The 72,089-nt window shown below is 33.4% G+C and overlaps 2 protein-coding genes and 3 non-coding genes across 5 annotated transcripts; 2 read left to right on the top strand and 3 right to left on the bottom strand.

Moving 5' to 3' along the window:
- Positions 1–38,688: 38,688 nt before the first annotated feature.
- On the bottom strand, positions 38,689–43,219 carry LOC133546935 (oocyte zinc finger protein XlCOF22-like). Its single transcript, XM_061892784.1, has 2 exons — positions 43,077–43,219; positions 38,689–40,194 (listed from the first exon to the last, which is right to left on the bottom strand). The coding sequence occupies exon 2, from the start codon at positions 40,142–40,144 to the stop codon at positions 39,632–39,634; it is 513 nt and encodes a 170-aa protein (XP_061748768.1). The 5' UTR covers positions 40,145–40,194; positions 43,077–43,219; the 3' UTR covers positions 38,689–39,631.
- Positions 43,220–45,350: 2,131 nt separating this feature from the next.
- Positions 45,351–50,371, top strand: LOC133546931 (oocyte zinc finger protein XlCOF8.4-like). The gene is made up of 2 exons (XM_061892781.1): positions 45,351–45,636; positions 49,259–50,371. Exon 2 carries the CDS (start codon positions 49,309–49,311, stop codon positions 50,233–50,235), a length of 927 nt encoding a protein of 308 aa, XP_061748765.1. The 5' UTR covers positions 45,351–45,636; positions 49,259–49,308; the 3' UTR covers positions 50,236–50,371.
- A 4,622-nt stretch (positions 50,372–54,993) lies between these two features.
- Positions 54,994–55,066, top strand: trnak-uuu (transfer RNA lysine (anticodon UUU)). Its single transcript has one exon. It is a non-coding gene; the product is annotated as a tRNA-Lys (tRNA).
- A 607-nt stretch (positions 55,067–55,673) lies between these two features.
- trnaf-gaa (transfer RNA phenylalanine (anticodon GAA)) lies at positions 55,674–55,746 on the bottom strand. Its single transcript has one exon. It is a non-coding gene; the product is annotated as a tRNA-Phe (tRNA).
- Positions 55,747–70,224: 14,478 nt separating this feature from the next.
- trnay-gua (transfer RNA tyrosine (anticodon GUA)) lies at positions 70,225–70,311 on the bottom strand. Its single transcript is given in 2 exon segments — positions 70,225–70,260; positions 70,275–70,311. It is a non-coding gene; the product is annotated as a tRNA-Tyr (tRNA).
- Between the last annotated feature and the right edge of the window lie 1,778 nt (positions 70,312–72,089).

Here is a 72,089-nt window from a genome sequence, read left to right as displayed (position 1 = left end):
AATATTTATACAAAAACATGTATTTAATTTTAATAAACTAAACATGTATTTAATATTAATACACTAAACATGTATTTAATATTTATACACTAAACATGTATTTAATATTCATACACTAAACATGTAGTTATTATTTATACACTAAACATGTATTTAATATTAATACAGTAAACATGTATTTAATATTAATACACTAAACATGTATTTAATATTAATACAAAAACATGTATTTAATTTTAATAAACTAAATATATATTTAATATTAATACACTAAACATGTATTTAATATTCATGAACTAAACATGTATTTAACATTTATACACTAAACTTGTATTTAATTTTTAATAAACTAAACATATATTTAATATTAATACACTAAACATGTATTTAATATTTATACACTAAACATGTATTTAATATTCATACACTTAACATGTATTTAATATTTATACACGAAACATGTATTTAATATTCATACACTAAACATGTATTTAATATTCATACATTAAACATGTATTTAATATTTATACACTAAATATGTATTTAATATTCATACACTTAACATGTATTTAATATTTATACACGAAACATGTATTTAATATTCATACACTAAACATGTATTTAATATTCATACATTAAAAATGTATTTAATATTCATACACTAAACATGTATTTAATATTCATACATTAAACATGTATTTAATATGTATACACTAAACATGTATTTAATATTCGTACACGAAACATGTATTTAATATTTATACACTAAATATGTATTTAATATTCATACACTAAACATGTATTTAATATTCATACAAAAAAATGTATTTAATTTTTATGAACCAAACATATATTTAATATTAATACACTAAACATGTATTTAATATTTATACACTAAACATGTATTTAATATTCATACACTAAACATGTAGTTATTGTTTATACACTAAACATGTATTTAATATTCATACACTAAACATGTAGTTATTATTTATACACTAAACATGTATTTAATATTAATACAGTAAACATGTATTTAATATTAATACACTAAACATGTATTTAATATTAATACAAAAACATGTATTTAATTTTAATAAACTAAATATATATTTAATATTAATACACTAAACATGTATTTAATATTCATAAACTAAACATGTATTTAACATTCATACGCTTAACATGTATTTAATTTTTAATAAACTAAACATATATTTAATATTAATACACTAAACATGTATTTAATATTTATACACTAAACATGTATTTAATATTCATACACTAAACATGTAGTTATTATTCATACACCAAACATGTATTTAATATTAATACAGTAAACATGTATTAAATATTTATACACTAATTATGTATTTAATATTCATACTCTAATCATGTATTTAATATTTATACACTAAATATGTATTTAATATTCATACACTTAACATGTATTTAATATTTATACACGAAACATGTATTTAATATTTATACACTAAACATGTATTTAATATTCATACATTAAAAATGTATTTAATATTCATACACTAAACATGTATTTAATATTCATACATTAAACATGTATTTAATATGTATACACTAAACATGTATTTAATATTCGTACACGAAACATGTATTTAATATTTATACACTAAATATGTATTTAATATTCATACACTAAACATGTATTTAATATTCATACAAAAACATGTATTTAATTTTTATAAACCAAACATATATTTAATATTAATACACTAAACATGTATTTAATATTTATACACTAAACATGTATTTAATATTTATACACTAAACATGTAGTTATTATTTATACACTAAACATGTATTAAATATTAATACAGTAAACATGTATTTAATATTAATACACTAAACATGTATTTAATATTAATACAAAAACATGTATTTAATTTTAATAAACTAAATATATATTTAATATTAATACACAAAACATGTATTTAATATTCATAAACTAAACATGTATTTAACATTCATACACTAAACATGTATTTAATATTCATACACTAAACATGTAGTTATTATTTATACACTAAACATTTATTTAATATTAATACACTAAACATGTATTTAATATTCATACACTAAACAAGTAGTTATTATTTATACACTAAACATGTATTTAATATTAATACAAAACATGTATTTAATTTTAATAAACTAATTATATATTTAATATTAATACACTAAACATGTATTTAATATTTTTACACTAAACGTGTAATTAATATTCATACATTAAAAGTGTATTTAATATTCATACACTAAAAATGTGTTTAATATTAATACACTAAACATGTATTTAATTTTTAATAAACTAAACATATATTTAATATTAATACACTAAACATGTATTTAATATTTATACACTAAACATGTATTTAATATTCATACACTAAACATGTAGTTATTATTCATACACTAAACATGTATTTAATATTAATACAGTAAACATGTATTAAATATTTATACACTAAACATGTATTTAATATTCATTCAATAAACATGTAGTTATTATTCGTACACATAATATGTATTTAATATTAATACAAAAACATGTATTTAATTTTAATAAACTAAACATATATTTAATATTAATACACTAAACATGTATTTAATATTCATACACTAAACATGTATTTAATATTCATACACTAAACATGTAGTTATTATTTATACACTAAACATGTATTTAATATTAATACAGTAAACATGTATTAAATATTTATACACTAAACATGTATTTAATATTAATACAAAATATGTAATTAATTTTAATAAACTAAATATATATTTAATATTAATACACTAAATGTGTATTTAATATTCATACACTAAAAGTGTATTTAATATTCATACACTAAACATGTATTTAATATTAATACACTAAATTTGTATTTATTATACATCCACTAAACATGTATTTAATATTCATAAACTAAATATATATTTAATATTAATACACTAAACATGTATTTAATATTAATACACTAAACATGTATTTAATATTTTTACACTAAACATGTATTTAATATTCATACACTAAACATGTATTTAATATTCATACACTAAACATGTATTTAATATTAATACAAAAACATGTATTTAATTGTAATAAACTAAATATATATTTAATATTAATACACTAAACATGTATTTAACATTCATAAACTAAACATGTATTTAACATTTATACACTAAACATGTATTTAATATTCATACACTAAACATGTAGTTATTATTTATACACTAAACATGTATTTAATATTAATACACTAAACATGTATTTAATATTTATACACTAAACATGTATTTAATATTAATAAACTAAATATGTATTTATTATACATCCACTAAACATGTATTTAATATTCATAAACTTAACATTTATTTAATATTCATACACTAAAGGTGTATTTAATATTCATACACTAAACATGTATTTAATATTAATACAAAACATGTATTTACGTTTAATAAACTAAACATATATTTAATATTAATACACTAAATATGTATTTAATATTTTTACAGTAAACATGTATTGAATATTCATACACTAAACATGTATTTAATATTTTTACAGTAAACATGTATTGAATATTCATACACTAAACATGTATTTAATATTTATACACTAAACATGTATTTAATATTAATACAAAAACATGTATTTAATTTTAATAAACTAAACATATATTTAATATTATTACACTAAACATGTATTTAATATTTATACACTGAACATGTATTTAATAGTTATACACTAATCATGTATTTAATATTCATTAACTAAATATGTATTTAATATTCATACACTTAACACGTGTTTAATATTTATACACGAAACATGTATTTAATATTTATACACTAAACATGTATTTAATATTCATACATTAAAAATGTATTTAATATTCATACACTAAACATGTATTTAATATTTAAACATTACACATGTATTTAATATTTATACACTAAACATGTATTTAATATTCGTACACGAAACATGTATTTAATATTTATACACTAAACATGTATTTAATATTCATACATTAAACATGTATTTAATATTCATACACTAAACATGTATTTAATATGTATACACTAAACATGTATTTAATATTCATACACTAAACATGTAGTTATTATTCATACACTAAACATGTATTTAATATTAATACACTAAACATGTATTAAATATTTATACACTAAACATGTATTTAATATTTATACACTAAACATGTATTTAATATTTATACACTAAATATGTATTTAATATTCATACACTTAACATGTATTTAATATTTATACACGAAACATGTATTTAATATTTATACACTAAACATGTATTTAATATTCATACATTAAAAATGTATTTAATATTCATACACTAAACATGTATTTAATATTCATACATTAAACATGTATTTAATATGTATACACTAAACATGTATTTAATATTCGTACACGAAACATGTATTTAATATTTATACACTAAATATGTATTTAATATTCATACACTAAACATGTATTTAATATTCATACAAAAACATGTATTTAATTTTTATAAACCAAACATATATTTAATATTAATACACTAAACATGTATTTAATATTTATACACTAAACATGTATTTAATATTTATACACTAAACATGTAGTTATTATTTATACACTAAACATGTATTAAATATTAATACAGTAAACATGTATTTAATATTAATACAAAAACATGTATTTAATTTTAATAAACTAAATATATATTTAATATTAATACACAAAACATGTATTTAATATTCATAAACTAAACATGTATTTAACATTCATACACTAAACATGTATTTAATATTCATACACTAAACATGTAGTTATTATTTATACACTAAACATTTATTTAATATTAATACACTAAACATGTATTTAATATTTATACACTAAACATGTATTTAATATTAATACACTAAATATGTATTTATTATACATCCACTAAACATGTATTTAATATTCATAAACTAAACATGTATTTAATATTCATACACTAAACGTGTATTTAATATTCATACACTAAACATGTTTTTAATATTAATACAAAAACATGTATTTAAGTTTAATAAACTAAACATATATTTAATATTAATACACTAAACATGTTTTTAATATTTATACACTAAACATGTATTTAATATTAATAAAAAAACATGTATTTAATTTTAATAAACTAAACATTTATTTAATATTATTACATTAAACATGTATTTAATATTTATACACTAATCATGTATTTAATATTAATACACTAATCATGTATTTAATATTTATACACTAAATATGTATTTAATATTCATACACTTAACATGTATTTAATATTTATACACGAAACATGTATTTAATATGTATACACTAAACATGTATTTAATATTCATACATTAAAAATGTATTCAATATTCATACACTAAACATGTATTTAATATTCATACACTAAACTTGTATTTAATATTTATACACTAAACATGTATTTAATATTTATACATTAAATATGTATTTAATATTTATACAAAAACATGTATTTAATTTTAATAAACTAAACCTATATTTAATATTAATACACTAAACATGTATTTAATATTTATACACTAAACATGTATTTAATATTCATACACTAAACATATAGTTATTATTTATACACCAAACATGTATTTAATATTAATACAGTAAACATGTATTTAATTTTAATACACTAAACATGTATTTAATATTAATCCAAAAACATGTATTTAATTTTAATAAACTAAATATATATTTAATTTTAATACACTAAACATGTATTTAATATTCATAAACTAAACATGTATTTAACATTTGTACACTAAACATGTATTTAATATTCATACACTAAACATGTAGTTATTATTTATACACTGAACATGTATTTAATATTAATACACTAAACATGTATTTAATATTTATACACTAAACATGTATTTAATATTAATACACTAAATATGTATTTATTATATATCCACTAAACATGTATTTAATATTCATAAACTAAACATGTATTTAATATTCATACACTAAACGTGTATTTAATATTCATACACTAAACATGTATTTAATATTAATACAAAAACATGTATTTAAGTTTAATAAACTAAACATATATTTAATATTAATACACTAAACATGTTTTTAATATTTATACAGTAAAGATGTATTTAAAATTTATACACTAAACATGTATTTAATATTAATACAAAAATATGTATTTAATTTTAATAAACTAAACATATATTTAATATTATTACACTAAACATGTATTAAATATTTATACACTAAACATGTATTTAATATTCATTCAATAAACATGTAGTTATTATTCTTACACTTAATATGTATTTAATATTAATACAAAAACATGTATTTAATTTTAATAAACTAAACATATATTTAATATTTTTACACTAAACGTGTATTTAATATTCATACACTAAAAGTGTATTTAATATTAATACACTAAACATGTATTTAATATTAATACACTAAACATGTATTTAATATTTATACACTAAACATGTATTTAATATTCATACACTAAACATGTATTTAATATTAATACACTAAACATGTATTTAATATTTATACACTAAACATGTATTTAATATTAATACAAAAACATGTATTTAATATTAATACACTAAACATGTATTTAATATTAATACAAAAACATGTATTTAATTTTAATAAACTAAACATATATTTAATATTAATACACTAAACATGTATTTAACATTTATACACTAAACATGTTTTTAATATTAATACACCAAACATGTATTTAATATTAATACACTAAACATGTATTTAATATTTATACACTAAACATGTATTTAATATTCATACACTAAACATGTATTTAATATTAATACACTAAACATGTATTTAATATTTATACACTAAACATGTATTTAATATTAATACAAAAACATGTATTTAATATTAATACACTAAACATGTATTTAATATTAATACAAAAACATGTATTTAATTTTAATAAACTAAACATATATTTAATATTTATACACTAAACATGTATTTAACATTCATACACAAAAAATTTATTTAATATGAATACACTAAACATGTATTTAATATTAATACAAAAACATGTATTTAATTTTAATAAACTAAACCAATATTTAATATGAATACACTAAACATGTATTTAATATTCATACACTAAACATGTATTTAATATTCATACACTAATCATGTATTTAATATTCATACACTAAACATGTATTTAATATTAATACACTGAACATGTATTTAATAATAATATACCAAACATATATGTAATTATATACTAATCATATATTTAATATTCATACACTAAACATGTATTTATTATCCTCTAAATAAGGCACACTTGGAAATAATGAATTTCTTTATGTGTGCAGTTGCGGCAGAAGTCCACAGGAGGGCGCACGTTCCCTCTTAATAAGTCCGGTCCTCTCCGTCTCTCTCTCTCTCTCTCTTTTTCCTTTTTTTTGTTTCTTTTATTTTTTTTACATAAGTTTGGTTTTTCATACACTTATATTTATACACTAAACATGTATTTAATATTAATACACTAAACATGTATTTAATATTTATACACTAAACATGTATTTAATATTAATACAAAAACATGTATTTAATTTTAATAAACCAAACATATATTTAATATTTATACACTAAACATGTATTTAACATTTATACACTAAACATGTATTTAATATTAATACACTAAACATGTATTTAATATTAATACACTAAACATGTATTTAATATAAATACAAAAACATGTATTTAATTTTAATAAACTAAACATATATTTAATATTAATACACTAAACATGTATTTAATATTAATACAAAAACATGTATTTAATTTTAATAAACTAAACATATATTTAATATTAATACACTAAACATGTATTAAATATTCATACACTAAACATGTATTTAATATTAACACACTAAACATATATTTAATATTAATATAAAACATGTATTTAATTTTAATAAACTAAACATATATTTAATATTAATACACTAAACATGTATTTAATATTTATACACTAAACATGTATTTAACATTTATACACTAAACATGTATTTAATATTAATACACTAAACATGTATTTAATATTAATACAAAAACATGTATTTATTTTTAATAAACCAAACATATATTTAATATTAATACACTAAACATGTATTTAATAGTAATACACTAAAAATGTATTTATTATTCATTAACTAAATATGTAGTTATTATTTATACACTAAACATGTATTCAATATTAATACACTAAACATGTATTTAATATTTATACACTAATCATGTATTTAATATTAATACACTAATCATTTATTTAATATTTATATACTAAATATGTATTTAATATTATACACTTAACATGTATTTAATATTTTTACAATAATCATGTATTTAATATTCATACACGAAACATGTATTTAATATTTATACACTAAACATGTATCTAATATTCATACATTAAACATGTATTTAATATTTATACACTAAACATGTATTTAATATTTATACACTAAACATGTATTTAATATTCATACACTAATCTTGTATTTAATATCAATACACTAATCATGTATTTAATATTTATACACTAAATATGTATTTAATATTCATACACTAAACATGTATTTAACATTTATACAATAAACATGTATTTAATATTCATACACGAAACATGTATTTAATATTAATACACTAAACATGTATTTAATATTTATACACTAAACATGTAGTTATTATTTATACACTAAACATGTATTTAATATTAATACAGTAAACATGTATTAAATATTCATACACTAAACATGTATTTAATAATCATATATTAAATGTATATTTAATTATATACTAATCATGTATTTAATATTCATACATTAAACATATATTTAATATTTATACAAAAACATGTATTTAATATTTATACAAAAACATGTATTTAATATTAATACAAAAACATGTATTTAATTTTAATAAACCAAACACATATTTAATATTTATACACTAAACATGTATTTAATATTCATACACTAAACATTTATTTAATATTTATACAAAAACATGTATTTAATTTTAATAAACTAAACATGTATTTGATATTAATACACTAAACATGTATTTAATATTTATACACTAAACATGTATTTAATATTCATACACTAAACATGTAGTTATTATTTATACACTAAACATGTATTTAATATTAATACAGTAAACATGTATTTAATATTAATACACTAAACATGTATTTAATATTAATACAAAAACATGTATTTAATTTTAATAAACTAAATATATATTTAATATTAATACACTAAACATGTATTTAATATTCATGAACTAAACATGTATTTAACATTTATACACTAAACTTGTATTTAATTTTTAATAAACTAAACATATATTTAATATTAATACACTAAACATGTATTTAATATTTATACACTAAACATGTATTTAATATTCATACACTTAACATGTATTTAATATTTATACACGAAACATGTATTTAATATTCATACACTAAACATGTATTTAATATTCATACATTAAACATGTATTTAATATTTATACACTAAATATGTATTTAATATTCATACACTAAACATGTATTTAATATTCATACATTAAAAATGTATGTAATATTCATACACTAAACATGTATTTAATATTCATACATTAAACATGTATTTAATATGTATACACTAAACATGTATTTAATATTCGTACACGAAACATGTATTTAATATTTATACACTAAATATGTATTTAATATTCATACACTAAACATGTATTTAATATTCATACAAAAAATGTATTTAATTTTTATGAACCAAACATATATTTAATATTAATACACTAAACATGTATTTAATATTTATACACTAAACATGTATTTAATATTCATACACTAAACATGTAGTTATTATTTATACACTAAACATGTATTTAATATTCATACACTAAACATGTAGTTATTATTTATACACTAAACATGTATTTAATATTAATACAGTAAACATGTATTTAATATTAATACACTAAACATGTATTTAATATTAATACAAAAACATGTATTTAATTTTAATAAACTAAATATATATTTAATATTAATACACTAAACATGTATTTAATATTCATAAACTAAACATGTATTTAACATTCATACACTAAACATGTATTTAATTTTTAATAAACTAAACATATATTTAATATTAATACACTAAACATGTATTTAATATGTATACACTAAACATGTATTTAATATTCATACACTAAACATGTAGTTATTATTCATACACCAAACATGTATTTAATATTAATACAGTAAACATGTATTAAATATTTATACACTAATTATGTATTTAATATTCATACTCTAATCATGTATTTAATATTTATACACTAAATATGTATTTAATATTCATACACTTAACATGTATTTAATATTTATACACGAAACATGTATTTAATATTTATACACTAAACATGTATTTAATATTCATACATTAAAAATGTATTTAATATTCATACACTAAACATGTATTTAATATTCATACATTAAACATGTATTTAATATGTATACACTAAACATGTATTTAATATTCGTACACGAAACATGTATTTAATATTTATACACTAAATATGTATTTAATATTCATACACTAAACATGTATTTAATATTCATACAAAAACATGTATTTAATTTTTATAAACCAAACATATATTTAATATTAATACACTAAACATGTATTTAATATTTATACACTAAACATGTATTTAATATTTATACACTAAACATGTAGTTATTATTTATACACTAAACATGTATTAAATATTAATACAGTAAACATGTATTTAATATTAATACAAAAACATGTATTTAATTTTAATAAACTAAATATATATTTAATATTAATACACAAAACATGTATTTAATATTCATAAACTAAACATGTATTTAACATTCATACACTAAACATGTATTTAATATTCATACACTAAACATGTAGTTATTATTTATACACTAAACATTTATTTAATATTAATACACTAAACATGTATTTAATATTTATACACTAAACATGTATTTAATATTAATACACTAAATATGTATTTATTATATATCCACTAAACATGTATTTAATATTCATAAACTAAACATGTATTTAATATTCATACACTAAACGTGTATTTAATATTCATACACTAAACATGTTTTTAATATTAATACAAAAACATGTATTTAAGTTTAATAAACTAAACATATATTTAATATTAATACACTAAACATGTTTTTAATATTTATACACTAAACATGTATTTAATATTAATAAAAAAACATGTATTTAATTTTAATAAACTAAACATTTATTTAATATTATTACATTAAACATGTATTTAATATTTATACACTAATCATGTATTTAATATTAATACACTAATCATGTATTTAATATTTATACACTAAATATGTATTTAATATTCATACACTTAACATGTATTTAATATTTATACACGAAACATGTATTTAATATTTATACACTAAACATGTATTTAATATTCATACATTAAAAATGTATTCAACATTCATACACTAAACATGTATTTAATATTCATACACTAAACATGTATTTAATATTTATACACTAAACATGTATTTAATATTTATACATTAAATATGTATTTAATATTTATACAAAAACATGTATTTAATTTTAATAAACTAAACCTATATTTAATATTAATACACTAAACATGTATTTAATATTTATACACTAAACATGTATTTAATATTCATACACTAAACATGTAGTTATTATTTATACACCAAACATGTATTTAATATTAATACAGTAAACATGTATTTAATTTTAATACACTAAACATGTATTTAATATTAATCCAAAAACATGTATTTAATTTTAATAAACTAAATATATATTTAATTTTAATACACTAAACATGTATTTAATATTCATAAACTAAACATGTATTTAACATTTATACACTAAACATGTATTTAATATTCATACACTAAACATGTAGTTATTATTTATACACTGAACATGTATTTAATATTAATACACTAAACATGTATTTAATATTTATACACTAAACATGTATTTAATATTAATACACTAAATATGTATTTATTATATATCCACTAAACATGTATTTAATATTCATAAACTAAACATGTATTTAATATTCATACACTAAACGTGTATTTAATATTCATACACTAAACATGTATTTAATATTAATACAAAAACATGTATTTAAGTTTAATAAACTAAACATATATTTAATATTAATACACTAAAAATGTTTTTAATATTTATACAGTAAAGATGTATTTAAAATTTATACACTAAACATGTATTTAATATTAATACAAAAATATGTATTTAATTTTAATAAACTAAACATATATTTAATATTATTACACTAAACATGTATTAAATATTTATACACTAAACATGTATTTAATATTGATACAAAATATGTATTTAATTTTAATAAACTAAATATATATTTAATATTAACACACTAAACATGTATTTAATATTTTTACACTAAACGTGTATTTAATATTCATACACTAAAAGTGTATTTAATATTCATACACTAAACATGTGTTTAATATTAATACACTAAACATGTAGTTATTATTCATACACTAAACATGTATTTAATATTTATACACTAAACATGTATTTAATATTAATACACAAAATATATATTTAATATAAATACACTAAACATGTATTTGATATTAATACACTAAACATGTATTTAATATTTTTACAATAAACATGTATTTAATATTCATACACTAAACATGTATTTAATATTCATACACTAAATGTATATTTAATATTAATACACTAAACATGTATTTGATATTAATACACTAAACATGTATTTAATATTTTTACACTAAACATGTATTTAATATTCATACACTAAACATTTATTTAATATTTATACAAAAACATGTATTTAATTTTAATAAACTAAACATGTATTTAATATTAATACACTAAACATGTATTTAATATTTATACACTAAACATGTATTTAATATTCATACACTAAACATGTAGTTATTATTTATACACTAAACATGTATTTAATATTAATACAGTAAACATGTATTTAATATTAATACACTAAACATGTATTTAATATTAATACAAAAACATGTATTTAATTTTAATAAACTAAATATATATTTAATATTAATACACTAAACATGTATTTAATATTCATGAACTAAACATGTATTTAACATTTATACACTAAACTTGTATTTAATTTTTAATAAACTAAACATATATTTAATATTAATACACTAAACATGTATTTAATATTTATACACTAAACATGTATTTAATATTCATACACTTAACATGTATTTAATATTTATACACGAAACATGTATTTAATATTCATACACTAAACATGTATTTAATATTCATACATTAAACATGTATTTAATATTTATACACTAAATATGTATTTAATATTCATACACTTAACATGTATTTAATATTTATACACGAAACATGTATTTAATATTCATACACTAAACATGTATTTAATATTCATACATTAAAAATGTATTTAATATTCATACACTAAACATGTATTTAATATTCATACATTAAACATGTATTTAATATGTATACACTAAACATGTATTTAATATTCGTACACGAAACATGTATTTAATATTTATACACTAAATATGTATTTAATATTCATACACTAAACATGTATTTAATATTCATACAAAAAAATGTATTTAATTTTTATGAACCAAACATATATTTAATATTAATACACTAAACATGTATTTAATATTTATACACTAAACATGTATTTAATATTCATACACTAAACATGTAGTTATTGTTTATACACTAAACATGTATTTAATATTCATACACTAAACATGTAGTTATTATTTATACACTAAACATGTATTTAATATTAATACAGTAAACATGTATTTAATATTAATACACTAAACATGTATTTAATATTAATACAAAAACATGTATTTAATTTTAATAAACTAAATATATATTTAATATTAATACACTAAACATGTATTTAATATTCATAAACTAAACATGTATTTAACATTCATACGCTTAACATGTATTTAATTTTTAATAAACTAAACATATATTTAATATTAATACACTAAACATGTATTTAATATTTATACACTAAACATGTATTTAATATTCATACACTAAACATGTAGTTATTATTCATACACCAAACATGTATTTAATATTAATACAGTAAACATGTATTAAATATTTATACACTAATTATGTATTTAATATTCATACTCTAATCATGTATTTAATATTTATACACTAAATATGTATTTAATATTCATACACTTAACATGTATTTAATATTTATACACGAAACATGTATTTAATATTTATACACTAAACATGTATTTAATATTCATACATTAAAAATGTATTTAATATTCATACACTAAACATGTATTTAATATTCATACATTAAACATGTATTTAATATGTATACACTAAACATGTATTTAATATTCGTACACGAAACATGTATTTAATATTTATACACTAAATATGTATTTAATATTCATACACTAAACATGTATTTAATATTCATACAAAAACATGTATTTAATTTTTATAAACCAAACATATATTTAATATTAATACACTAAACATGTATTTAATATTTATACACTAAACATGTATTTAATATTTATACACTAAACATGTAGTTATTATTTATACACTAAACATGTATTAAATATTAATACAGTAAACATGTATTTAATATTAATACACTAAACATGTATTTAATATTAATACAAAAACATGTATTTAATTTTAATAAACTAAATATATATTTAATATTAATACACAAAACATGTATTTAATATTCATAAACTAAACATGTATTTAACATTCATACACTAAACATGTATTTAATATTCATACACTAAACATGTAGTTATTATTTATACACTAAACATTTATTTAATATTAATACACTAAACATGTATTTAATATTCATACACTAAACAAGTAGTTATTATTTATACACTAAACATGTATTTAATATTAATACAAAACATGTATTTAATTTTAATAAACTAATTATATATTTAATATTAATACACTAAACATGTATTTAATATTTTTACACTAAACGTGTAATTAATATTCATACATTAAAAGTGTATTTAATATTCATACACTAAAAATGTGTTTAATATTAATACACTAAACATGTATTTAATTTTTAATAAACTAAACATATATTTAATATTAATACACTAAACATGTATTTAATATTTATACACTAAACATGTATTTAATATTCATACACTAAACATGTAGTTATTATTCATACACTAAACATGTATTTAATATTAATACAGTAAACATGTATTAAATATTTATACACTAAACATGTATTTAATATTCATTCAATAAACATGTAGTTATTATTCGTACACATAATATGTATTTAATATTAATACAAAAACATGTATTTAATTTTAATAAACTAAACATATATTTAATATTAATACACTAAACATGTATTTAATATTCATACACTAAACATGTATTTAATATTCATACACTAAACATGTAGTTATTATTTATACACTAAACATGTATTTAATATTAATACAGTAAACATGTATTAAATATTTATACACTAAACATGTATTTAATATTAATACAAAATATGTAATTAATTTTAATAAACTAAATATATATTTAATATTAATACACTAAATGTGTATTTAATATTCATACACTAAAAGTGTATTTAATATTCATACACTAAACATGTATTTAATATTAATACACTAAATTTGTATTTATTATACATCCACTAAACATGTATTTAATATTCATAAACTAAATATATATTTAATATTAATACACTAAACATGTATTTAATATTAATACACTAAACATGTATTTAATATTTTTACACTAAACATGTATTTAATATTCATACACTAAACATGTATTTAATATTCATACACTAAACATGTATTTAATATTAATACAAAAACATGTATTTAATTGTAATAAACTAAATATATATTTAATATTAATACACTAAACATGTATTTAACATTCATAAACTAAACATGTATTTAACATTTATACACTAAACATGTATTTAATATTCATACACTAAACATGTAGTTATTATTTATACACTAAACATGTATTTAATATTAATACACTAAACATGTATTTAATATTTATACACTAAACATGTATTTAATATTAATAAACTAAATATGTATTTATTATACATCCACTAAACATGTATTTAATATTCATAAACTTAACATTTATTTAATATTCATACACTAAAGGTGTATTTAATATTCATACACTAAACATGTATTTAATATTAATACAAAACATGTATTTACGTTTAATAAACTAAACATATATTTAATATTAATACACTAAATATGTATTTAATATTTTTACAGTAAACATGTATTGAATATTCATACACTAAACATGTATTTAATATTTATACACTAAACATGTATTTAATATTAATACAAAAACATGTATTTAATTTTAATAAACTAAACATATATTTAATATTATTACACTAAACATGTATTTAATATTTATACACTGAACATGTATTTAATAGTTATACACTAATCATGTATTTAATATTCATTAACTAAATATGTATTTAATATTCATACACTTAACACGTGTTTAATATTTATACACGAAACATGTATTTAATATTTATACACTAAACATGTATTTAATATTCATACATTAAAAATGTATTTAATATTCATACACTAAACATGTATTTAATATTTAAACATTACACATGTATTTAATATTTATACACTAAACATGTATTTAATATTCGTACACGAAACATGTATTTAATATTTATACACTAAACATGTATTTAATATTCATACATTAAACATGTATTTAATATTCATACACTAAACATGTATTTAATATGTATACACTAAACATGTATTTAATATTCATACACTAAACATGTAGTTATTATTCATACACTAAACATGTATTTAATATTAATACACTAAACATGTATTAAATATTTATACACTAAACATGTATTTAATATTTATACACTAAACATGTATTTAATATTTATACACTAAATATGTATTTAATATTCATACACTTAACATGTATTTAATATTTATACACGAAACATGTATTTAATATTTATACACTAAACATGTATTTAATATTCATACATTAAAAATGTATTTAATATTCATACACTAAACATGTATTTAATATTCATACATTAAACATGTATTTAATATGTATACACTAAACATGTATTTAATATTCGTACACGAAACATGTATTTAATATTTATACACTAAATATGTATTTAATATTCATACACTAAACATGTATTTAATATTCATACAAAAACATGTATTTAATTTTTATAAACCAAACATATATTTAATATTAATACACTAAACATGTATTTAATATTTATACACTAAACATGTATTTAATATTTATACACTAAACATGTAGTTATTATTTATACACTAAACATGTATTAAATATTAATACAGTAAACATGTATTTAATATTAATACAAAAACATGTATTTAATTTTAATAAACTAAATATATATTTAATATTAATACACAAAACATGTATTTAATATTCATAAACTAAACATGTATTTAACATTCATACACTAAACATGTATTTAATATTCATACACTAAACATGTAGTTATTATTTATACACTAAACATTTATTTAATATTAATACACTAAACATGTATTTAATATTTATACACTAAACATGTATTTAATATTAATACACTAAATATGTATTTATTATACATCCACTAAACATGTATTTAATATTCATAAACTAAACATGTATTTAATATTCATACACTAAACGTGTATTTAATATTCATACACTAAACATGTTTTTAATATTAATACAAAAACATGTATTTAAGTTTAATAAACTAAACATATATTTAATATTAATACACTAAACATGTTTTTAATATTTATACACTAAACATGTATTTAATATTAATAAAAAAACATGTATTTAATTTTAATAAACTAAACATTTATTTAATATTATTACATTAAACATGTATTTAATATTTATACACTAATCATGTATTTAATATTAATACACTAATCATGTATTTAATATTTATACACTAAATATGTATTTAATATTCATACACTTAACATGTATTTAATATTTATACACGAAACATGTATTTAATATTTATACACTAAACATGTATTTAATATTCATACATTAAAAATGTATTCAATATTCATACACTAAACATGTATTTAATATTCATACACTAAACTTGTATTTAATATTTATACACTAAACATGTATTTAATATTTATACATTAAATATGTATTTAATATTTATACAAAAACATGTATTTAATTTTAATAAACTAAACCTATATTTAATATTAATACACTAAACATGTATTTAATATTTATACACTAAACATGTATTTAATATTCATACACTAAACATATAGTTATTATTTATACACCAAACATGTATTTAATATTAATACAGTAAACATGTATTTAATTTTAATACACTAAACATGTATTTAATATTAATCCAAAAACATGTATTTAATTTTAATAAACTAAATATATATTTAATTTTAATACACTAAACATGTATTTAATATTCATAAACTAAACATGTATTTAACATTTGTACACTAAACATGTATTTAATATTCATACACTAAACATGTAGTTATTATTTATACACTGAACATGTATTTAATATTAATACACTAAACATGTATTTAATATTTATACACTAAACATGTATTTAATATTAATACACTAAATATGTATTTATTATATATCCACTAAACATGTATTTAATATTCATAAACTAAACATGTATTTAATATTCATACACTAAACGTGTATTTAATATTCATACACTAAACATGTATTTAATATTAATACAAAAACATGTATTTAAGTTTAATAAACTAAACATATATTTAATATTAATACACTAAACATGTTTTTAATATTTATACAGTAAAGATGTATTTAAAATTTATACACTAAACATGTATTTAATATTAATACAAAAATATGTATTTAATTTTAATAAACTAAACATATATTTAATATTATTACACTAAACATGTATTAAATATTTATACACTAAACATGTATTTAATATTCATTCAATAAACATGTAGTTATTATTCTTACACTTAATATGTATTTAATATTAATACAAAAACATGTATTTAATTTTAATAAACTAAACATATATTTAATATTTTTACACTAAACGTGTATTTAATATTCATACACTAAAAGTGTATTTAATATTAATACACTAAACATGTATTTAATATTAATACACTAAACATGTATTTAATATTTATACACTAAACATGTATTTAATATTCATACACTAAACATGTATTTAATATTAATACACTAAACATGTATTTAATATTTATACACTAAACATGTATTTAATATTAATACAAAAACATGTATTTAATATTAATACACTAAACATGTATTTAATATTAATACAAAAACATGTATTTAATTTTAATAAACTAAACATATATTTAATATTAATACACTAAACATGTATTTAACATTTATACACTAAACATGTTTTTAATATTAATACACCAAACATGTATTTAATATTAATACACTAAACATGTATTTAATATTTATACACTAAACATGTATTTAATATTCATACACTAAACATGTATTTAATATTAATACACTAAACATGTATTTAATATTTATACACTAAACATGTATTTAATATTAATACAAAAACATGTATTTAATATTAATACACTAAACATGTATTTAATATTAATACAAAAACATGTATTTAATTTTAATAAACTAAACATATATTTAATATTTATACACTAAACATGTATTTAACATTCATACACAAAAAATTTATTTAATATGAATACACTAAACATGTATTTAATATTAATACAAAAACATGTATTTAATTTTAATAAACTAAACCAATATTTAATATGAATACACTAAACATGTATTTAATATTCATACACTAAACATGTATTTAATATTCATACACTAATCATGTATTTAATATTCATACACTAAACATGTATTTAATATTAATACACTGAACATGTATTTAATAATAATATACCAAACATATATGTAATTATATACTAATCATATATTTAATATTCATACACTAAACATGTATTTATTATCCTCTAAATAAGGCACACTTGGAAATAATGAATTTCTTTATGTGTGCAGTTGCGGCAGAAGTCCACAGGAGGGCGCACGTTCCCTCTTAATAAGTCCGGTCCTCTCCGTCTCTCTCTCTCTCTCTCTTTTTCCTTTTTTTTGTTTCTTTTATTTTTTTTACATAAGTTTGGTTTTTCATACACTTATATTTATACACTAAACATGTATTTAATATTAATACACTAAACATGTATTTAATATTTATACACTAAACATGTATTTAATATTAATACAAAAACATGTATTTAATTTTAATAAACCAAACATATATTTAATATTTATACACTAAACATGTATTTAACATTTATACACTAAACATGTATTTAATATTAATACACTAAACATGTATTTAATATTAATACACTAAACATGTATTTAATATAAATACAAAAACATGTATTTAATTTTAATAAACTAAACATATATTTAATATTAATACACTAAACATGTATTTAATATTAATACAAAAACATGTATTTAATTTTAATAAACTAAACATATATTTAATATTAATACACTAAACATGTATTAAATATTCATACACTAAACATGTATTTAATATTAACACACTAAACATATATTTAATATTAATATAAAACATGTATTTAATTTTAATAAACTAAACATATATTTAATATTAATACACTAAACATGTATTTAATATTTATACACTAAACATGTATTTAACATTTATACACTAAACATGTATTTAATATTAATACACTAAACATGTATTTAATATTAATACAAAAACATGTATTTATTTTTAATAAACCAAACATATATTTAATATTAATACACTAAACATGTATTTAATAGTAATACACTAAAAATGTATTTATTATTCATTAACTAAATATGTAGTTATTATTTATACACTAAACATGTATTCAATATTAATACACTAAACATGTATTTAATATTTATACACTAATCATGTATTTAATATTAATACACTAATCATTTATTTAATATTTATATACTAAATATGTATTTAATATTATACACTTAACATGTATTTAATATTTTTACAATAATCATGTATTTAATATTCATACACGAAACATGTATTTAATATTTATACACTAAACATGTATCTAATATTCATACATTAAACATGTATTTAATATTTATACACTAAACATGTATTTAATATTTATACACTAAACATGTATTTAATATTCATACACTAATCTTGTATTTAATATCAATACACTAATCATGTATTTAATATTTATACACTAAATATGTATTTAATATTCATACACTAAACATGTATTTAACATTTATACAATAAACATGTATTTAATATTCATACACGAAACATGTATTTAATATTAATACACTAAACATGTATTTAATATTTATACACTAAACATGTAGTTATTATTTATACACTAAACATGTATTTAATATTAATACAGTAAACATGTATTAAATATTCATACACTAAACATGTATTTAATAATCATATATTAAATGTATATTTAATTATATACTAATCATGTATTTAATATTCATACATTAAACATATATTTAATATTTATACAAAAACATGTATTTAATATTTATACAAAAACATGTATTTAATATTAATACAAAAACATGTATTTAATTTTAATAAACCAAACACATATTTAATATTAATACACTAAACATATATTTAATATTTATACACTAAAAATGTATTTAATATTTATACAAAAAACATTTATTTAATATTAATTCACTAAACATGTATTTAATATTCCTACACTGAACATGTATTCAATAATCATATATTAAACATATATTTAATTATATACTAATCATATATTTAATATTCATACAGTAAACATGTATTTATTATCCTCTAAATAAGGCACACTCGGAAATAATTAATTTATTTGTGTGCAGTTGCGGCAGAAGTCCACAGGAGGGCGCACGTTCCCTCTTCATAAGTCTGGTCATTCATACACTAAACATAGTTTTTAATATTAATACACTAAACACATTTTTACTATTTGTACACTAAACATATATTTAATATTTATACACTAACCATATGTTTAATATTAATACAAAAAACATGTATTTAATATTAATACAAAAAACATGTATTTAATATTAATACAAAAACACGTATTTAATTTTAATACACTAAACATATATTTAATATTAATACACTAAACATGTCTTTAATATTTATATAGTAAACATTTATTTAATATTAATACACTAAACATGTATTTAATATTAATACACTAAACATGCATTTAATATTCATACACTAAATATGTATTTATTATTTATACACTAAACTTGTATTTATTATTTATACACTAAACATGTATTTAATATTCATACACTAAACTTGTATTTAATATTCATACACTAAACATGTATTTAATATTTATACAGTAAACATTTATTTAATATTAATACACTAAACATGTATGTAACTGTTGCGACTAATAATTATAATTTGTTTTATTTCTCTAAAAACAGAATAAGTTAAGTTCACAAAAGGGAATTTAAATCAAAATGTATAAAAGCTCATAAGAAGGCTTTATTTAAGTTACTATGGTTAAAAATGTAATTTCATGCCTTTTTGTTGGGTTTGTGGGCATGTGTTTGTTTTGAAGTGTCTCGATTGGTCTGTGAACGGATATAAAGAAGCTACTTCCGGGTATGAGGAAAATCTGTTTGATGCAATGAGAATGGATAAAGAGAGCGACTGATGGTTACAAGGACTAAAAAGTGTCACAAGGACTTTCAGCGTTTGGGCCACAAGAGCCAGAAGATCACAATTTCCTCCTAAAAGAAGCATGCAGGCCAACGAGGTATTTGTCATTTGTGTTTGTATTTTACTTCGGTAAATGTTTGAGCCACATGCTGTGCATGTTATTTTTACATTTGTAACGTGCTTTATTTTATTAACAGTTTTCACGGTGAATTGAAGGGAAAGAAAGCCTTCAATAAATCAGTTCAAGAAAGCCATTGTGTCAGTGCTATGTGGAGGGAGTTACAATGTATTTAATATTCATACACTAAACATGCATTTAATATTTATACACTAAACTTGTATTTATTATTTATACACTAAACATGTATTTAATATTCATACACTGAACATGCATTTAATATTCATACACTAAATATGTATTTATTATTTATACACTAAACTTGTATTTATTATTTATACACTAAACATGTATTTAATATTCATACACTAAACATGTATTTATTATTCATACACTAAACGTGTATTTAATATGTATTCACTAAACATGTATTTAATATTAATACACTAAACATGTATTTAATATTCATACACTAAACATGTATTTAATATTCATACACTAAACTTGTATTTAATATTTATACACTAAACATGTATTTAATATTTACACACTGAAATATTCGTACACTAAACATGTATTTAATATTCATACACTGAACATGTATTTAATAATCATATACTAAACACATTTAATATTCATATAATAATCATATATTTAATATTCATACAGTAAACATGTATTTATTATTCTCTAAATAAGGCACACTCGGAAATAATTAATTTATTTGTGTGCAGTTGCGGCAAAAGTCCACTGGATGGCGCACATTCCCTCTTAATAAGTCTGGTCATTCATACACTAAACATAGTTTTTAATATTAATACACTAAACATATTTTTACTATTTGTACACTAAACATGTGTACATTAAATACATTAAAAAACATGTATTTAATTTTAATAAACCAAACCCATATTTAATATATTTAATATTAATACACCAAACATGTATTTAATATTTATACAGCAAACATGTATTTAATATTAATACAAAAAAATTTATTTAATTTTAATAAACTAAACATGTATTTAATATTCATACACTAAACATGTATTTAATATCCATACACTAAACATGTCTTTAATATTTATACAGTAAACATGTATTTAATATTAATACACTAAACTTGTATTTAATATTTATACACTAAACATGTATTTAATAATCATATACTAAACACATTTAATATTCATATAATAATCATATATTTAATATTCATACTGTAAACATATATTTAATATTCTCTAAATAAGGCACACTCGGAAATAATTAATTTATTTGTGTGCAGTTGCGGCAGAAGTCCACTGGAGGGCGCACGTTCCCGCTCCATAAGTCTGGTCATTCATACACTAAACATAGTTTTTAATATCAATACACTAAACATATTTTTACTATTTGTACACTAAACATATATTTAATATTTATACACTAAACATCTATTTAATATTCATACACTAAACATATATTTAATATTCATACACTAAACATGTATTTAATAATCATACACTAAACATGTATTTAATATTTATACACTAAACATGTATTTAATATTTATACACTAAACATGTATTTAATATTTATACACTAAACATGTATTTAATATTCATACACTAAACATGTATTTAATATTAATACAAAAACATGTATTTAATTTTAATAAACTAAACATATATTTACTATAAATACACTAAACATGAATGAATGAATGAATGAATGAATGAATGAATGGGTTTATTTTGAGCCATGCAAACAAAACAAGAGAATGACATAAAATACAAAAGAAATATATAGATACGTTATTTGTACACCTACATTGAAAACATTACATGTGACTAATCTTTTGTAGATGTCAAGATTGGCTCAAAAGGGAGTGGGAAGAAGTAAACTTATTAGGTCCCACCCCTATACATATACAATATATATATATATACAATATATAATACAATAATATATATAATATAATTCAATTCAGTGGTTGCTGCTATATATTGTCTATATAAAATACATTTAAATTCACACACACTTACATAGATACACACACATATACACACACACATATATACAATTTATATATATATATACATATATATATCCATATATATATGTATATATATATATATATATATACAATCTATATATATACATATACACATACACACACAATCACATACATACACATGCATATATCCAAAATACATACATATCCATCACACACACACACACACACACTTATATAAATACTATACATATAATAGTATATATAATATACACTTTTGTCTAAACATTATTAACAGTTTATGGTGCCTATGGGAACAAGCTTTCATTTTGACTGTGATATTCGTGGTTAATCGTGGATCTGTGGCTGTGGAGCTACTTCCCCTGATCAACAGGACCTGAGGACCACCCTTATTATGTGTCCTATGCTGTGCATTAAAAGAGAGGAGGGGAGCCCCCTGCCAGAGGAGTTATCCACCAACATAAGATCCCCCACTGGCCTGCCCTGTACTCCAGATAGTGTACTTATTATGTGTCCTATGCTGTGCATTAAAGAGACGAGGGTAGCCCCCTGCCAGAGGAGTTATCCACCAACATAAGATCCCCCACTTGCCTGCCCTGTACTCCAGATAGTGTACTTATTATGTGTCCTATGCTGTGCATTAAAAGAGAGGAGGGGAGCCCCCTGCCATTGGAGTTATCCACCAACATAAGATCCCCCACTGGCCTGCCCTGTACTCCAGATAGTGTACTTATTATGTGTCCTATGCTGTGCATTAAAAGAGACGAGGGTAGCCCCCTGCCAGAGGAGTTATCCACCAACATAAGATCCCCCACTTGCCTGCCCTGTACTCCAGATAGTGTACTTATTATGTGTCCTATGCTGTGCATTAAAAGAGAGGAGGGGAGCCCCCTGCCAGAGGAGTTATCCACCAACATAAGATCCCCCACTCGCCTGCCCTGTACTCCAGATAGTGTACTTATTATGTGTCCTATGCTGTGCATTAAAAGAGAGGAGGGGAGCCCCCTGCCAGAGGAGTTATCCACCAACATAAGATCCCCCACTTGCCTGCCCTGTACTCCAGATAATGTACTTATGTGTCCTATGCTGTGCATTAAAAGAGACGAGGGGAGCCCCCTGCCAGAGGAGTTATCCACCAACATAAGATCCCCCACTTGCCTGCCCTGTACTCCAGATAATGTACTTATGTGTCCTATGCTGTGCATTAAAAGAGACGAGGGGAGCCCCCTGCCAGAGGAGTTATCCACCAACATAAGATCCCCCGCTTGCCTGCCCTGTACTCCAGATAGTGTACTTATTATGTGTCCTATGCTGTGCATTAAAAGAGAGGAGGGGAGCCCCCTGCCAGAGGAGTTATCCACCAACATAAGATCCCCCACTCGCCTGCCCTGTACTCCAGATAGTGTACTTATTATGTGTCCTATGCTGTGCATTAAAAGAGACGAGGGGAGCCCCCTGCCAGAGGAGTTATCCACCAACATAAGATCCCCACTCGCCTGCCCTGTACTCCAGATAGTGTACTTATTATGTGTCCTATGCTGTGCATTAAAAGAGAGGAGGGGAGCCCCCTGCCAGAGGAGTTATCCACCAACATAAGATCCCCCACTTGCCTGCCCTGTACTCCAGATAGTGTACTTATTATGTGTCCTATGCTGTGCATTAAAAGAGAGGAGGGGAGCCCCCTGCCAGAGGAGTTATCCACCAACATAAGATCCCCCACTTGCCTGCCCTGTACTCCAGATAGTGTACTTATTATGTGTCCTATGCTGTGCATTAAAGAGACGAGGGGAGCCCCCTGCCAGAGGAGTTATCCACCAACATAAGATCCCCCACTTGCCTGCCCTGTACTCCAGATAGTGTACTTATTATGTGTCCTATGCTGTGCATTAAAAGAGAGGAGGGGAGCCCCCTGCCAGAGGAGTTATCCACCAACATAAGATCCCCCACTTGCCTGCCCTGTACTCCAGATAGTGTACTTATTATGTGTCCTATGCTGTGCATTAAAAGAGACGAGGGGAGCCCCCTGCCAGAGGAGTTATCCACCAACATAAGATCCCCCACTTGCCTGCCCTGTACTCCAGATAGTGTACTTATTATGTGTCCTATGCTGTGCATTAAAAGAGACGAGGGAGCCCCCTGCCAGAGGAGTTATCCACCAACATAAGATCCCCCAATTGCCTGCCCTGTACTCCAGATAGTGTACTTATTATGTGTCCTATGCTGTGCATTAAAAGAGACGAGGGGAGCCCCCTGCCAGAGGAGTTATCCACCAACATAAGATCCCCCCACTTGCCTGCCCTGTACTCCAGATAGTGTACTTATTATGTGTCCTATGCTGTGCATTAAAAGAGAGGAGGGGAGCCCCCTGCCAGAGGAGTTATCCACCAACATAAGATCCCCCCAATTGCCTGCCCTGTACTCCAGATAGTGTACTTATTATGTGTCCTATGCTGTGCATTAAAAGAGAGGAGGGGAGCCCCCTGCCAGAGGAGTTATCCACCAACATAAGATCCCCCACTTGCCTGCCCTGTACTCCAGATAGTGTACTTATTATGTGTCCTATGCTGTGCATTAAAAGAGAGGAGGGAGCCCCCTGCCAGAGGAGTTATCCACCAACATAAGATCCCCCACTTGCCTGCCCTGTACTCCAGATAGTGTACTTATTATGTGTCCTATGCTGTGCATTAAAAGAGAGGAGGGGAGCCCCCTGCCAGAGAGTTATCCACCAACATAAGATCCCCCACTCGCCTGCCCTGTACTCCAGATAGTGTACTTATTATGGTGTCCTATGCCTGTGCATTAAAAGAGAGGAGGGGAGCCCCCTGCCAGAGGAGTTATCCACCAACATAAGATCCCCCACTTGCCTGCCCTGTACTCCAGATAGTGTACTTATTATGTGTCCTATGCTGTGCATTAAAAGAGACGAGGGGAGCCCCCTGCCAGAGGAGTTATCCACCAACATAAGATCCCCCAATTGCCTGCCCTGTACTCCAGATAGTGTACTTATTATGTGTCCTATGCTGTGCATTAAAAGAGACGAGGGGAGCCCCCTGCCAGAGGAGTTATCCACCAACATAAGATCCCCCACTTGCCTGCCCTGTACTCCAGATAGTGTACTTATTATGTGTCCTATGCTGTGCATTAAAAGAGAGGAGGGGAGCCCCCTGCCAGAGGAGTTATCCACCAACATAAGATCCCCCAATTGCCTGCCCTGTACTCCAGATAGTGTACTTATTATGTGTCCTATGCTGTGCATTAAAAGAGAGGAGGGGAGCCCCCTGCCAGAGGAGTTATCCACCAACATAAGATCCCCCACTTGCCTGCCCTGTACTCCAGATAGTGTACTTATTATGTGTCCTATGCTGTGCATTAAAAGAGAGGAGGGAGCCCCCTGCCAGAGGAGTTATCCACCAACATAAGATCCCCCACTGGCCTGCCCCTGTACTCCAGATAGTGTACTTATTATGTGTCCTATGCTGTGCATTAAAAGAGAGGAGGGGAGCCCCCTGCCAGAGGAGTTATCCACCAACATAAGATCCCCCACTCGCCTGCCCTGTACTCCAGATAGTGTACTTATTATGTGTCCTATGCTGTGCATTAAAAGAGAGGAGGGGAGCCCCTGCCAGAGGAGTTATCCACCAACATAAGATCCCCCAATTGCCTGCCCTGTACTCCAGATAGTGTACTTATTATGTGTCCTATGCTGTGCATTAAAAGAGACGAGGGGAGCCCCCTGCCAGAGGAGTTATCCACCAACATAAGATCCCCCCACTTGCCTGCCCTGTACTCCAGATAATGTACTTATGTGTCCTATGCTGTGCATTAAAAGAGACGAGGGAGCCCCCTGCCAGAGGAGTTATCCACCAACATAAGATCCCCCGCTTGCCTGCCCTGTACTCCAGATAGTGTACTTATTATGTGTCCTATGCTGTGCATTAAAAGAGAGGAGGGGAGCCCCCTGCCAGAGGAGTTATCCACCAACATAAGATCCCCCACTCGCCTGCCCTGTACTCCAGATAGTGTACTTATTATGTGTCCTATGCTGTGCATTAAAAGAGACGAGGGAGCCCCCTGCCAGAGGAGTTATCCACCAACATAAGATCCCCCACTCGCCTGCCCTGTACTCCAGATAGTGTACTTATTATGTGTCCTATGCTGTGCATTAAAAGAGAGGAGGGGAGCCCCCTGCCAGAGGAGTTATCCACCAACATAAGATCCCCCACTCGCCTGCCCTGTACTCCAGATAGTGTACTTATTATGTGTCCTATGCTGTGCATTAAAAGAGAGGAGGGGAGCCCCCTGCCAGAGGAGTTATCCACCAACATAAGATCCCCCACTTGCCTGCCCTGTACTCCAGATAGTGTACTTATTATGTGTCCTATGCTGTGCATTAAAAGAGAGGAGGGAGCCCCCTGCCAGAGGAGTTATCCACCAACATAAGATCCCCCACTTGCCTACCCTGTACTCCAGATAGTGTACTTATTATGTGTCCTATGCTGTGCATTAAAAGAGACGAGGGAGCCCCCTGCCAGAGGAGTTATCCACCAACATAAGATCCCCCAATTGCCTGCCCTGTACTCCAGATAGTGTACTTATTATGTGTCCTATGCTGTGCATTAAAAGAGACGAGGGGAGCCCCCTGCCAGAGGAGTTATCCACCAACATAAGATCCCCACTTGCCTGCCCTGTACTCCAGATAGTGTACTTATTATGTGTCCTATGCTGTGCATTAAAAGAGAGGAGGGGAGCCCCCTGCCAGAGGAGTTATCCACCAACATAAGATCCCCCAATTGCCTGCCCTGTACTCCAGATAGTGTACTTATTATGTGTCCTATGCTGTGCATTAAAAGAGAGGAGGGGAGCCCCCTGCCAGAGGAGTTATCCACCAACATAAGATCCCCCACTTGCCTGCCCTGTACTCCAGATAGTGTACTTATTATGTGTCCTATGCTGTGCATTAAAAGAGAGGAGGGGAGCCCCCTGCCAGAGGAGTTATCCACCAACATAAGATCCCCCACTTGCCTGCCCTGTACTCCAGATAGTGTACTTATTATGTGTCCTATGCTGTGCATTAAAAGAGAGGAGGGGAGCCCCCTGCCAGAGGAGTTATCCACCAACATAAGATCCCCCACTCGCCTGCCCTGTACTCCAGATAGTGTACTTATTATGTGTCCTATGCTGTGCATTAAAAGAGAGGAGGGGAGCCCCCTGCCAGAGGAGTTATCCACCAACATAAGATCCCCCACTTGCCTGCCCTGTACTCCAGATAGTGTACTTATTATGTGTCCTATGCTGTGCATTAAAAGAGACGAGGGGAGCCCCCTGCCAGAGGAGTTATCCACCAACATAAGATCCCCCAATTGCCTGCCCTGTACTCCAGATAGTGTACTTATTATGTGTCCCTATGCTGTGCATTAAAAGAGACGAGGGGAGCCCCCTGCCAGAGAGTTATCCACCAACATAAGATCCCCCACTTGCCTGCCCTGTACTCCAGATAGTGTACTTATTATGTGTCCTATGCTGTGCATTAAAAGAGAGGAGGGGAGCCCCCTGCCAGAGGAGTTATCCACCAACATAAGATCCCCCAATTGCCTGCCCTGTACTCCAGATAGTGTACTTATTATGTGTCCTATGCTGTGCATTAAAAGAGAGGAGGGGAGCCCCCTGCCAGAGGAGTTATCCACCAACATAAGATCCCCCACTTGCCTGCCCTGTACTCCAGATAGTGTACTTATTATGTGTCCTATGCTGTGCATTAAAAGAGAGGAGGGGAGCCCCCTGCCAGAGGAGTTATCCACCAACATAAGATCCCCCACTTGCCTGCCCTGTACTCCAGATAGTGTACTTATTATGTGTCCTATGCTGTGCATTAAAAGAGAGGAGGGGAGCCCCCTGCCAGAGGAGTTATCCACCAACATAAGATCCCCACTTGCCTGCCCTGTACTCCAGATAGTGTACTTATTATGTGTCCTATGCTGTGCATTAAAAGAGAGGAGGGGAGCCCCCTGCCAGAGGAGTTATCCACCAACATAAGATCCCCCACTCGCCTGCCCTGTACTCCAGATAGTGTACTTATTATGTGTCCTATGCTGTGCATTAAAAGAGAGGAGGGGAGCCCCCGGCCAGAGGAGTTATCCACCAACATAAGATCCCCCACTTACCTGCCCTGTACTCCAGATAGTGTACTTATTATGTGTCCTATGCTGTGCATTAAAAGAGACGAGGGGAGCCCCCCTGCCAGAGGAGTTATCCACCAACATAAGATCCCCCACTTGCCTGCCCTGTACTCCAGATAGTGTACTTATTATGTGTCCTATGCTGTGCATTAAAAGAGAGGAGGGGAGCCCCCTGCCAGAGGAGTTATCCACCAACATAAGATCCCCCACTTGCCTGCCCTGTACTCCAGATAGTGTACTTATTATGTGTCCTATGCTGTGCATTAAAAGAGAGGAGGGGAGCCCCCTGCCAGAGGAGTTATCCACCAACATAAGATCCCCCACTCGCCTGCCCTGTACTCCAGATAGTGTACTTATTATGTGTCCTATGCCTGTGCATTAAAAGAGAGGAGGGAGCCCCCTGCCAGAGGAGTTATCCACCAACATAAGATCCCCACTCGCCTGCCCTGTACTCCAGATAGTGTACTTATTATGTGTCCTATGCTGTGCATTAAAAGAGAGGAGGGGAGCCCCCTGCCAGAGGAGTTATCCACCAACATAAGATCCCCCACTTGCCTGCCCTGTACTCCAGATAGTGTACTTATTATGTGTCCTATGCTGTGCATTAAAAGAGAGGAGGGGAGCCCCCTGCCAGAGGAGTTATCCACCAACATAAGATCCCCCACTTGCCTGCCCTGTACTCCAGATAGTGTACTTATTATGTGTCCTATGCTGTGCATTAAAAGAGACGAGGGGAGCCCCCTGCCAGAGGAGTTATCCACCAACATAAGATCCCCCACTTGCCTGCCCTGTACTCCAGATAGTGTACTTATTATGTGTCCTATGCTGTGCATTAAAAGAGACGAGGGGAGCCCCCTGCCAGAGGAGTTATCCACCAACATAAGATCCCCAATTGCCTGCCCTGTACTCCAGATAGTGTACTTATTATGTGTCCTATGCTGTGCATTAAAAGAGACGAGGGGAGCCCCCTGCCAGAGGAGTTATCCACCAACATAAGATCCCCCACTTGCCTGCCCTGTACTCCAGATAGTGTACTTATTATGTGTCCTATGCTGTGCATTAAAAGAGAGGAGGGGAGCCCCCTGCCAGAGGAGTTATCCACCAACATAAGATCCCCCACTCGCCTGCCCTGTACTCCAGATAGTGTACTTATTATGTGTCCTATGCTGTGCATTAAAAGAGAGGAGGGGAGCCCCCTGCCAGAGGAGTTATCCACCAACATAAGATCCCCCACTTGCCTGCCCTGTACTCCAGATAGTGTACTTATTATGTGTCCTATGCTGTGCATTAAAAGAGAGGAGGGGAGCCCCCTGCCAGAGGAGTTATCCACCAACATAAGATCCCCCACTTGCCTGCCCTGTACTCCAGATAGTGTACTTATTATGTGTCCTATGCTGTGCATTAAAAGAGAGGAGGGGAGCCCCCTGCCAGAGGAGTTATCCACCAACATAAGATCCCCCACTCGCCTGCCCTGTACTCCAGATAGTGTACTTATTATGTGTCCTATGCTGTGCATTAAAAGAGAGGAGGGGAGCCCCCTGCCAGAGGAGTTATCCACCAACATAAGATCCCCCACTTGCCTGCCCTGTACTCCAGATAGTGTACTTATTATGTGTCCTATGCTGTGCATTAAAAGAGACGAGGGGAGCCCCCTGCCAGAGGAGTTATCCACCAACATAAGATCCCCCAATTGCCTGCCCTGTACTCCAGATAGTGTACTTATTATGTGTCCTATGCTGTGCATTAAAAGAGACGAGGGGAGCCCCCTGCCAGAGGAGTTATCCACCAACATAAGATCCCCCACTTGCCTGCCCTGTACTCCAGATAGTGTACTTATTATGTGTCCTATGCTGTGCATTAAAAGAGAGGAGGGGAGCCCCCTGCCAGAGGAGTTATCCACCAACATAAGATCCCCCAATTGCCTGCCCTGTACTCCAGATAGTGTACTTATTATGTGTCCTATGCTGTGCATTAAAAGAGAGGAGGGGAGCCCCCTGCCAGAGGAGTTATCCACCAACATAAGATCCCCCACTTGCCTGCCCTGTACTCCAGATAGTGTACTTATTATGTGTCCTATGCTGTGCATTAAAAGAGAGGAGGGGAGCCCCCTGCCAGAGGAGTTATCCACCAACATAAGATCCCCCACTTGCCTGCCCTGTACTCCAGATAGTGTACTTATTATGTGTCCTATGCTGTGCATTAAAAGAGAGGAGGGGAGCCCCCTGCCAGAGGAGTTATCCACCAACATAAGATCCCCCACTTGCCTGCCCTGTACTCCAGATAGTGTACTTATTATGTGTCCTATGCTGTGCATTAAAAGAGAGGAGGGGAGCCCCCTGCCAGAGGAGTTATCCACCAACATAAGATCCCCCACTCGCCTGCCCTGTACTCCAGATAGTGTACTTATTATGTGTCCTATGCTGTGCATTAAAAGAGAGGAGGGGAGCCCCCGGCCAGAGGAGTTATCCACCAACATAAGATCCCCCACTTACCTGCCCTGTACTCCAGATAGTGTACTTATTATGTGTCCTATGCTGTGCATTAAAAGAGACGAGGGGAGCCCCCTGCCAGAGGAGTTATCCACCAACATAAGATCCCCCACTTGCCTGCCCTGTACTCCAGATAGTGTACTTATTATGTGTCCTATGCTGTGCATTAAAAGAGAGGAGGGGAGCCCCCTGCCAGAGGAGTTATCCACCAACATAAGATCCCCCACTTGCCTGCCCTGTACTCCAGATAGTGTACTTATTATGTGTCCTATGCTGTGCATTAAAAGAGAGGAGGGGAGCCCCCTGCCAGAGGAGTTATCCACCAACATAAGATCCCCCACTCGCCTGCCCTGTACTCCAGATAGTGTACTTATTATGTGTCCTATGCTGTGCATTAAAAGAGAGGAGGGGAGCCCCCTGCCAGAGGAGTTATCCACCAACATAAGATCCCCCACTCGCCTGCCCTGTACTCCAGATAGTGTACTTATTATGTGTCCTATGCTGTGCATTAAAAGAGAGGAGGGGAGCCCCCTGCCAGAGGAGTTATCCACCAACATAAGATCCCCCACTTGCCTGCCCTGTACTCCAGATAGTGTACCCAAATCCCTTTTCTTAGTTTCCATCGGCACCAATTCTTTAGTCAGAATTCATATTTGTTTTTACATTTGCAGAATATTAGTATTACTCAAATTGCATATAGCATTGTTTTTACACACACACACACACACACACACACACACACACACACACACACACACACACACACACACACACACACACACACACACACACACACACACACACACACACTCACACACTCACACACACACACACACACACACACACACACACACACACACACACAATTCAATGTATTCCTCTCGTTGATACTAATTCATATAGTTCAACTAGTTGGGTGATGTCATAGAAGTAATAATAATAATGGTAATATCAACAATGACTAAACAATAATAATATCGATAATGATAACAATAATAATAACAATATGAACAATAGCAATAGCAATGACAATAAATGATGACAATAATACATATAAAATAATGAAGATGATGATGATGATGATGATAATAACAACAATAATAATAATAAGAACAATAATCCTTATTAGCCAGTGATGGAGTTTAACACTTAGGCCTCCATGTTCACATTCATATACATTGCACATACCATTTTTTTGTATCTTGTTTTGAACTGATGGACATTTGAACATTGCTTGAGCTCCACATCCAATCCCTTCCAAAGTTTCACTCCACACACGGACACACACAAACTTTCCCTGGTAGTTCTTACTGTTGGAATAGTAAAGATACTACACCCCCTTAGATTATCAACTCCTTCTCTGTGTTTGAAATGTATTTGAATATTGGCAAGTAGAACCTTTTTGTTGGTTTTAAATAGTAATTGAGCTGTATTAAAATCAACTAGATCAGGCAGTTTTAATAATTTAGATTGTAAAAATAAAATATTTGTGTGGTCACAATATCCCACCTTGTGTAGAATTCTTATTGCAGGTTTTTGGAGTGTAACCAGGGGATGTAGTGAAGTTTTGTAGTTGTTTTGGAGTGTAACCAGGGGATGTAGTGAAGTTTTGTAGTTGTTTTGGAGTGTAACCAGGGGATGTAGTGAAGTTTTGTAGTTGTTTTGGAGTGTAACCAGGGGATGTAGTGAAGTTTTGTAGTTGTTTTGGAGTGTAACCAGGGGATGTAGTGAAGTTTTGTAGTTGTTTTGGAGTGTAACCAGGGGATGTAGTGAAGTTTTGTAGTTGTTTTGGAGTGTAACCAGGGGATGTAGTGAAGTTTTGTAGTTGTTTTGGAGTGTAACCAGGGGCTGTAGTGAAGTTTTGTAGTTGTTTTGGAGTGTAACCAGGGGATGTAGTGAAGTTTTGTAGTTGTTTTGGAGTGTAACCAGGGGATGTAGTGAAGTTTTGTAGTTGTTTTGGAGTGTAACCAGGGGATGTAGTGAAGTTTTGTAGTTGTTTTGGAGTGTAACCAGGGGATGTAGTGAAGTTTTGTAGTTGTTTTGGAGTGTAACCAGGGGATGTAGTGAAGTTTTGTAGTTGTTTTGGAGTGTAACCAGGGGATGTAGTGAAGTTTTGTAGTTGTTTTGGAGTGTAACCAGGGGATGTAGTGAAGTTTTGTAGTTGTTTTGGAGTGTAACCAGGGGATGTAGTGAAGTTTTGTAGTTGTTGCCCTAGATTTCTATGCAGTAATTTAGATATGGCAAGACCAATGAACAATATAATAAATGCAGAGCTGTGTCATTTAAGAAGAATTTGGATTTATTGATAATAGAGATGGTTTTGGAGATTTTGCTTTGTATATGTCTTCTTATGTGTGGTTTCCAGCTTCATTTATTATCAATAGTGACTCCTAAGAATTTAATTTCTGACACCGTTTCTAGAATGACGCCATCTATATTTATTGCTGGTCCTGGATTGGAATAGCCGAATAACATAACTTTTGTTTTCTTTAAATTAAGGGATCATTTGTTTATATCTAACCATGTTTTTAATTTTGCAAGTTCATTATTTAGGGTGGGTACAAAATTTGTATAATTATCGTTAGATTAGAAAATATTAGTGTCGTCTGAGAATATGACTAATTTTAATACATTTGATACTGTAAATATGTCATTAATATATAAGTTAAATAACTTGGGACCAAGAACGGCTCCCTGTGGAACCCCACAAGCAATGTCCAAATGCCCAGATGTAAATATGTCATTAATATATAAGTTAAATAACTTGGGACCAAGAATGGCTCCCTGTGGAACCCCACAAGCAGTGTCCAAATGCCCAGATGTAAATATGTCATTAATATATAAGTTAAATAACAAGAACGGCTCCCTGTGGAACCCCACAAGCAATGTCCAAATGCCCAGATGTAAATATGTCATTAATATATAAGTTAAATAACTTGGGACCAAGAACGGCTCCCTGTGGAACCCCACAAGCAATGTCCAAATGCCCGGATGTAAATATGTCATTAATATATAAGTTAAATAACTTGGGACCAAGAACGGCTCCCTGTGGAACCCCACAAGCAATGTCCAAATGCCCAGATGTAAATATGTCATTAATATATAAGTTAAATAACAAGAACGGCTCCCTGTGGAACCCCACAAGCAATGTCCAAATGCCCAGATGTAAATATGTCATTAATATATAAGTTAAATAACTTGGGACCAAGAACGGCTCCCTGTGGAACCCCACAAGCAATGTCCAAATGCCCAGATGTAAATATGTCATTAATATATAAGTTAAATAACAAGAACGGCTCCCTGTGGAACCCCACAAGCAATGTCCAAATGCCCAGATGTAAATATGTCATTAATATATAAGTTAAATAACTTGGGACCAAGAACGGCTCCCTGTGGAACCCCACAAGCAATGTCCAAATGCCCAGATGTAAATATGTCATTAATATATAAGTTAAATAACAAGAACGGCTCCCTGTGGAACCCCACAAGCAATGTCCAAATGCCCAGATGTAAATATGTCATTAATATATAAGTTTGATATTTACACACCAACATCTCCTTCTGTGGTCAGGTGGTGTTGTTTAGCTTTAGCGCACACCCAGACAGTGAAAGAAGGAACATAGAAAACGATGCTTTGGCTTCTCCAGGAGAGGAGTCCTCCATATTTGACCTGACCTCCTCCCAGGAACTGCAGTCCTGTGTAAATCACGCTCTCTGGTAATTAAGCGACTTTTGTTTCAGTAAAGCGTCTCCGACGTTTGTTTGGATCCAGTCGCTCTGCCGTGTCGCCCTTCTGGCCGCACGAGGATGACAAGACCAGAAATACACTTCAAAAGCTCCAGAGTTTTACCTCAAAAATAGAGAGATAAGACAAAGTCAGAGTCAGTTGCACAAAACACCGAAAGTGATTGGCGCGGTTGGGAGAGTGGCCGTGCCAGCAACCTGAGGGTTCCTGGTTCGATCCCCACCTTCTACCAACCTCGTCACGTCCGTTGTGTCCTTGGGCAAGACACTTCACCCTTGCTCCTGATGAGTCGTGGTTATTGCCTTGCATGGCAGCTCCCGCCATCAGTGTGTGAATGTGTGTGTGAATGGGTGAATGTGGAAATAGTGTCAAAGCCCTTTGAGTACCTTGAAGGTATAGCAGTATGAACCTTTCAAGTCATGGCTGCAAACTGCCAGTAAGAAGAAGAAGTAATAGAGCTGGTTGCTTGTTTCTCTCGTGAGATCTGACAACATTAATAGTTTAAATTGAACAATTGACAGGTTGACAACATCCAAACAAACCAAGTCATCTCCAATACATCTCAACATTACACACATCCTCCAGGCTGAGTTAGTCTACATGATGAAGTAAGCTGGAAACTACATGTAAGTCATATAAAGAAAACATTTAAAAATTGACTGCGATAACAAATAGAATAAAAAACATCCCCACAAATATTAACTACATTTATTGTACCCAATTGTATTTGAATCATACATTGTTTATTGCATAAAGGTCCAGGGACATACAAACCCTGTTTCCATATGAGTTGGGAAATTGTGTTAGAGGTAAATAAAAACAGAATACAATGATTTGCAAATCCTTTTCAACCCATATTCAGTTGAATGCACTACAAAGACAAGATATTTGATGTTCAAACTCATAATTTTTATTATTTTTTTGAAGATAATTAACTTAAAATTTCATGGCTGCAACACGTGCCAAAGTAGTTGGGAAAGGGCATGTTCACCACTGTGTTACATCACCTTTTCTTTTAACAACACTCAATAAACGTTAAGGAACTGAGGAAACTAATTGTTGAAGCTTTGAAAGTGGAATTCTTTCCCATTCTTGTTTTATGTAGAGTTTGAGTCGTTCAACAGTCCAGGGTCTCCGCTGTTGTATTTTACGCTTCATAATGCGCCACACATTTTCCATGGGAGACAGGTCTGGACTGCAGGTAGGCCAGGAAAGTACCCGCACTCTTTGTTTTACGAAGCCACGCTGTTGTAACATATGTTGAATGTGGCTTGGCATTGTCTTGCTGAAATAAACAGGGGTGTCCATGAAAAAGATGGCGCTTAAATGGCAGCATATGTTGTTCCAAATTATTATGTCACACATGTTACTTGTGCTGATGTTACTTAAACTTAAAGTCTGGACAGTTTATTTCAAATCCTGCAGTTTCATTTGCTGCTGCTGTTCTCACCAGCACACTTGTGTTTCTTACACTGGTACTTAGAAGACAATCTTTCACCACACACACTGCAACTCAACACTTTCTCACCTGGGTGTCTTCTCATGTGTACTTTTAAACTTCGATTTATGACATAACTTTTACCACATTCTGGGCAGGAAAAATGTTTCTCTCCCGTGTGTGTTCTCATGTGTGCTTTAAAATTGTGCTTTTGAGTAAAATCTTTACCGCAAATTGAACATGAAAAAGGTTTTTCTCCAGTGTGTGTTGACATGTGTAGTTTTAAACTTTGATTTAATACAAATCTTTTACCACATACTGAGCAGGAAAAAGGTTGTTCTCCAGTATGTATTCTCATGTGTACTTTGAAATTGTGCTTTAAAGTAAAACATTTACGACAGATTGAACATGAAAAAGGTTTTTTCTCCAGTGTGTGTTCTCATGTGTCTTACCAGACGACAATGGTACTTAAAAGTTTTGTGACAGTGAGAACATGCGAAGTGAGTGTTGTCCGTGTGACATGTCTTATCATCTTTAGAGTCTTCATCATCAGTGTCAGGAGAGTGTGACGTTGTGTCCTCACTATCTGATAGTGGAGCTAAGAGCTTGTCTGCTTGTGATCCTCCACAGTGGTCTCCATCAGCTTCTGTTGTCATGTGTTGTGTTGAGCTGCTGCTTGGAGGCTCCCCCCCTCCCCTCTCCTCACTTTCACCTTTCACCTCATCATCTTCACTCTTCACAATCAAATGGAACTTCTCCAACCATTCTTGACTGATGCTGTGTTCCTCCTCTTCCTCTTTAAAATGCGGGGTCAGTGGGTTATTTTCTTCCCTTTGCATTTGCAATGTATGTGGCGCCTTCTCTTCCTCCTTAATGTGGAAGGGCTGTGGCTCCTCCTTGCCCATCCTGAAGCTCCACTTCTGTTGCTCAGAGAGAAGATGTTCTTCACAGACGTCTGCAGGACACAGGAAGACAAACATGGTCGAGAGGAGTCCATCTTTTTTTCAGTCACATGTCAGGAGCGATATTGATAAGATTTTACCAATTCAGATTTCATTTTCAATTCTGCTTTACGATTCGGTTATTTGTGGACTCTTTTGCTTTCAAATTCGGTAAAAAGGTGAAGAAACAGGTCGATTAGCACCTACAGTGAGGTCTTAAGAGGCCCAGACCTTACGGGTCCCCTATGGGGTGCCAGAGGACCCTAAGGAAATGTTTCTGCTTTGAAAATATCTATAAAATAAAAACATTTTTGGCTATAAATTAACAAGACACTACAAGTTATTTTGGGGTATTTCACAGAACTTTCCTCCAGAAGATCTTAGCTCCGTCCATGTCAGATGAATATCAAATTGAGCTGTTTGGCCACAATACCCAGGAATATGTTTGGAGGAGAAAAGGTGAGGCCTTTAATCCCAGGACCACCATTCCCACCATCAAGCATGGTGGTGGTAGTATTATTCTCTGGGTCCGTTTTGCTGCCAATGGAACTGCTGCTTTAAATGGGACAATGTAAAAGGAGGATTATCTCCAAATTCTTCAGGACAAGCTAAAATCATCAGCCTGGAGGTTGGGTCTTGGATGCTGTTGGGCGTTCCAACAGGGCAATGACCCCAAACACGTCAAAAGTGGTCAAGGAATGTCTAAATCAGGCTAGAATGAAGGTTTTAGAATGGCCTTCCCAAAGTCCTGACTTAAACGTGTGGACAATGCTGAAGAAACAAGTCTATGTCAGAAAACCAACACATTTAGCTGAACTGCACCAATTTTGTCAAGAGGGGTGGTCAACAACCAAAAGCGCCTTATTGCAGTGAAACTTGCCAATGGACATGCAACCAAACTGCCTTCTGTGGGTCAAAACTCCAGTTTGCTTGTTTTTTTTTTTAACGAATATCACTTTCCGCCAGTGTTTTGTTTTGTTTATTGTGACGGTGCGTTCTTATCACGCCGTCACTTGAAGACCGGCATGTCAGCGGGAGCGAGCGCTCTGTCGGTTGGAAGTGTGGCCGTGCCAGTAACTTGAGGGTTCCAGGTTCGATCCCCGCTTCTGCCATCCTAGTCACTGCCATTGTGTCCTTGGGCAAGACTCTTTACCCACCTGCTCCGTAACTGTCCGGCTTGCCCCTGACAGTTTGGTTGTGTTTTAGTTTTTCCTCTGTGTGTAGTATTTCCTGTCAGCGCCATTATTTATCTGTTTCCTGGTTGTTTCCCTGAGTGCTTTGTCTCCCCAGCTGTGGCTGATTGGCACCTGGCCACACCTGGTGTCAATCAGCCAGATACTATTTAAAGCTGCCTTCCCCACCAGTCAGTGCTGGATTATTGTCGTGTCGTGTGGATGTCACCACTACCTGTCAATGTCATTTATACTAATCGTTGTAGCTGTGTCTACTTCTGTTCACTCTGCTCATGTCATAGTTCCTTCGTGTCACAGTAAGTGTTTTTGCTTTTAGTCCCCAGTTAGCCTTTGTGCTAGTTTTGTTCATAGCCAAGTTTGTTCTCCGCCTTGTGCGCGCCTTTTGTTTGTACCCTTTTGTTTGTTCAGTTTTAGTGTTAAATTAAATCATGTTTTCCTGCACAATGCCTGCCGCCATCTCTGCATCTTGGGGTTCAGCAACAACACCCCCTGACAGTAATTCAGATATTAGGTTTCACTATGTAAAAACGCTTTGAGTCACTAGAGAAAAGCGCTATATAAACATAATTCACATGATTGATAAGCATTCGTTTTTAAATGGTGGTGTTAAAGGCCTACTGAAAGCCACTACTAGCCACCACGCAGTCTGATAGTTTATATATCAATGATGAAATATTAACATTGCAACACATGCCAATACGGCCGCTTTAGTTTACTAAATTGCAATTTTAAATTTACCGGGAGTTTCGTCTTCAAAACGTCGTGTATTGATGACGTGTACGCAAGACGTCACGGGTTTTTAGGAAGTATGAGCGCTGCACACACACACAGCTAAAAGTCGTCTGCTTTAACCGCATAATTACACAGTATTTTGGACATCTGTGTTGCTGAATCTTTTGCAATTTGTTCACTTAATATTGGAGAAGTCACAGTAGAAAGATGGAATTGGGAAGCTCTAGCCTTTAGCCACACAAACACACGATGAGTCCTTGTTTAGAATTCCCGGAAGTGAAACTTTCCTATGGATCACAGCGAACATGGATCCCAACCGAATGTCAACCAACAGGTTTCTCTGAGAAAATTGTGGTAAAAAGTTGCTTCTTACCTGGAGAAATGCTGAGCTTGTGCCATCCATAAAGCTGCCGTCGACTCCCCTTAGACACTGCGCGTCAAGACACCCGTGGACGTACACCTCCGACTATCAGGTACTATTTAACTCACTAAAACACTAGCAACACAATAGAAAGATAAGGGATTTCCCAGAATTATCCTAATAAATATCTCTAAAAACATAACTTTTTTTAAAAATTATTATTATTTTTCTAGTCCGTCGCTATTAATATCCTCAAACACAAATCTTTCATCCTCGCTCAAATTAATGGGGAAATTGTCGTTTTCTCGGTCCAAATAGCTGTTTTTGTTGGAGGCTCCCATTAAAATCAATGTGAATATTTGAGGAGCCCCCACACTTGTGATGTCATCGTCTGCACCAAAAGTTGCAAACTTTATCGTGGATGTTCTCTACTAAATCCTTTCAGCAAAAATATGGTAATATCATGAAATGATCAAGTATGACACATAGAATCTAATTTTAGCAGGCCTTTAAAAAGCAGGTATATCTCCATCTTTAGTGATAAATGTGGCCCCCGGATGAACATGTGTCACAAACATTGTATTAGATGATATGTGGATGTTGTGCTTACTTGGACTGTGATGAAGCTGTGAGGACTCAGGTGGTTTGTCTTCATGCTCTTCAGTCTTCACAGAGACAACAGTCAGTGGAAACTTGCTGACATCAGCCTCCTCCTGCCCTACAGGACACTCTCCCCCCTGACTGATCCACACTTCCTCCTATTCCTCTTTAATGTGGGGGGGCTGTGGATCCTCCTGCTGCTGAAGGGGACGTTCTTCTTGACGAGCGTTCATCTGTTGGACGTCCGCAAGACAACACAAACAAACTTCAGCTCAGATGTGTCAAATATGTTTTGTCTATCAAATATAATATTTTCCAAGTGGACTGACACCACTTTGTGGTGATGTTCTTCTACACATGGAATAATCATCAGTTATTGATTATTATGAATTGTGTTATTGATCCTGTTTCCTGCATTTACATTAATTATTGATTAAAAAGTAACAACTTATAGAAAACCTCCTGCTGGGATTTTAATACCGTCATGACTGCATGAAGTCAGTCAGCACGTATAAAAGTGTCATTGTGCTGCAGCATCAAGTGACGCCAACTGGCTCCTCCCACTACCAACCTACCAGCCAACCTTGACGTGCACCTCCAAAATAGTCCCACCTCACGTCAACGGTGACCAGGACTACAGAGCTGTGGTCGGTTGGCTTTACTTTTACGCGCAATATCCTCTCCTTGTTCTTCCTTCTGCGAAAGCAACATTCTTAAAACCAACGGAAAAAAAACAGAAGTGCAGTGAAGCACGTGTAACAATTGCCAGCAAGTATATATATATATATATATAGATATATACAAATTTATAAATATCAACATATTTTTAGAATATTTGGGTACCTCATGATTCGACTACAAACAAAATATTGATGCAAATTCATTTTGTGTGCAGTATATTAAAGCTATTTTTAATATTTAACATTTATTTAATTAAATATTTATTTTAGTCTGACTGAATAAGCATTATCAATCAATCAATCAATGTTCACTTATATAGCCCTAAATCACTAGTGTCTCAAAGGGCTGCACAAACCACCACGACATCCTCGGTAGGCCCACATAAGGGCAAGGAAAACTCACACCCAGTGGGACATCGGTGACAATGATGACTATGAGAACCTTAGAGAGGAGGAAAGCAATGGATGTCGAGCGGATTAATCACTTACAATTGTGCAAATAGTGTATTCGTAATAACAAACATCAGTTGATTTAATTTCCATGATATGTCCACCCAATGCAGCTGAGCTATAGGCTCCAACACCCCCCACCCCCCCTCGCAACCTCAAATAGGGACAAGCGGTAGAAAAGGTATGGATGGATGTTATCAAGGGAATAGAAGTGCATGCAAATATCATTTGTATTTATTGCTAATAAAGTTGACACCAATATAAAGCAGACCACTGCAATAATACATTATATTACACTGTCATTACAATAACAATAATATTTTTTGTTCATCCTGTAAAGCATCTTTGAGTACACTGAAAAGCGCTATACCAAATAAAATTTATTATTATTATTATTATTATTATTATACCATGTGACTTATTCCAGACTTAAATTTCGAGACGTTCGTTTCTTTCTAGTAACAAATATTCAATGATGTTAAGCGTGACTGTAATATACAACAAAAAAACAGTTAAAGTATTAAATAAGTCAATATAATTCTCATAGAGAACATATAAAATACACTCCTAAAAAAAACAAAAAACAGTTAAAGTATTAAATAAGTCAATATAATTCTCATAGAGAACATATAAAATACACTCCTCAAAAAAAAAAACGCTCGCATTTGCTACAAAGGCCTGCTAGCGGGCTAACGCTAGCACGTTAGCTTCGAACAACATATGAGGTAAATAAGATAAATAATATGAAAATATATCATGTATATTACCTCATAAGCCGCGTGTACAAGAGAGGAGTGGAATATATTCTTCCTATTGTTACACCAGCAACTCTTTTTTGTCTTCTGTGGCCGGGCGAAGGAAGTGTGCGCCACTCACTATTGTCCCAGTGAAACACGTCTTTGAAGGAAGTGTGTACCACTCACTATTGTCCCAGTGAAACACGTGTTTGAAGGAAGTGTGCACCACTCACTATTGTCCCAGTGAAACACGTGTTTGAAGGAAGTGTGCACCACTCACTATTGTCCCAGTGAAACACGTGTTTGAAGAAAGTGTGCACCACTCACTATTGTCCCAGTGAAACACGTGTTTGAAGGAAGCGTGCACCACTCACTATTGTCCCAGTGAAACACGTGTTTGGCCAACATTTGTTCCGCGGTTGACAACACCTCGATGACGTCACACAGGAGGAAGCACAAAACAAGATGGCGTCTGGCGGAGAATACGTTGTTTTGGTTATTATGGTTTCTAGGTCTTAATTACAACGTACATGTGCACAGGTGTGTCGTTTAACGCGGTAAACGTCCTTATTAATTGTTTGTATGCGGATACATTAGTCTGAGTGCACTTTGACGTGCTAGCCTAGCCTGCTGGTTAGCTTAGCTTGTTAGCTGCTAACAAAGAGAGGCGGAAGTGATCGACACATCAAAGCAGAGATCCAATGTAAGTGTAAAGTGTTTTTATTGTGTGAACATGTCTACGTTACAAATGATGTGAGTGTTGGTGACTCAGCGACTAACTGCTGCCGTTGAAGAAATATTTGTGATGTAAAAAAAAAAAAAAAAAAACGACAACAGAATAAGAGGAGGAACTTTGTTCAACAAAAGAGGAGAAGGAGCGACAACATCAACTACTGGACACAGTTTTCTAGAAACATCAAATTGTGTTACACATCCATCCATCTATCTTCTTCTGCTTATCTGAGGTCGGGTCGCGGGGCCAGCAGCCTAAGTAGGGAAGCCCAGCCTTTCCTTTCTCCAGCCACTTCATACAGCTCTTTCTAGGGGATCCCGAGGCGTTCCAAGGCCAGCCAGTTTCTAACATAATAGTGAGAGTCCAGTCCATAGTGGGGCCAGACAGAGACCATCCCGAGCGCAGACAGGTCAGTAACGCAGAGATGTCCCCAACCGTTGCACAGTTGAGCGGTCCACCCCAGGTTCTGACTCTGGGCAGATATACATAGATATATAGATATATATATATATATATATATATATATATATATATATATATATATATATATATATATATATATATATATATACATATACATATATATATATATATATATATATATATATATATATATATATATATATATATACACAAAACCTTTCTACATATAAAGTGTAACATTTTCACGTATAAAGTGCAACATTAAACTGCTTCAAGTTGTTGCTCAGATTAAATACAATGACAAAACTTTACTTCTACATACAAAAAGTGCAACATTAAACAGTTTAAAGTCAACTCAGCCTCAGATTAACTTTTCTTCAGCCATCCCCACCATTTTACCCTGGTGACTTTCACTCAATTTTCCTGTTTTCTGCCAGAAAAATCCGTTTATCCACATTGTCTGCAGAAAGAGCAGACCTGCTTGCAGTTACAATGTCCCCAACTGTGAAAAATACCCTTTCGCTGGACACGGAGGTCGCAGGTATGGCAAGGTAGTACCTGGCTAACTTGGCAGTAAGAGGATAAATGGGCTCATTGTTTCTCCACCATAGAAGTGTGTCAAAATCTAGTTTTTAATGCAATATGGTCTTAAATCTGCTGCTGTAAAAACATCAACGGCATTTGTTATTGCTTTAGCCCTGCCTGAGTTGCCGAGTAGAAGCTGCTTGAATGCAGTGGGAGCTGCGTTTGTTCGTCTTTCTCTTCGTTGAAGCCATGTTATCCATTGTTGTATCGCACTGCGTAGCCGAAGTGTTCCCAAACGGGAGATCTTAACGAGGCAGGAGTGTCTTTCAGCTCTGGATTTTACACTTTGTAGTAGCCCGGTCATTGCTAGCATGCCGTGTGTTGTGCCTCAGTGTGCATTGTTGACACAACGTGTGGTGCGCTACTTAATATGTCCGTGTGGAAACTTGTTCGATACACCACCGGACCGAACCCAAACCCCCGTACCGAAACAGTTCAATACAAATACACGTACCGTTACACCCTTAATACACACACATCTGAAGATTATAAAAAAATAAATATATTTGGTGGGCTAAACAAAATGACTCGGCAAACCAATGTTTGGTATGAGCGATATGACCTCAAATCTATATCCTAATAACAATATATGTCACGATACATCATTTGGTATATGATTGATAAAAGAAGAATTTCAAAACTGTTTACAAAGGCTCTTAATTTGGCAGCTGACATATGCAGTAACATATTGTGTCATTTCTAATTGTATTATTTTGTCAAAACAATTATTATTAATGTACTTGTTTATTTACTGTTAATATCTGGTTACTTTATTTGAGAAAATAATCCTGGGAATGATGTAATAATAGGGACGGCGTGGCACAGTGGGAGAGTGGCCGTGCGCAACTCGAGGGTCCCTGGTTCAATCCCCACCTAGTACTAACCTCGTCACGTCCATTGTGTCCTGAGCAAGACACTTCACCCTTGCTCCTGATGGGTGCTGGTTAGCACCTTGCATGGCAGCTCCTTCCATCAGTGTGTGAATGTGTGTGTGAATGGGTAAATGTGGAAGTAGTGTCAAAGCGCTTTGAGTACCTTGAAGGTAGAAAAGCGCTATATAAGTAAAACCCATTTATAGAGGTGTAACAGTACACAAAAATTTCGGTTCGGTACGTACCTCGGTTCAGAGGTCACGGTTCGGTTCATTTTCGGTACAGTAAGAAAAAAACAAAATATACATTTTTTAATTATTTATTTAACACATTTGCTAAATCTTCCACCAAAAATATTTTTCTTAGTGGAATATTTGATGTGAAGTATTGGGAAACTTGGATATAATTCATAATAAAATAGATTTTGATTCAATATTATGTTTTAAGCAATGACAGTTTGAAAGAAAAAAAAACAGCTTAGTTTTATTAGTCAACGTTGCAACTTTTTCTAAATTACATTTAGCCTTTAAGCTCTTTTATTTCACTTTTGTTTATGTTTTTGTTTATTTTAATAGTATTTTTAGAATGTGCTGTGGGCCTTTAAAACATTAGCTGTGTACCGCAAATGGCCTCCAGGGCACACTTTTGACACCCCTGCTATAGATAATAAAAAATTAAATCTGATTAATCAAAGGATAAAAATCAGAGCCTGGCGACGAATGCGCGTTTATCATAACTCTCTCGCTCTCTCTGGCCCTCCCTCACGAATGCTGCTGCGTGCACCACTTTTTGTTTTGTTTTTAACCCCTTCTTAACCCTGAACGTACATTGAAAATACACGCAACCATAACTTAAAATGCCGGACATTCGAGGCATTTAAGAAACTCCACCTGGACAGCTCCATAAAGAGGACACATCTCGTGAAAAGAGGAGGTGTGGTCAGTCTATCATATCCCAGTCGTTGCTAGCATGCCGTGTGTTGTTGTTTTTTTGATTGATTGAAACTTTTATTAGTAGATTGCACAGTACAGTACATATTCTGTACAACACCCGAATAAGTTTTTCAACTTGTTTAAGTCGGGGTCCACGTAAATCAATTCATGGTGCCTCGGTGTGCATTATTTACACACCGTGCGGCGCTACTTATATGTCCGTGTCGGATCGGTTCACCTCCGAACCGAACCGAAACCTCCGTACCACAACGGTTCAATACAAATACACGTACCGTTGCACCTCTACCCATTTATCATTATTTATCATTTAATATTTTACTGCATATTTCAGCAACTAAATTAGGAGCCTGTGTAGTCTGTTTTAAAATTGTTCTGTTAATATTTATATGTGAAATAATATATTACAAAATCCCTTTAAACTATGTTGTCTATCCATATGAAAAAGTTCTGTCCATGAATTGATTAACGTGGACCCCGACTTAAACAAGTTGAAAAACTTATTGGGGTGTTACCATTTAGTGGTCAATTGTACGGAATATGTACTGTACTGTGCTATCTACTAATAAAAGTATCAATTAATCAATCAATCAATCAACCTGGTTTGTTTTTCTTTTCCTGTGAATAATGTTGTAAGAGCAGCGTTTTTCTGCGTCACTGAGATTTCAAGACAATTCATACGATAACTTGTTTTTCCTAAGTGGATGTAAAAGTACTGAACGCATTGTGTGACTGAGCAGAGATGGTGTGTTTGTCTTGCAGACGTCTGTGAAGAACATCTTCACCCTCAGCAACAGAAGTGGAGCTTCAGGATGCAGACGGAGGAGCCACAGCCCTCCCACATTAAGAAGGAAGAGGAATACCTTCAGATCTCCCATTTTAAAAAGGAAGAGGAAAACCCACTAATCCCCCAGTTTAAAGAGGAAGCGGTGGATCCACAGAGCCCACACATTAAGGAAGAAGAGGAGGACCCACTGACCCCTCACAATAAAGAGGAAGAGGAAGAACACAGCATCAATCAGCAGGGAGAGCATCTTGAAGGACTGGAGGAGGTTGATGTCACCAAGATGCCAGTGACTGGTGTCCCTGTGAAGAGTGAAGGTGATGAGGTGAAAGGTGAAAGTGAGGAGAGGGGAGGGGGGGAGCCTCCAAGCAGCAGCTCAACACAACACATGACAACAGAAGCTGATGGAGACCACTGTGGAGGATCACAAGCAGACAAGCTCTTAGCTCCACTATCAGATAGTGAGGACACAACGTCACACTCTCCTGACACTGATGATGAAGACTCTAAAGATGATAAGACATGTCACACTGACAACACTCACTTCACATCTTTTCACTGTCACAAAACCTTTAAATACCATTGTCGTCTGAAAAGACACATGAGAACACACACTGGAGAAAAACCTTTTATCTGTTCAATATGTGGTAATGGTTTTACACAAAGTTGGAGTTTGAAATTGCACATGAGAATACACAGTGGTAAAAAACATTTTGTCTGTTCAACCTGTGGTAAAGGTTTTACACAAAGTACAGATGTGAAAATACACATGAGAACACACACTGGTGAAAAACCTTTTTCCTGTACAACCTGTGGTAAAGGTTTTACAGAAAGTCAAAATTTGAAAAGACACATGAGAACACACACTGGTGAAAAACCTTTTTCTTGCTCAGAATGTGGTAAAGATTTTGTTCAAAGTAAACATTTGAAAGTACACATGAGAACACACTGGTGAAAAACCTTTTTCTTGCTCAGAATGTGGTAAAGGTTTTGTACAAAGTCCCCTTTTAAAAGTACACATGAGAACACACACTGGTGAAAAACCTTTTGTCTGTTCAATCTGTGGTAAAGGTTTTACAGAAAGTCGATGGTTGAAAGTGCACATGAGAACACACACTGGTGAAAAACCGTTTTCCCGGTCAATCTGTGGTAAAGGTTTTACAGAAAACTGGTGTTTGAAAGTACACACTAGAACACACACTGGAGAGAAGTCCCATTCCTGTTCAATCTGTAACAGAAGCTTTTGTGAAGGATCAAACCTTGTAGCACACATGAGAAGACACCCAGGAGAGAAAGTGTTGAGTTGCAGTGTGTGTGGTGAAAGATTGTCTTCTAAGTACCAGTGTAAGAAACACAAGTGTGCTGGTGAGAACAGCAGCAGCAAATGAAACCGCAGGATTTGAAATAAACTGTCCAGACTTTCATTTTGACTTTCTAACAACATCAGCACATATAACATGTGTGACATTGTTGTTTGTGTAACAATCTTTTTAATATGCTTCTATATTTATAGATTAGATATTTTATATTAATGATTTTATCAGTCAAGCACATGCATTAATATGCAACATTGTGTACTTTTATTAAAAAATGGACAGAACAATTTGAGTAGATTAGATAGTAAACAGTACAATACATATTTTACATGCAATAAACATTTTGTGTGTATGTATACACACACACACACACACACACACACACACACACATATATATATATATATATATATATATATATATATTTATATATATATAATTATATATATCCTGTATATTCATCATACAATTTTATATGAAATATTGTATTTGTAATTGTTAATAATCCCATAGATTATCACCTTTATATGATATACATATGTACTGGTTCACATCTGAAACATCTTCTGGACCACTTCAGGAAGCATATTATTATTTACTTTATACATCATTTGAACAGTTGTCTTTCATACAATTTTAAAATGTGTCTTTTTAAACCATTTGTTGGGTCTCTATAATCATTTTTATTCATTATCGTCATTACTCTGTATTATGATGATTGTGTTGTGATTGTTTTATATGTATGTCCCCAGACCTTTATGCAGTATAAAAGTGAGAGAAAATGGCAGAATTTTTTTTTTTGTGAAATGATGGTTTTGTTTTTACAAACTTACATTTGTGGATGTATTATATATATTGTGTTTTAAACATTTGTTTTACTGTTTTTTATGTTCTTTTTTAACATCCCCAAAACAACATCAATATCAGTCAAAGTTTGGAGTGTCAGACAAAAGCCAATATTGTACATCATCCCACAGAGATTTACTTTGCATACATTCTTAAAATAAACTGTTTATTGTGTTTCCCAATCACAGATCGAACAAGTGTTGTCTTCAATTGCAAAACAACATCCAAAATATTACTTTAAGTGGTCAATTCCGTCTTTTTTTTTCTTAAATTAAGTCTTTTGCCTTAGAAAGAATGGAACATTTTAAGTTATGAGTTTTTTTCTTGTTCCAGGTTGTACTTAATGAAATCTTCAAATAATAAACTATTTTTATCAGTCAATAAGTACATCAGTGACCAAATGCCTTTTTCAAACCATTGCTGTTCAGAGATGGATTTGTTTCTCATTTTAATATAAGAACAATTCCATAGTGGAGTATTGTGTGTGATGAAGTTGTGTTTGTAAATTAGTTTCCAATACAACAACACTTGCTGGTAGGGATGGGTACTGTTCACATTTCAACTGATTCGGAACACATTCCACTACCTCCAAATCAATACCAAGCCTCAACAGTATGACTTTTTGGTACTTTTGTGTGTGTTAATCATTTTGATTGTGATAAATTTATATTGCAATGTTTAAAAATAAGATTATTATTGATAATTGCGGTCCTTTCGTTACCCTTTGTTTTGTTTTTTTTGTTTTCATATCATCATTTACATGTAGCTTTATTTACATTTGCAAGTCCAGTACGCTAGATGGCTGTAGTGTAAATTCATAATGTTTTTTGTTGCGCCCAAAAAAGTGTTAATACTGTATATATTGGATTTATTATGCACCAGCTGTCTGATACTAACATTCATCTTAGTTATAGTTTTAATTAACTCATTTGGTGGGTGTTAACGTCATGAGAAATTGCTAATGCTAATCAGTAGCATGTCAATAGCAAAGCCAATGTATATTAGCATCAAGCTAACATAACTTTAATAGCGTTTTTTGAGTCCATTTCTTTGTTGGCATTGACAATTGCAACATTTATCTAAAGGTAGTTTGACTCAGACTGCTCTCAGTGCTGCTGGAGTGACCTCCAAATGCCAAACAGAGGTCAAATGAGTTTCCAAGTTGGATATTCAACAGACATTCAACATCCAGCCAGGCTGACTGTTTGTCCCCGGCACTGAAAACTCATGCCACGTCTGTCAGTCCCTGCTGACAAGTGCTTTAGTTTAAGGGACCGTCAATAAAGTACTTGTCATTAGCTCACTAAGAACATTTCAATTGTCAGTAGCTTTAGTCATGTGACCTCAAACCTCAAACCTACTTTCATATTGTTTGTTCATCACTGCTGTAGTCGGCTCATGCCTTGAATTGTCCAGTTTTAAGGGATAAACAGTAGAAAATGGATGGATGGATGGATGTTTAGTGACAGAGTGGAAACTGTCAAACCTCAAGCCCACCAAGTGCTTGAACCCAAAGCAGTTTTGGGAGAAAAGTTTACTGGTCAGATGAGACTTTGCCTCACCTCCAATCAAGAGTGAAAAGGCTGATCTTTGTACACAAGCAGCTTTTCCAACAAGACAACAATATTAAACACACATAAAAACTGTTTTCAAAGGGTTTCAGGCAGGTTTCTGGAATGTCCGTTCCAGAGACTGGACCTTAATCCTGCTAAACATTTGAGAACATTGCTTTGAACTGGCTCTGTGTCAAGAAAGCAACACATTTCAATCAAATCTACGAGTATTTCCAAGAACGGGGTCAAATATGCAAGTAAAATGTTGCCAGAAGCATCTTGCTTCATTTTTATTTATTTTTACGTGTTGTGAAGAAACCCTTAATTGCTCCGTCGTAAGAACATCAGACTTTCATTCTGACTTCCAGGATTCAAGTCCATAATTTTTATGGACAGAATTTCGAGGCACAGTCAGGGCGTTGAGGGGATCGCGTTTGGTGACTGCAGGATTAGGTTCCTGCTTTTTGCAGATGATGTGGTCCTGATGGCTTCATCTGGCCAGGATCTTCAGCTCTCACTGGATCGGTTCGCAGCCGAATGTGAAGCGACTGGGATGAGAATCAGCACCTCCAAGTGTGAGTCCATGGTTCTTGCCCGGAAAAGGGTGGAGTGCCATCTGCGGATTGGGGAGGAGACCCTGCCCCAAGTGGAGGAGTTCAAGTACCTCGGAGTCTTGTTCACGGACATGATGTTTAATGTGAAATGGTATGAAATTGTCTGATGTATTATGTTGTAAGTATGTTCAATGAAATAAACACAAGAAAGAAATAAAAGAAAGAAAGTATAGATCGACTGACTGAGTTTATAATGCAATTTTACCAAGTGATAAAGTAACAGCACAAAGCACACATCAGTCATATTAAATGATGCATCAAGGACAATACTGTAATGACATCAAATAGATATTTTTAATTTCACCAGAGTACCTGGTTGGTTTCACATCTTGTTCAACCACTTACCAGAGGGAACAAGATACCTCTTTTTTCAAAAATCATCATCAAAAAAGTATAGCTTGAAGAAAGGCTAAAGTGCCATGACACGGAGTCGAACTGGGATTGCAGCGGCCACAACACAGAGTACTAACCACTATACCATCACAGATATAACTGAGAATGTGTTTGCTTCCCTGTTCATGTTCATAGACAGAATAGTCACATCTAGTTTGAATGCTAGTGACCAAGCCCCAACAATTTTTACTCTAACAAGAGGAAGGCGTGCTCAGGTAAGATTTGTTTTGTTTCACCTTTTTCCTCACCCACTTTGTTCTGATTGAATGTCCCGAGTATACCAACAGATACAACGTCCAGTTATCTATTCACAATGATAACAAGACAAAAAATGCATGTTCCAGTTAGTAGGTATTTATTTTAAATGGAGAAAAACACTCTCAAAGAAACAGCACTGAATTTTGTTTCAGTTCAATTAACGAAAAACAATGAGCTACCCAGGAGTTGAACCATGAATATTCTGCTTCGTAGTCAGACACGTTATCCATTGCACCACTAGCCCTATGTGAAGAAATGTTTTACTGTAGTACAAGTTGTATATTGTAAACATCTTAGGCCAAAGGAACACACAGTTTACATGAGGCTTACTACCAAAACAGGGCTTTACTGACTGCTTATGTTGGACTTTAAAATCTAGTGACCTTCTATTTGTTGCAGCCTGGGCCTTCACCAGCTCTACCTGTTGCAGCTAACCTCCACTAAAAATTAAAGCAAAATGCTTCTGGCAAAATTCTGGGGAGCATCCAAGTTAAATGCAGCTCAGAGTTGGCAACTTTGGAAGAGGAGCTTCTTTTTTGGTCAAAACCTTCTTTTTTGATGATGATGTAAAACTGGCCTATCTGTCAAAAATGAGCTTTGGGTTCAAGCACTTGGGGAGCTTGAGCTTTGACAGTTCCCAGCTTGTCACTGAACATGCTGACTAATTCACTTTCACCTGAGATTGCCAATATGCATGTTATCTCAGATATTGGACAAATCAGTGTTGACAAGGTCCTGGGTAGCTCAGTCGGCAGAGCATCAGACTTTTAATCTGAGGGTCCAGGGTTCAAGTCCCTGTTCAAGTGGCTGATGCTGACCTCCATACGTTTCTCAAAAAATGTCCCTTTGCCCCACTGCAGCAGTCCTTCGAATTTATATTTAATTTTAATAGTTTTCAACAATGATTGTATTTCCTCTATTTCATTTGAAAAACTGATATTCAAAAACATCCCTCACATCCACTTTAGTTCAGGTGGGAGAGCGTTAATGTGATCATCTGAAGGTTTAACCGCAATACCTTAAACACAAATTGTTAGACAGTGTATCTGTATGAAAAAGTTGTGGTTAATATTTTGCTGTAGGTGTGTTAGATGCACCTTCACCTCACACTGAGCTCAGCTTTATTACTCTCAGTTTCAAGTTATACAGTCTAAGACAAACCCCTAAGGCAAGAAATTTGTGTTTGAAACAGCCCGATGTAAGGCTCAGTTAAAGACCAAACTTTGGCTTAAGGAACGATACACCGTTAAACCACGTAACGGTTGTCCAAATTACAAATGGAGGAAAGGTGTGTCACTACTGATACTAGGATTCCACCAGCAAGGCTGGCAGGTCAGGGAGACCATTTCAGTATTCTAAGAGCCACAGAAGGGTTATTAGTAAGAAGACTTGATTCAGAAACTCAGCGAGTTGTGCTGAAACCCGGGATCGAACCAGGGACCTTCAGATCTTCAGTCTGACGCTCTCCCATATGAGCTATTTCAGCTACACAACATTTGCTTGGGTTTACATATTCAAATGTAACCAAGGTCTGCCCTATTGGTGACTTTTGAGGGGTGGAAGGAGGTCTTTCCAAGGGGTCTCAAAGTCTAGTATTGGTCAGCAGAACAGGTACTTGAATCCCGGAAGCTCAAAAAGAATGTCTTACGCTCCATGACTGAGCATATCAGGGTCTCTAAAAAATGTGCCAAAATGCTTCTGGAGAATGTTTTACTACGGAGAATGTTATGATTATTGCAAACATTTGGCAGATTTTTCAGAAATGTTCAAAAGTTCTTAGCTGGCTAATAATTAAGTCTTCAAGTGTAGATGAACCATGCTTAGAAGAAAGGTAGTTTAAACGGTATAAGAACAGATACAACTACCGGTTATACATTCGCAATAATAAAGAGAAAAAAAACACGTTTCAGTTAGTAGATTTAAAAAAAAAGAAAAAAAAAAGAAAAATAAACTCCCCCAAAAATTGTACAGAATACTGTTTCAGTTGAGTTAACAAACAACAGCACGCTGGCCAGGAGTTGAACCTAGAATCTTCTAGTCCGTAGTGAGACACATAATCCATTGCATCACTATCCCTACAGAAAGAAACATCTTACTGTAGGACAGGTTGTGTTTCGTAAATATCTTACGCCAAAACAACACACAGTTTACATCCTCAGGATGTAAGACATTATTTGGATTCTTATTTGAACGACGTCACACAGAAATGTAATGTATGAATGAGTGAGAATGAGGGAGGGACGTTTTGGGTTGGTGCACTAATTGTAAGTGTATCTTGTGTTGTTTATCTTGATTTAATAATAATAAATAAATAAATGATAAATGGGTTGTACTTGTATAGCGCTTTTCTACCTTCAAGGTACTCAAAGCGCTTTGACACTACTTCCACATTTACCCATTCACACACACATTCACACACTGATGGAGGGAGCTGCCATACAAGGCGCCAACCAGCACCCATCAGGAGCAAGGGTGAAGTGTCTTGCTCAGGACACAACGGACGTGACGAGGTTGGTACAAGGTGTGATTTGAACCAGGGCCCCTCAGGTTGCGCATGGCCACTCTACCACTGCGCCACGCCGTCCCAACATCTTTAAGGAAAATGTTATTCTAGGGAATATTAGTTCATGTGCATCTCATAGTTACAAACCCCAAAACCAGTAACGTGTAAATAAAAACAGAATACAATGATCTGCAAATCCTCCTCAACCCACACTCAACCGAATAGACTGCAAAGACAAGATACGAACTGGAAAACTTTGTTGTTTTTTACTAATATTAGCTCATTTGGAATTTGATCCCTGCAAAATGTTTCAAAAAATCTGGCAGAAGAGGTAAAAAAATAAGTTGAGGTATGCTAATCAAACACTTATTTGGAACATCCCACAGGTGAACAGGCTAATTGGGAACAGGTGGGTGCCATGATTGGGTATAAAACCAGCTTCCATGAAATGCTCAATCATTCACAAACAGGGATGGGGTGAGGGTCACCACTTTGTCAACAAATGCGTGAGCAAATTGTCTAACAGTTTAAGAACATTTCTCAACAAACTATTGCAAGGAATTTAGGGATTTCACCATCTACAGTCTGTAACATCATCAAAAGGTTTTGAGTGTCTGGAGAAATCAATGCGCGTAATATTGAATGACCGTGATCTTTGATCCCTCAGGTGGTACTGCATCAAAAACCGACATCAGTGTGTAAAGGATATCGCTACATGGGCTCAGCAACATTTCAGAAAACCACTGTCAGTAACTAAAGTTCGTCTCTACATCTGTAAGTGTAAGTTAAAACTCTACTGTTCAAAGCGAAACCTATTTATCAACAACACCCAGGAACGCCGCTGGCTTCGCTGGGCCCAAGTTCATCTAAGATGGACTGATGCAAAGTGGAAAAGTGTTCGGTGGTCTGACGAGTCCACATTTCAAATTGTTTTTGGAAACTGTGGACGTCATGTGTCCTCCGGAACAAAGAGGAAAAGAACCATCCGGATTAATCCACGTGCAAAGTTCAAAAGCCAGCATCTGTGATGGAATGAGGGTGTATCAGTGCCCAAGGCATGGGTAACTTAAACTTCTGTGAAAGCACCATTCATGCTGAAAGGTACATACAGGTTTTGGAGGAACATATGTTGCCATCCAAGCAACATTATCATGGATGCTCCTGCTTATTTCAGCAAGACAATGCCAAACCATGTGTTACAATAGCGTGGCTTCATAGTAAAAGAGTGCCTGCTACTAGACTGGCCTGCCTGTATTCCAGACCTGTCTCTCATTGAAAATGTGTGGTGCATTATGAAGCCTAAATTATGACAACGGAGGCCCCGTTGAACAACTTAAGCTGTACATCAAGCAAAAATGGGAAATAATTCTACCTGAAAAGCTTTAAAAATTGGTTTCCTCAATTCCCAAACGTTTACTGAGTGTTGTTAAAAGGAAAGGCCATGTAACATAGTCGTAAAAATGCCACTCTGCCAACTTTTTTGCAATGTGTTGCTGCCATTAAATTTTAAATTAATGAATATTTGCACAAAAAAAAAGTTTCTCAGTTCGAACATTAAATATATGGTCTTTGCAGTCTATTCAATTGAACATAAGTTGAAAAGTCTCTGCAAATCATTGTATTCTGTTCTTATTTACAAATTACACAACGATTGTAGCTGAGATAGACACCAGCGCCCCCCGCGACCCCAAAGGGAATAAGCGGTAGAACATGGATGGATGGATGGACAACGCGCCAACTTCGTTGGTTTTAGGTTTTGTACTTTAAGAGTGCTGGTACTGTCGTACGGTACCCTTTCGAATAGTTCTTTCTAATAATAAGGGCCGCTCCTCCCTACACAGATATCAGGCACTGTGCATGTGTGAAGAAGTGCATGCAAAAATTAATCATATCCCCAGTTGCATGTCTTTGGAAGTGTGAGGAAGTAACTTGAGGGAACCCACGCATTCACGGGGAGGACATGCAAACTCCACACAGAAAGATCCCGAGCCCGGGATTGAACCCTGACAACTCAGGATCTTCGTATCGTGAGGCAGACGCACTAAACCTTCTGTCACAGTGAAGCCCCGTGTCATACCAAAGACTATAAAACTGGGACCCATTAGGAGCGGCATAGCTGGGTTGGTAGATGGGCCGTGCCAGCAACCCCAGGACTCCAGGCTCGATTCCCGCCTCCGCCATCCTAGTCACCGCCGCCGTGCCCGTGGGCAAGACACCCCACCCACCCGCCCCCAGTGCCACCCACACCGGTCCAAATGCAACCCAGACACCGGGGCCTCACGATGTAAAGAGCTCTGAGTCACCAGAGAAAAGCGCCATATCAATACAATTCACCTCACTAAGTCCCTGCTTGGCACTCAGCATCAAGGATTGATTGATTGACTGAAACTTCCACTAGTAGACTGCACGGCACAGCACACACTCCGCACAACCGACAACCAAATGGCAACACCAAAATAAGCTCCCCAACTTGTTTAAGTCGGGGTCCACGTTAATCAACTCATGGCAAAAAAAAAGACATGCCGTGACCCGGTGTTGGAAGGGTTGGAATTGGGGGTCAAATCACCAAAAATGATTCCCAGGCGCGGCCACCGCTGCTGCTCACTATTCTCCTCACCTCCCAAGGGGTGATCAAAGGATGATGGGTCAAATGCAGAGAATCATTTCACCACACGTAGTCTGTGCGTCACAATCATGGGTGCTTTAACTTTAAATCCTGCACATTTTATTTACATGTGACCATCACTTCATAATTCATAACGCCGGATTGTAGTCAGCTGGAGGCGTGTCTTAATGAAATTAAACAATGGATGTCCGCTAACTTTTTGCAACTCAACGCCAAAAAAACGGAAATGCTGATTATCGGTCCTGCTAGACACCGACCTCTATTTAATAATTCAACTTTAACATTTGACAACCAAACAATTAAACAAGGCGACACGGTAAAGAATCTGGGTATTATCTTCGACCCAACTCTCTCCTTTGAGGCACACATTAAAAGCTTTACTAAAACGGCCTTCTTTCATCTCCGTAATATCGCTAAAATTCGCTCCATTCTGTCCACTAAAGACGCTGGGATCATTATCCATGCGTTTGTTACGTCTCGCCTCGATTACTGTAACGTATTATTTTCGGGTCTCCCCATGTCTAGCATTAAAAGATTACAGTTGGTACAAAATGCGACTGCTAGAATTTTGACAAGAACAACAAAGTTTGATCACATTACGCCTGTACTGGCTCACCTGCACTGGCTTCCTGTGCACTTAAGATGTGACTTTAAGGTTTTACTACTTACGTATAAAATACTACACGGTCTAGCTCCATCCTATCTTGCCGATTGTATTGTACCATATGTCCCGGCAAGAAATCTGCGTTCAAAAGACTCCAGATTATTAGTGATTCCCAAAGCCCAAAAAAAGTCTGCGGGCTATAGAGCGTTTTCCGTTCGGGCTCCAGTACTCTGGAATGCCCTCCCGGTAACAGTTCGAGATGCCACCTCAGTAGAAGCATTTAAGTCTCACCTTAAAACTCATTTGTATACTCTAGCCTTTAAATAGAGTCCCTTTTTAGACCAGTTGATCTGCCGTTTCTTTTCTTTTTCTCCTATGTCCCACTCTCCCTTGTGGAGGGGGTCCGGTACGGTCCATGTACTGCTTGCCTGTGTATCGGCTGGGGACATCTCTGCGCTGCTGATCCGCCTCCGCTTGGGATGTTTTCCTGCTGGCTCCGCTGTGAACGGGACTCTCGCTGCTGTGTTGGATCCGCTTTGGACTGGACTCTCGCGACTGTGTTGGATCCATTATGGATTTAACTTTCACAGTATCATGTTAGACCCGCTCGACATCCTTGCTTTCGTCCTCTCCAAGGTTCTCATAATCATCATTGTCACCGACGTCCCACTGGGTGTGAGTTTTCCTTGCCCTTATGTGGGCCTACCGAGGATGTCGTAGTGGTTTGTGTTGTGGTTTGTGCAGCCCTTTGAGACACTAGTGATTCAGGGCTATATGAGTAAACTTTGATTGATTGATTGAATTCCAACGCTGTGGTAATGCATGCATGTGTGTGCACGCTGGGACCGGGGAAGCGTACTGCGTTTGAGTACGAGTCGAAGTCACCACAGTCTACCTATAGTAGTGAGAGTGTGCAGGCTAGGGGCGTGTCTACAACGTCAAACCAGGTTGAAGAGTTGTTTGACACTTACTCATCAAGCCATTCATTTCAGTTGCTGTCAGCACGAAATCAGGAAACAGTTATGCTGTTCATATTTTTACAAGCTGTGCTCTCTGTGCAGCTAAAGTGAATCATAGCTGGCTAATCACTGCCAGCTGCCCTTCCCCTTCCCCCTCCGCTCCTTGCCCTGCTAGAGTCTGCGGCTGGCAGGCAAACTCAGGCCTCAGGCTGCAGGAATGAGGGAAATCTTTCATGTGCCACATCAGCATTTATCTTCACTGACCATCGTGCACTTTGCCAGCCAGCTAAAGCCCACCCACTCGTGTCCCGCTGCAATGACAGGACCACTCTGACACACTGGAGGTGGTTCTGGAGTAGGGCTGCAGCTATCCGTTATTTTAGTAATCTATCGATTTGGTCGATCAATTGAGTAATCGGATAAAAAACACTTTATAGCTTCAATTTAATTGAAATGAACATGAACATTTCTGCCTGCCATAACCGTCCCACACCCATGTTTGAAGTTCAAGGTACTCCATGCGGTTTGCACTGTTTTTAATTCTTTTCCAGGGCGACTCTGGGCATAAACAGTGGTAGTCATATTCTTTCAAACAGAAATGCAGTAAAAAACAATACAGTATCAAAAACAGGTGGTCTACTATTTGCAACGTTTCGTGGCTAAGAAATACTCTCATTAATTGTCAACAACCTACAGTCCGATCAGAAGTTTACATACACTTCTCAAGAACATAATGTCATGGCTGTCTTGTGTTTCCAATACTTTCTACAACTTTCTTTTTTTCTTTGTGATAGAGGGATTGGAGCACATACTTGTTGGCAGAGGTGGGTAGTAACGCGCTACATTTACTCCGTTACATCTACTTGAGTAACTTTTGGGATAAATTGTACTTCTAAGAGTAGTTTTTATGCAACATACTTTTACTTTTACTTGAGTATATTTATAGAGAAGAAACGCTACTTTTACTCCGCTCCATTTATCTGCAATCAGGTCGCTACTCGCTACTTTTTTTTTTATCTATCTGTTAATGCACGCTTTGTTTATTTTGATTTTGTCAGACACGCATTCAAAGTAGGAACTATGCATGCCTGCGTTTCACCAATCACATGCAGTCACTGGTGACGTTGGACCAATCAAACAGAGCCAGGTGGTCACGTGACCGTCATACGTAGAACCCGACTTGTTGAAAAACCTATTGGGGTGTTACTATTTAGTGGTCAACTGTACGGAATACTAATAAAAGTTTCAATCAATCAACCAATCAATCAAAAGTGTAAAGGAAAAAAGACACTTTTTATTTCAACCGTACTTCCCGTCAAAAGCCTAAAGACTGATCGCACAGTTCCTGTCTTCACAATAAAAGCGCCGCCCCATCGCGCCTTCGCTAACAAAATAAGAGTCTCCGAAAGCCGGCGCAAACAAGCTAGCAAGCTACGGAGTTTGCCGCCAATGTATTTCTTGTAAAGTGTATAAAAACGAATATGGAAGCTGGACAAATAAGATGCCAAAAACCAACGACTTTCATGTGGTATTAGACAGGAAGGAGCAACTTTTTTTCTCCTCCATTTGAAAACCGGGACGTTATCAGCACTATACTGTCTGATTCCAATCAATGCAAGTGATCAGAATCAGGTAATACACCAACTTATATTCTTGTCTTCATGAAAGATAGGAATCTATATGTTAAACATGCATGTATATTCATTAAAACACTTTAACATGTCAACAAAAACGGCAAAATAAATAAGTATAAATTATATACTGTATATATAAAGGTATGTATGTATGTATATATATATGATATGTGTGTATGTATATGTATATATATATATATATATATATATATATATATATATATATATATATATATATATATATATACATATATATATATATATATGATGTGTGTGTATGTGTATGTATATATGAGGTAGATCACCTCAACATGGTCATTTATTAAGTAATTGACTAACGTTGAAAAACTTATTGGGATGTTACCATTTAGTGGTCAATTGTACGGAATATGTACTGTACTGCAATCTACTAATACAAGTTTCAATCAATCAATTAATCAATTAATCAATCAATCAATAAATGCCTACTGAGCCTACGGTGCTGTTAAGTTATTGTGGCTCAATTTGCCTTAATTTTTTTTAATTTTAATGTGTTATTATTTAATATATAATATTGTTTTAGTTGCTTAAGAGATATTCCTGGCTCTGAATTTGCTCATTGCTATTTTTATGTTTTTGTGCATTACTTGTTGCCGTCATAATTAAACTAACAGGTTACTCATCAGTTACTCAGTACTTGAGTAGTTTTTTCGCGACATACTTTTTACTTTTACTCAAGTAAATATTTGGGTGACTACTCCTTACTTTTACTTGAGTAATAAACCTCTAAAGTAACAGTACTCTTACTTGAGTACAATTTCTGGCTACTCTACCCACCTCTGCTTGTTTGTCACAAAAAAACATTCATGAAGTTTGTTCTTTTAAGAATTTATTATGAATCTACTGAAAATGTGACCAAATCTGCTGGGTCAAAATTATACATACAGCAATTACCTTGAATTGATTAACGTGGACCCCGACTTGAGTTGAATAACTTATTCGGGTGTCCCCATCCAGTGGTCAACTGCACGGAACATGCACTGCACCGCGCAATCCACCAACAAAAGCCTCAATCAATCAATCCATCCATCAATCAATTTTGATATTTGGTTACATGTCCCTTGGCAAGTTTCACTGCAATAAGGCGCTTTTGGTAGCCATCCACAGGCTTTTGACCACTTCTCTTCACAAAATTGGTGCAGTTCAGCTAAATTTTTTGGTTTTCTGACATGGACTTGTTTCTTCAACATTGTCCACACAAATTGACTTTGGGAAGGCCATTCTAAAACCTTAATTCTAGCCTGATTTAGCCATTCCTTTGCCTTTTTTGATGTGTGATTGGGGTCATTGTACTGTTGGAACACCCAAATGCGCCAAAAAACGCATCCTCCGGGCTAATGATTTTAGGTTGCCCTGAAGAACTTGGAGGTTTATATGAATAGATTGAAAATTTACACCAATGAGTTGACTGATGAACATTATCACATCATTTATTCAGAAAATATAAATAACAACAAATAAATTATTAACCGCAACATGTAAGTGTAAAAAATGTGTACATTTTCAGAATGTGCTTGTTCTATTTTCAAACAAAGAAAACAATCTGAAGTTGTCTTTATTTTTAAGTTATCAGGCCGTGATTTCACCACTTGTGAGTAGATTTTTCTCCATGTGGCCCCCGATCTAAAATGAGTTTGACACCACACTCATAATCATAACACCAGAAGTAAACCAGAAGAAAATCCTCATCTAACATGTACAAGCTTTCCGGCAGAGGCCAGATAATGTGGAATGAGATTGATAGCCCTAAAATGCATTTTAAGCTAAATGTATTGCTAAGTTAAGCTTAATATATTTAGTACACTCCTCATGGCTGAGGACTTCACATTAGTCGCATGGTTTTGGTCTTGACCTCTGATAAGATTATGGCCAATCTTCAAAATGCAACCATCCATCCATCCATTTTCTACCGCTTGTTCCCTTTCGGGGTTGCGGGGGGCGCTGGCGCCTATCTCAGCTACAATCGGGCGGAAGGCGGGGTACACCCTGGACAAGTTGCCACCTCATCGCAGGGCCAACACAGATAGACAGACAACATTCACACTCACATTCACACACTAGGGCCAATTTAGTGTTGCCAATCAACCTATCCCCAGGTGCATGTCTTTGGAAGTGGGAGGAAGCCGGAGTACTCGGAGGGAACCCACGCATTCACGGGGAGAACATGCAAACTCCACACAGAAAGATCCTCAGCCTGGAATTGAACCCAGGACTGCAGGACCTTCGTATTGTGAGGCAGACGCACTAACCCCTCTGCCACCGTGAAGCCCCAAAATGCAACCTTTTAATCAAATTTGAATAATAGGATATCGAGACTGATTTGGTGGATTTAAAGATTCGTTATGTATAAATGTCAACCTATTGGTATGTCGGTATTAAATTGTAAATGGGTATTGGGTGGGTAGATGAAATTAATTGTATTGTACTGTATTTTGTATATAATATGACAATGTATATTTTAACTATGGGTCCCTATCCATAAACTGTATGCTTCTAGGAATACCTGAATAAAAAATATTGAAATTCAACGATTTAGTGCATTTGCAAACAGCTAAAATTATGTACAAAGCAAACTATAACCTGCTACCCAAGAATGTACAACAATTCTTCTCAACAAAAGAGGAGAAATATAACCTTAGAGGAAAATGTAATATTAAAAAAAAGTATGCTCATACACCACTTAAAACCTTTAGCACAGCCGTATGTTGAATTAAATTATAGAATGGATTAACCAAATAAATCAAACAAAGCACCAATATGACAGAACAAGAATTATGATGAATATCTTGAACGCCTTTTATTTTAGATAAAGATTATTTATGTGTGTAATATTTGTTTGCTTACTATGGTATATTATTTATTTATGTTCAAAATAAACGAAAACTGAACTGAAACTTTTTGCAGAACGGACTCTGATATTAACATAAGAAAAAATAATGTAATATAAAAGTATGTCTTCAAAGATATAAATAAACACGTAAAGGGAAGAATATCTAGAGTCGCGTGTCACAACACAGAGGAAGGAAAATGTCACCTTCGTTTTTATAAGTTAACTCAGGGGTGGGCATTACGTCGATCGCGATCGACTGGCCGATCCCGGAGGATGCGCCAGTCGATCCCAAGCCAGGCACCAAAAAACAGACACAAAAATGAGCAATCATCGATCACACCAAGACCCCACCCCCGTCAGCCGTCCGACACTCTCGGCACCCGAGGATCCCGTGAGACGACGCTGGCCGCCGCGAGCCCACACCCAAGAAAAAAATCACCAACAGGGCGGACGCAGAGAAACACATCCCACCTCCAGAGACCCCGCACCCACTGTCAAAACTCCAAAGACCGACCGCACAGCTCCCGTCCCCACCACAAAAGACCTGCCCCATCCCGCCCGCGCCAACAAAACAAGAGTCCCAGAAAGCCAGCGCGCACAAGCCAGCGAGCCACGGAGCTCGACGCCAATGCACCTCCCCCCCGCCCCCAGCGACCGCCCCCCCACCCGCCTGCCCACCCGCACAGCCACCGACGCCACTCACCCGCCGCCAGACACCAAAGGGCCACACACACATGCCACACCCACAACAAAGTGCCCAAAAACGAGCATGCAAGCCGGACAAATGAGATGCCAAATCCAACCACCCCCATGTGGCACTGGACAGAAAGGAGGACCCTATCTTCCTCCCTTTGAAAATGCGGACGCCATCAGCACCACTGTCCAACTCCAACCAACGCAAGTCACCAGAACCAAACACACCAACCTACACTCCTGTCCTCATGAAACAAAGGAATCCATGTGTGCCAAACACGCCCGCACCATCATCAAACACCACCAACCCGTCAACAAAAATGTCCCCCCCACAAACAAACAAACACAAATTATAAATAGGAACGAGCCAGATCTCCACGACCCCGTCAACTGAAAAGTAGCTCACCCGCAGAAAAAGTGCGAGCGCCCCTGAGTTAACCCTTTGTTCATCTATGTTGTCTCCCAAGCATAAGGCAGACTAAAAAACAAAAATTATTAAAAAATAAATTAAAAAAAAGTAAATAAATGCAGACCAAAATTAGCCACATGCTTGGTGTAAGACTCCTGCAATCATCAAGGATTAAGATTAAACATGTAAAAGGATCTGCTACTGTGCAACAGTTATAACTAAGCAGTGTTGTGGTTAATGGGTTATACTTGCATAACCCTTCTCTACATTCAAGGTACTCAAAGCGCTTTGACACAATTTCCACATTCACCCATTCACACACATTCACACACTGATGGCGAGAGCCCTAACCACGACCCATCAGGAGCAAGGGTGAAGTGTCTTGCTCAAAGACACAACCGATATGACTAGGATGGCGGAAGCCGGGATCGAACCCGGAACCCCCAAGCCGCTGGCACCACGCCGTAATTACTGAGAGTTGAGGACCATCTCTAATTGGAGGACGTCAATGCCAGCGTTTGGTGTGAAGTTTAAAAAGATACTTTTCTGAGCGCGACCATTGCTTCCAGCACAACAGTAAAGCAAGTATCAGGAGTTGAACTGGAAACAAGAAGTCTCCTGCCTGGGTTACGGCTCAGAGACTTCAGCTGAAAGGGGAGAATTGCTGAGTCAATATTATCCATCATCCATCCATTTTCTACCACTTGTCTCTTTCGGAGTCATGGGGGGTGCTGGAGCCTATCTCAGCTGCATTCGGGAAGAAGGCGGAGTACCCCCTGGACAAGTCGCCTCCTCATCGGAGGGCCAACAAAGATAGACAGACAACTTTCAATATCAGTGTTTGGCAAATTGCTTTTGAAAAGTAATTAATTATAAGCTCTTGTTACTTTGTCAAAAAAGTAATTAATCAAAACCCAAACAAAAGTCTGCTTAAAATGGAGCCAATGAATGCAGTGACAAAAGCGCTAACAATACTCCATTTGCATGTTTTGATCTGAATATCAACTAAGTATTAGCAATAATGTTATTATGAGCGCTAACGTTAAGGACCTACATTTAGCGGCGCATTGTTTTCCCGGGATGCAATCGGACTAGACCAGTCATGCCTTGAAGGTAGGAACATCTTTAATTTCTACTCAAAAAAGGGTACAAACAAAAGGCACTTGTAGCGGAGGCAAAAAACTTAACGCAGGGAAGAAAAAAGCACTTTGACGTAAACTAAGGACATAAAACAGAAGACACTAACTTTGGCATAAATAAACAAGAAAATTACTTGCGGTGACGTGAGCAGGGCAGCATGGACTATAAAATTGCAAGAAAGAGTAAACATGGCATGAGGCAGAGTGTGAAAAGATCATGAAACAATGACGCGGCGTAGCTCGGTTGGTAGAGTGGCCGTGTCAGCAACTTGAGGGGTTGCAGGTTCGATTCCTGCTTGTGCCATCCCAGTTACTGCCGTTGTGTCCTTGGGCAAGACACTTCACCCACCTGCTCCCAGTGCCACCCACACTGGTTTAAACATGTAACTTAGATATTGGGTGTCACTATGTAAAGCGCTTTGAGTCACTTGAGAAAAGCGCTATATAAATATAATTCACTTCACTTCACGCCAGAACGACCAACTTAAAAACCAAGTATAAATAATAAGGACATGATTGAAACGGGTGCGTGAATCCCATACGTGAGACAGGTGAATCTAATGAGTCGCCATGGTGACAAAACAAGGGAGTGAAAAAAACAGGAAGCAATGGAGTCTTGAACAAAACAGAACATAACTAAACAAAATATGATCACAAGACATGACGCGCATTGTCACAGAGTGGTGACTAGCTTATGCTGCACTGACGTTGTGAGCTGTTGAGTTACTTTCTCTCCTTGGAACTTGTGAAAGTTTATTCTGAATTATGAATCTTGCCTTTTACCTGGAAAATAAAATTATGTGATCATAAACTGAGAAGTTGGTCCATTTTGACAGCCAATTTAGACACAGTGATGGCAAGACGGACTCGAAAAGACGCTTCGTTACGCTTTTTTTATTGCGATAATTACGAGTGATCCTTCATCTAAAACATTGATAACCAAACAGTCGGCATTGCAGTGAGAGCGAACATTGTGCAGTAAGTGATGTTTTATTATGTTTGCTGGCTCACATGAGGTCTGCTGTGAGTAGTTATCAGTGATGTTGAAGAGAAAAAGTGTTTGTGAAACCAATGTGCCGCCATATTAGCAAAATACGAAAATATTATATTTTATGAAGAATGTGCCCGTTACTACAATACATATATACTTACAGCATGGAAAGGTGTTTGGAATAGAGCGACTCCCATGGGCTCCATTGTAAGCGGGCTTTTGCTCGCATGGATTTGCGAGTTTGAATGCATAAAAAGAAAAAACATGTTGGCTTGTTTTACATAAGGATTGTAAATGATAGGCACAATCCCCCAAAAAGTGCAGTTTTCCTTCAAACAAAGTAATACAGACTGTTTTAAATTGCAGCATTAATACTAATAACAATAATTATTTGAATATTATGATGGTGGGGCGGGAGGGCGGGGTGAGCGAAACCTATTCCAGCTGCACTCGGACATCCTAAACCATGGGCGCTCACACTTTCTCTGCAGGCGAGCCACCCCCCAACCGACCAAGTCGAGGAGATCCACCTCACTCCCACCTACAATCTACATCCATTTATTTATGAAAGAGACATCCCCGCCAACAAGTCAATGGCGTTCAATGACAACACAAGCATGTTCAACACACATAGACTCCTTCCTTCCATGAAGACAAGAACACAAGCTGGCGCACTTGATTCCGACGACCCGCACCGACTGGAACCAGACAGCGGCGCCGACAACGTCCGCACCCCCAAACGGAGCAGAAAAAAAAAAAAAAAAGTCCTCCTTTCTGTCCAACACCACATGAAAGTGGTTGGACCCGGCATCCCACCCGTCCCCAAACACCCCGTCATGAGAGCAGCACACGTGCGCGGCCCCCCAATGCCCGGCAGCAAGCGAGCGACGCCAGCGAGTGCGCGGGCGGGCAGGCAAGCGAGAAAGCGGTCGCTGAGGGCGGGGGAGAAACACATCGGCACCAAAACTCCGCAGCCCGCCAGCCCGCGCGCGCCAGCCCCCCCGAGACTCCCACCCCGCCAGCACAGGCAGGACGAAACAGGTCCCCCACGGCGAAGACTGGAACTGCGCAGTCGGTCCCCAGAGCCCCGACAGCAGGCACGGAGTCCCCAGAAACAAAATGTGCCCCTCCGCGTCCGCCCCGCCAGCGATCCCCCTCCTAAATATGAGCTCGCAGCAGCCAGCGCCACCCCACAAGACCCTCGGGTGCCGAGAATGCCAAACAACTAACGAAAGTGAAGTCCCGGCACGACCGGTGACCGCCCATCCCCATGTCCACTCTTCAATGCCTGGCCTGAGATCGACCGACACACCCCCCGAGATCGACCAGTCGACCGCGACCGACGCAATGGGCACCCCTGCCCTAAACAAATCGCCACCTCATCACAGGGCCAACACAGATCGGTGGAGTCTAGCCCAGTCTTGGAATTGTAAATGCATGCAAAGTCTACTACTTGTTAAATAGACTCAGAAGTGTAATACATTAATATAAACCAAATGTTATATGTAAAAAGAAACAATAATAACAAAAAGAGTAATCCTTCAAGCCGGATTTGAACCAGCGACCTAAGGATTTCAGCATGAGCAACTACAGTCCTCCGCTCTACCAACTGAGCTATCGAAGGTTAGTATCACCTCATACTAACTCTGATTTTTGAGTCACTTTATTATCAAACAATCAAAATTTACTTATATAGCCCTAAATCACAAGTGTCTCAAAGGGCTGCACAAGCCACAACGGCATCCTGGGCTCAGATCCCACATCAGGGCAAGAAAAAACTCAATGGGATGACAATGAGAAACCTTGGAGGGGACTGCAGATGTAATTAGAAATATACCTAAATGAGACCACGTCATTGAAGAATGTTTTACTACCATAAATGTTAGGAATATTGCATACAATTAAACTTCATTTAACCTGCCTGAAACCCTTTGAAACCATCTTGTTTGAATACCCTGTTGTGTACCTTGTTCAGCCATTTTGCTGTTGGTTGGTCGCTGACTATTTGTCTCAACTGACTATTAAACTTGTGTCCCCAAGGCATTTGGCTCCAACATGTGGGGAACATCCAAGATAAATCCAGCTCAGAGTTGGCAACTTTGGGAGAGTAGCTTCTTTTTTGGTCAAAACCTTCTTACTTGATGAGGATGTAAAAGTGTCTTAATTGTCAATAATGAGGTTTGTGTTCAAGCAATTGGTGAGTTGAGCTTTGACAGTTCCCAGCTTGTCACTGAAAATCCTAACTAATTCACATCTATCTGAGGTTGCCAATATGGCTATTTTCTTAGATGTTGGGCAAATCAGGTTTGAAGAGGGACTGGGTAGCTCAGACAGCAAAGCATCACACTTTTAATCTGAGGGTCCAGGGTTCAAGTCCTTATTCAGGCAACTGATGCTAGCCTCTTTACATTTCTGCAAAGACTTCACTTAGCAGTCCTGTAACCTGTATTTAGTTTGAGTAGTTTTCAAAAGCAGCCAACAAGATGCCTTACAACCACTTTAGCTCAGGTGGGAGAGCATTAAACTGATCATCTGAAGGTTAAGACGCAAAGTGTTGAAGTGAAGTTGTTAGACTGAATGAAAGTTGTGCTTCATCTCTTGCTGTAAGTGTGTTGAATGCACCCTCACGTCACACTGAGCCCCGCTTTACTACTCTCACTTTCAACTCATACATGTTTGTTTACTTTGGACTGTAAGTGTGTTGGATGCACCCTCACGTCACACTGAGCCCCGCTTTACTACTCTCACTTTCAACTCATACATGTTTGTTTACTTTGGACTGTAAGTGTGTTGGATGCACCCTCACGTCACACTGAGCCCCGCTTTACTACTCTCACTTTCAACTCATACATGTTTGTTTACTTTGGACTGTAAGTGTGTTGGATGCACCCTCACGTCACACTGAGCCCCGCTTTACTACTCTCACTTTCAACTCATACATGTTTGTTTACTTTGGACTGTAAGTGTGTTGGATGTACCCTCACGTCACACTGAGCCCAGCTTTACTACTCTCACTTTCAACTCATACATGTTTGTTTACTTTGGACTGTAAGTGTGTTGGATGCACCCTCACGTCACACTGAGCCCCGCTTTACTACTCTCACTTTCAACTCATACATGTTTGTTTACTTTGGACTGTAAGTGTGTTGGATGCACCCTCACGTCACACTGAGCCCCGCTTTACTACTCTCACTTTCAACTCATACATGTTTGTTTACTTTGGACTGTAAGTGTGTTGGATGCATCCTCACGTCACACTGAGCCCCGCTTTACTACTCTCACTTTCAACTCATACATGTTTGTTTACTTTGGACTGTAAGTGTGTTGGATGCACCTCACGTCACACTGAGCCCCCGCTTTACTACTCTCACTTTCAACTCATACATGTTTGTTTACTTTGGA

This window comes from Nerophis ophidion, unplaced genomic scaffold, assembly GCF_033978795.1.
Source record: "Nerophis ophidion isolate RoL-2023_Sa unplaced genomic scaffold, RoL_Noph_v1.0 HiC_scaffold_49, whole genome shotgun sequence".
NCBI classification, from domain to species: Eukaryota; Metazoa; Chordata; class Actinopteri; order Syngnathiformes; family Syngnathidae; genus Nerophis; species Nerophis ophidion.
The sequence above is the reverse complement of the archived record's forward strand: the minus strand, read 5'-3'. Positions and strand labels throughout refer to the sequence as shown.

Excerpts from the sequence above, each read along its gene's own strand:
- LOC133546935 (XM_061892784.1), bottom strand. The coding sequence starts at position 40,144 with ATGGGCAAGGAGGAGCCACAGCCCTTCCACATTAAGGAGGAAGAGAAG.
- LOC133546931 (XM_061892781.1), top strand. The coding sequence starts at position 49,309 with ATGCAGACGGAGGAGCCACAGCCCTCCCACATTAAGAAGGAAGAGGAA.